General features: G+C 44.7%; 2 protein-coding genes across 4 annotated transcripts; one reads left to right on the plus strand and one right to left on the minus strand.

The window, feature by feature from the left end:
- The first annotated feature begins 7,156 nt into the window (after positions 1-7,156).
- sp5l (Sp5 transcription factor-like) lies at positions 7,157-8,742 on the plus strand. The gene is made up of 2 exons (XM_071903279.2): positions 7,157-7,210; positions 7,705-8,742. The coding sequence occupies exons 1-2, from the start codon at positions 7,157-7,159 to the stop codon at positions 8,740-8,742; spliced, it is 1,092 nt and encodes a 363-aa protein (XP_071759380.1).
- Positions 8,743-10,822: 2,080 nt separating this feature from the next.
- On the minus strand, positions 10,823-55,504 carry arhgef25a (Rho guanine nucleotide exchange factor (GEF) 25a). 3 transcript variants are annotated; one of them, XM_078288434.1, is made up of 17 exons: positions 55,242-55,504; positions 53,006-53,138; positions 25,228-25,535; positions 24,508-24,618; positions 20,214-20,338; positions 19,890-19,956; positions 19,374-19,477; positions 19,019-19,088; positions 17,082-17,171; positions 16,634-16,726; positions 16,105-16,155; positions 15,907-15,984; positions 15,586-15,777; positions 15,123-15,303; positions 14,572-14,801; positions 14,078-14,212; positions 10,823-13,019 (listed from the first exon to the last, which is right to left on the minus strand). In XM_078288434.1, the coding sequence occupies exons 1-17, from the start codon at positions 55,335-55,337 to the stop codon at positions 12,891-12,893; spliced, it is 2,193 nt and encodes a 730-aa protein (XP_078144560.1). In that variant the 5' UTR covers positions 55,338-55,504; the 3' UTR covers positions 10,823-12,890. The 3 variants fall into 3 exon arrangements, with proteins under 3 accessions (XP_078144560.1, XP_078144559.1, XP_078144561.1); XM_078288433.1 differs by having other exon boundaries at positions 10,823-13,022; XM_078288435.1 differs by lacking the exons at positions 53,006-53,138; positions 55,242-55,504 and adding an exon at positions 42,840-43,367 and having other exon boundaries at positions 10,823-13,022.
- Between the last annotated feature and the right edge of the window lie 9,158 nt (positions 55,505-64,662).

The raw sequence follows: 64,662 nt of genomic DNA on the forward strand, positions 1-64,662 counted from the left end.
GCCCCTGGTTCAATATACCTAAGTTCAAACTCTCAAAAACTGATCTATCAGTTAGAAACCTCTCATCAGGTGCATTAAGAATTCTTTTTGCAGGTTGAGGGGGAAAAATAACAATCCCAAAGATTTTATTTTCAAAGGCAAGCATTTGATCAGTAGTCATCAATTAAACTTACTGAGGTGCAAATTACGCCACAAGGATTAGATGAAAGAGCCTGTGTGTCATTTTCTCCCCTCCTCCTCAAAGCTCGGCTCGGTTCAGAGTACACACAAACAGCAGGCTGATCCCTGGCATGGCGGTGACAGGGTGACACTTCCCCTCACATTACAGAGGCTGAGCTGACGGAGGGGCTTAACAGATAGTGGCATCACGGGCGTACATTTACAAATAAATCTACTGCTCTGGCTGTGTGGCACTCCTCTGCATGTGTAGCCCCTTGTATCGCTGCTTCTGCTTTGCATTACTGATTTCAGCTGGAGCCTTGCCACAAGATCTAGTTACCATATCGGCGTGAGTCCTTCTTTCCAGATGGCGTGCCAAGATTTCTCGGGTAATATTTGTCAAACTGGATCCGTGGCATTTTGGGTTTGGTTTCTCCTTTTTTTATGTAACTGTATAGGCCCTCGGCAGACTACAGAATCACGCCACCTAGATTCCTCCATAATAATATTTTGCACAATCGTTTCCTCTTATGAGGTTAAACAGGGCTAAAAATTGCCTTGATGTGGGAGATGAGTCAGTCAGCCATAGCCTCTTGTTACCCTGTAGTCTTTTGTCAACTCATATAGTTTTATTTCTATTTCATGCAAGAGTCAATCCCATCTGAGTACACTGGGTAAGATCAGACGCCAATATCAATATGACAGGTGCTCACATCTCCCTCAGCCACTGAACAAAGCTATAAGATCAACTGGCAGGGGTCCATGCCTGCTACAATACCCACATTAACTTGATGGCTGTAAATGATACTGTCAAGTGTTCCAGCTAATTATTTACCTTTGTTCATTTATGTGTGAATGCGTTTGGAGGCGCATTATGATTGATAATCCCATTGTTTCTTCTTTTGTTTCTGCCATTGCTTTTTTATTATTCATATTATGTGGCATTACACAGACAAGCTATTGTAGGGAATTAGTCGTTTTAGGGAATTTCCACAGCAAACCCTATGAATAAACAATTCTTTTTTTTCCCCAGTAAATTAGTTATCATCAATTTTGAATGTTGTGTTGGGGAAATGAATTAACATAGACATATCATGCTCAGAAAGGGTGTGACAGTGGATACTTTCAGTACCGACACATCGTCAAATTCACAGGAGCTGTCAGACAAAAGCATGTGCTGTAGGCTTCACCTGTCACACTGCCCCTTGACTCTAGAAGTGTAAAGACATAACATAAATAAACCTAGAAGGTCTGTTTTTAGGGTTATATGACTGTAAATTAATCCACCAAGTATAGACTTTAAAAATACGCAATAAACCTCATGTCAGGTTTTACCAGCAGCAGTGATTATCATCAGTATTATTGCCTCTTGATTGATTATGCATCGTTTCGTGACACTTTGTCACGTCTCTCTTTCTCAGATCAAACACCATATTTTATAGGCCGAAACCTTCAAAGCTTGTCATATCCTGTCAAGATGATGAAATGATTAAGAAGCACCATGAAAGTGACATTTGGCAGATGGACTGTATTTTTCAGTACAGAGTTCCTGCACTACTTTCCTTTGATAAAACATGAAACATATCCTCTGCTCAGGTTTTCAGTTTGTGACAAGCTTTTTGACTTCAGTAATGCTACATAAGAAAGATTATTGGGCCTCTCAAGTCAATTACACAAAAGAAAAAACTGGATCCCTTTGTAACATGAAGTTGCAGGGCCAAGAAAATTAGGTTAGGTTCAAGTAGGGTTTGCTGACTGAAATCTCTTGCATGATCTGTATCAGTGGTAGCTGGCGATTTAGAGCCTACTGGCTCTATTTAGACTACCAAAACAAGGTTTTAATAGATAACAGCAGTAGCCTATAGGGCATCTCAGTTCATTTTATATAACATTGCCACAAAGGTGAAGAAAGCAATGTACGATTTCTTCAATCCAGCTCTTTTATATCTACTTCCTAAACCCCTTCCTTCTTCCCTGGATCTCTCTCTCTCTCCTTTCGTCTTTCGTCTCTGGGAGTATGGGTGCATGTCAAGCGATTGTTGAATTGAAATATTGATGTGGAGTATCAAAGCGTGGCGTAGCACTCCTGTGTTTCCAGAACTAACCACGAAGCGCTTTGATCAGATACTCCTGTGATCTGACTTCTGAAGTTGTTAAGAGTGCTGGAAAACAAAATGCAAACAAACTTCAAGTGCTCTTGGTATTGATAAAAGTTTTCTTTGACAAGTGGAGATGCGTGCTGTCTGCCTGTCTGCACAAGAGTGGAGATTTTGGGGTTTTCATACATGCTAATGGACAAGAGATGAGGGAATAATTATATTTTTTCCCTCTCTCACACACAGTAATGTAAACTGTAGTATAGGGGTGGGAATCACCACAGAGCTCCCGCTGTGATATTAACACAATACTGCCACAATACAGTAATATTGCATTTCTTAATGTTCTGCGCTTGATTAATTTTCTGCGATTTGGTACTGTGATTATGATTTGATTCTGCAGTATATTGTGATTTATCACTTCATTTCCTTTCATTTGGCCACAGTAAAAAGCTGAAATAATATGCCTCTGGGCAATAAAAAGCTAAAATAATATCCCTTTGAGCCATGAAAGCAATTATAATTAGGAGTAACAATTTCAGACTTTAAAGTACTCTTTCAGTAAACATGAAAAAACACAATTTCAATAATATGATTAAGGGGTGTTAAGGTGGTGGAAAAAAAAGAATTCAAGCGGGTGATGTATTCCACCAGAACTTAGCTGTTATCCCATTATTGCTATTGATTAGAGAAAAAAAAAAAATCATATTGGTTTTCTATTAACTTCTTAGAAATGAGAATGATCATTTGCTTGATATGCAGAAGGATGTACGGGGCAGAGGTAACTTTGAGGTTAAAGGAGAACCATGGGTTTTTCAAGATTCACCATGTTCACTGCTGGAGAAGAACTGATAGTCTCTCCATTGCAGAGATAAAATGATACCGCTGAAGAAATGCCACACCATCACTAAAACATGGCTTTGTGACTACTATAACCAGCCCACACCCCTCGATGTGCCACTGAGCAAGGCACTGCAGTAATGAACCTTTATCAGAGTGTGTATGTCTATCTCTGCTTACCTTGTCTATCTCTCTCTGAACCTCTCATTCTCTCTCACACACAAACGCACACACACACACAAACACACACTCACGCATTTCTAACTCAATAGGAGACAGGAAAGAGACTCCTGAATGAGGTATCAAATAGTTGCACTGTAAACTCCAGCTGCTGGTGTTGGTCCTCATTCCAATGAAACTGAGTGTCATGGTAATTACATCCCATCTTGTCCTGTCTTGGATTGGTGAATGGTTAAAAGTAAAGCACTATAGCAAGCAGCAGGCTTTTACATGCTGTCTGTCTCATCCATTAGGCCACATTTGTCACATGAGGGCCATTTAGTCGGCACGGTGCTGTAAAATTGGCTTTTTGACATGGCCACCAGTACAAAGGCTGCTCTCCTCCATGGCTGGCCTTTTAGAGTGCAGATGGTCAAGACAGCTGGGACAATTTAGTGATCTGAGGCTTTTAAACTGCCCCCCAGGCATGATAAAAACAGCTTGAGCAGCTACTAGCATATTCTGCATTGTTTTGCAAGCTTAAGAGTAAGACTTATCGGAAACAAAAACAAGACCATTTGTTTTCTGCAGCGAGCAAACGGGGCTGAAAACTCTTTCTGCATTCGGGATCAGGATAGATTTCAGTACATTAAGCCAACACAAAAAGCCCCGCAGTGGTGTGAAGCCATCTTTGTTTCTTTCTCAGATGTCGTGTCTGTCATTTTTCTACTTAGAAATAGGTGCATGAGAAACTCTGTATTGCCTTATCAGGTCTTAGCCCATGTCAGTTTTGAAGTTGAAGTTGCTGCTAGCCACCCATTCAGAGGGATGAAGAGGGAGTGGGCCTGATTACCAGCAATCTCACCAGCTGTTTAATGAACACAGGGACCTCTTTCTCTGGAAATGAGTTTTCCCTTGAAAACTGTGGAAGCCGTATCCAGGTCTATTTAAATGAGGTAACATGGGGAAGGTAAGCACCACCACATGAGCATTGTTTTCACAGTTCAAAGTGAGGAGAGAGTACTTTGCACTTCAAAGCCACTCATCTGGGAGGCAGTACAGTGGGGGTGGGGTGGAGGGGGGGGGGGAAGGGGGGGAGGAGGAGAGGGGACAGGAAATAAGAATCAGGGTAATTAACAACTTCTGCTCCGTAATAAACCAGAGACACAGCATACCTCTGCCTGGAAGATACACTCCTATTTTGATGTCCTCCTCGCTGTTTTCCTTTACTAACATTTTCTTTCATCCTAAATGTTTACTTTAATCGGTTATTAGACTATTTTCCCCAATACTGTAGAAATTACATCCTATTTATTAACATTTGCATGGCGTATTTGTGTCTCAAAAAAGAAAATTAATTGTGTTTTATTTATATAACAGCAGTATCGATCTGCAGATGTTGATCTAATATTGAAATAGTGCAGACAATTTTGCATTTCAAGCAAGAGACATGAAGGAATTGGATTATTATAATTTATTAAAATGCATCTTTCTTAGGCTTGTTCCATTTGCTAAATCTAGTATTTATCTGGTTTAACATCCAGTAATTATTTTGAAAGAGACGCTGAGGATTTATCATTTTATCATTATCACAAGCATGCTTTTATTTTATAGAGAACACATTGATTTTTAGATTTGCTCAGTTTTAATCCTCACTTAAAATAAGCAAAACCAGTGTGATTAGTCTTCATTAACAGGCTGCAGATTAAGTCTTGACTATATTACATCATTGGGAGGTAAATCTTTTGGATAAATCTTTGTTTCAAGCTGAGGTCTCTGTCAAGGACATAAAGTCGGCTGCACTCTAATGTATCACTGTCTCCTCTGCATTCACACAACTTCAAATAGGCCTGAGGCAGAACCAAATGGTACAGTTAGGAGATAATCTTCACTATCTTGCCTTTATTTTTGGTAGCTGTTAATTCTTACAATTACAAGTGGAATAATGGTGTATCTGCATTTCTGTTCAAATCAATTTATAAGGCAGAACTTTTAAAGTTGAATTTAGTTCTTTTAGTTCTTTTAGGCGACTTCTCCTTGGGGTACGTTTATTTAAGAATCACAGGAAAACCTGTGAAAAAGGGAACAGTAGATAAGTGAGGGACTGGGAATTTACATGAGAAATAGGTTCCCAGCCTGGATTTAAACTCTTAACATTGTAATGGTGAACAGACTTACAGAATGAGATTAAGCCTCAATCTGCATTTAATGGACCAGATCTGAAGCGGCCTCTACTTGAACCTTGAAATGTGAGAATGTCACACAGGGCAGCCTATTTGACATGTCACCTACCGGTGAGAACTGAGGTGCTTTGATTGAGTTTTATCAATTAGCTTTGTGAGGGAAAACACTGTGGCATTCTTCAGTGTGTGAGCCTCACTCCTGCCAGGCCAAGAACTGTCTGTTACCGGGTTAAAGAGGAAACATTTTGAATTTGTCATCCAGAGACTATTTTCTAAATATAAAACATGTAGCTGGATATCTTCCAAACTAACCTCAGTGTATTTATTCATCTCTGTACAAAAACACTTGTTTAATGTTCATCACATACCAGGTGATATTCTTCAAGACTGCACTGATATACATGGTGTCAAAGATCATTTAAGCAAAACTATATCCAGAAATTTTGGGCTGTGGAGTTGAAATTTTTCATGATGTTGGCCCATCTTCAAATGCTTGATTTAACTGAACCAGAAGCGTACTGTTATCAGGAATTTAGCAGAGAGTACACCCACCTAAACTCAATTTACTCACCTTTTTAGGCTATCATGAATCTTTTCGACATAAATTCTTAGTATACATCATGCTAAGTTGTATCAAACTGATATAAGATATATGAAGACAGGGTCATTTAAGGAAAAAAACACATAAGTTTATGCTTTTCTGTAAATATTATTTTGTTTCTATTGGTGGTTTGTCTTGATAATCACCAACTGGAGGTCATGGTTTATCCATCTTTTTTATTTAACACTACATCACTGATTGTTACCATAAATAAAGTCTATTTATTCATTACCTTTGCTTGAATTCCCACAATGGAGTTGAAGCAGTATGCAAATACCCTCAGAGTGAGAAATACTTTGACTAAGCAGGCTATATTAATCTTAGATTTTTAACAGACTAAGCAATTTGTTCTAGCGCACAATTTAGTCATAAATGTAGATCTACTTTTGCTGAAATTGTGCTGAAACACTAAATGGTAGCTCTTTGAAATGTTCTTTAAATCATATACAGTAATGGCTGTAGAGTAGGTTTCCTTTGAAAATTAAGGATATAACATGTAATTACACACGTCCAGGAAAGTTCAAATAGAATATCATGCCCTGAAAGTGAGATATTACAGAAGATCCTTTATCATGCCTCAAGTTTTTTCAGAACAATTGGAGGAGGAGTCAGTTCGTGGGGTCAGCATTTGGTTGAAATTGAGTGAAATTATGAGTAGCCCACCCCTTCACCTAATAGTCAATGTAGCCCCCCTCCTTCCACCCTTACATCCCCCTCTATTGACTGGCTCTGCTGCATCATACTGGAGACCCCGTTGAGAGGATCTTTTCTCTCTATAAAGAGAAGATGCAGCCCGGGCGCCTTTGAGATGATCGCAAGGATTTACTGCGCGCGCCTCTTCCTCGAACTTCAAAAGGCATCTTCGGCTGCTTGAGTACTACTTCTTGTCAAAGAAGACCAGATGATTTGGACTGCTAGCGCTCCTAAATTTTGACCAAGTGGACTGCGGGACAACTGAATGACGCGGGATTACCTATAGCCTTGTAGGACAGAACAAAGTCCAAGACCCGAATGCGAGCATCTTCTCCTCGTGCGCTCAGTGCCGCCGTTTAGACTGGTGCGTCGTTGCCTCTCGGCGCGGTTTGTACTGCAGGTGTGTGGAGAAGGAGCAAGGACAGATGGCTGCGCTGACGATACAAAGGACTGACAACTTTTTGCACACCTTTTTACAGGTTTGTTGTATAATCCTTTTGACAATACACTAGGCTGCATGTATTGCGCTTTTATGTTGCTACTGGATGCGCGTAAAAGCGCATCCACCACAGCTTGTGCGTAATGAATGAACGCGTGTAATGTTTCTATAGTCGTTTTAAGTTGACTTAGATGTTTAATGTGTCTGATGCGTAATTGGGAAATGAATTACTATTTATTGTATTAGTATTAAAATACATTTCAGTGACCGAGATCATAGAAAAAGAGACAATTAAGAGTAAACACTGGATATTTCAGATAAAGGTAAATAAATGTGAAAATAGGAACTAGAAAATAGGAAATAGGAACACAATTTCTTTAACAAAAAGGGACATTACATATAATTCTAAATATTTTATGTTTGCATTATTTAACACAAAATACTAATTTAAAAAAATATCTATTTAAAACTTTCCAGTTAGCTGCATGGTGGCTGATATAAAATTCTGGTGTGTGTATGTGTGTCCCCTCACAGGACCGGACCCCCAGCTCCTCTCCAGAGGGAGCACCTAACGCCCTCTCCTTCCTGGCCACCACCTGTAGCCAGGCCTGGCAGGTGGGAGGCGCAATGGGCTCAGAAGGCTCCCAGTTCCCCTACGAGGGCACAGTCAGCTCAACATCAGGGATGTTTCAGCTCTGGAGCAACGAAATGGCACCCAACTCAGCGCTCAGCACACACCAGATGACCTTCACAGTGCCCAAGGTGCAGTTCCCTGGACACATGCAGTCTGGCCTGGGCCACCACCACCATCACCACCACCACCACCATGAGCTGCCTCTCACCCCTCCGGCTGAACCGCCCTCGTCCTACTCCTTCGAACTCTCCCCGGTCAAAGTGCTGTCCTCCCAGCCACAGGGCAACAGCCCCTACTATCCTCAGCACAACAGTGTGGGACAGAACTTCCCCAGCTTCCTCCAGAACTCCTCAGCCAGGCATCACCTGCCTGGAGGCCATGTGGAGGAAGGGCAGCAGTGGTGGAGCCTACCCCAAACCAATGCCGCCCCCCCAAACCATCCCTTCTCCCTGGGCAGGCAGCTGGTCCTGGGCCACCAGCCCCAGATAGCTGCACTTCTCCAGGGAACCTCCAAGGGCCTGCTGAGCTCCACGCGCCGCTGTCGACGCTGCAAATGCCCCAACTGCCAGGCTAACGGCGGGGGGTTGGAGTTTGGCAAGAAGAGACTGCACATCTGCCACATCCCAGAATGTGGCAAAGTGTACAAGAAGACCTCTCACCTCAAGGCCCACCTGCGCTGGCACGCCGGGGAGAGGCCCTTCATCTGCAACTGGCTCTTCTGCGGGAAAAGTTTCACACGTTCAGACGAGCTACAGCGGCACCTCCGCACGCACACCGGAGAGAAGCGCTTTGGCTGCCAGCAGTGTGGCAAGAGGTTCATGAGGAGTGACCACCTCTCCAAACACGTGAAGACCCACCAGACCAGGAAGAGCCGGTCTGGCCAGCCTTCACAGCACGGACCCACAGACCCTCTGCTCGCCACCATCAAGAGAGAGTAATCTCTGTGGTCGACCATTTAGACAAAACAAACAGCAATGAGCAGACTGTGTGACTTACACTCACTGCCATAGGTTTGCACCAGGGTAAGCATCCAGCTCCTCTTCCATCTTCTGTCGTCAAAGCCCTACTTTTGACTTCAGCATTAATTAGGTACTGTGAGTACAATAGAATTTTGTTCAAATATTCAGAGACCATTTTGAGTAAATTGTAAGACAACTTGAAGCCTTTTTCAGTGATTGTGTGAGTTTTGGTACATTCACTGTTGCCACACAAACAGATGGGAGATCTGTTTGATCAAAACTGATTCATGCTGATGACAAATCAAGACTTGTTTCAAATTCTACAAACTGCTATGAATATCCACGACCATAATTCGATTTTTTATAATCAAAATTCATGATGTAAATATTTGTAAGGCGGTGGCAGACATGGGCAAAATTCCAGTTTTACCATAATATGTTGTCCATATTATCATGTTGAAATAAATTTATGCCTTAGTACAGCTAAAGGTTGCTGTATAAAAATTCAACTTTTTGCTCTTTTGAAAATAGATTCAGTATGGAATAATGCTTTGGTTGCTGTTGATAATTTGATTTTTATTCAAAAAAGTATCTTAATTTGTCTGCTTCAAGGTAGGGATCTTTTTTTAAATGTAAACGCGAGCCTCTTTGATCTACAGATTTATCTCATCTGCTCTTAATCAGTATATTTATCATTGTGAAACACCATTGCTCCAGATAAGCAAACGTTTTAAACTTGTAAGTTCTTTGTAAATTATGTATAAATATCATGAACAACTTTATTGAAGTTATGGCCGCATGTAAATTTTAATAAACATTATCCTTGCTGAAACAAATTCACTGCTTCTAATAATGTTATTTCCTTACATCTTCAAGACTCAGAGTGAAGTAACAGTTTGAATTAACGGAATTAACCTTCTTACCACCTCATTCAATAAATGTGTGAATTTCTGAGAATGCCCTCAAGCCCCAAAACACCTAACATTTTATTTACATGATAATTTGACTGCATTCAGAATACAAATGCTGCTCATTGTGTCGTTGGTGTGAAGGAAGAAACTCCCAGAGAAGACCTGAGATGGTGGGGTGTTCAAAGATTTTCACACCTCAAAGTAAATACTGATCCCATTGATGGGGGTCGGTTGTCTCGCCTTCTGCAATCAAGTTCACAGTCATGCGGCTTTTAATGAGTGTTTTCTTTCTCTCAGTGGAGAAGATTGAGTCAACAGATGCAACAGAGAGCGCTGGAGAGGAATTCCCTGTGAATGGGACCCCTGTTGCCGAGACCCCCTCGGTGGTGACAGGAACTCCCTTTGATTTTGCACCCTTGTGAAAGTTAATACCCTTTCCCCCTCTGTCCCCAGCCTCCATATATCACAGCCATGTTACGATCAGCCCCGCTTTACTGCCCAGAATGGGGCTTTATTCAGAGGCCAGCCAACCAGATGTCAGCTCATCCAGGGGTTTCTTCTCTTTGTCTTCCAGCCTGTTTGAACTTTCTCTTAGGGGGATGATGCACTGAAAATTAAGCAAGCAAAATGCTCTGCCTTTGTCTATATCAATGGTTCCCAAAGTGGGGTGTGGGGAGCTCCAGGGGGTCCCCAGCAAAATGAGGAAGAGTTTAATTTCACTGTTATTTCATTCACAAGGTTCGCGAGAGAGAGATGTGAGAATGTATACGGATTACTATATTGATCATAGGTTTCACTCGGGCCACAGTGGTTCACCCCACCTACAGTATAGACAGTTATATAATTATTATTCTTAAACATAATTAACAACAAAAATCTCCTCAGATCGGATTATTTATAGATTAGATATTTTTTTTATCAAATGGGGGTCTGTGGCCTAATGTTGATCCATTTAGGGATCCTTCACATGAAAAAGCATGGGAACCCCTGGTCCATATGGCCAGAGTTACGCTCTTTGTTGATTTATTGATTGATCAAAAGCAGAAAGGGACAGGCTCTATCGAGATAGATTGTAGAGAAAATTCAGTACAACACTGCAGTGCAATTTCAGAGCCTAGTGAAAGTAAAACACTGACCAAACACTGCACTTTCTTTCAAAAAGACACTTTTTATTTGATATGATACAACAGATTCTACTCAGTCAAACATGGCATCAACCAACCCCTCTCTTGGTCTTATGTCCATATCTTTCTTTTGATTCTCTGTAGTGGTATTCCTTTGTGTTACATGCAAAAAATGCCTGATCAATAATCCCCATGAAAACACGCCAGCTCACAATAACTATTGATGGGATCTGTGAGATGGTTCCACTCACCTAATTTCTCACCTTTCAATTCACTCTGTTTAATTTGGTTTTGTCGGAGATAGACTGTTAAGCAGCTTTTGCTTCAAGGAGGGCATTGAAATATGAGGCCTATTGATCTTTGGTGCAGCTGTGTGATACAACTAAACTGGACGTGAAAGCCTTGTGGGGACCTCTACTGGCCACAAAGAGGAACTGACCTGACACTGACAGGATAACCTATCTAGTCTCCTCTTTATGTATAGTATATGCCACTTGTTACTCAGGCATTACAGTCCATACAATCAGACAGATATTTATGATTGTTCCATCATTACTTGCAAGACTAGTGGCAATCTGCACTATAGAGTAAGAGCATGAAATATTTGCGCTACGGTCGTTTTTTGGCACTGTGAGGAAGGGAGAGCATGCAGATTCGGCTTCTTTCTGTTTATCAGGTAATATCCTTAATTTTAACCAACTGGAGCAGTAAAATTAATTGACTTCTTTCTTTCATTCTTCATCTTACGAGTGGAAATGTAAGCTTGGCATTATGGTAAGCAGCACTGTACAGTATGTAGTGTATATGGGCAAAAGCGAACAGAGAATATTGAAATGGTGCACAGCCTTGACATGACAACATTGGACTTGACTAATAAAACAATTGAATTTCATATTAGTTTAAACCAATGCATTTCTCTTTGAGGAGTCGTGTCCTCAAACCACAAGCAACCCATTCTGGCCTGGAAAGAAAGATCCGTGTAAAGTAGCACTATGCCAGTCAGTCACCAAGGAGATATTGCAGGCAGCACTTTTGGGTCAGCACAGCAGTCCCGTTAAATGGCCATGTCTTCTTGTCTCCAATATAGTTATAGACTCTTGCACCTGTCTAACCATCAGCAACTCCACTAGAGTTGAGCAAGAAGTCTTCTGAAGTGACGTCATGCCCACAGAGGACCTCCAGGGGGCTCCCTTACTCCTTTTTTGTCCAGATCAAACGAGGGCCAATCTCAGTCAAACAGAATAAGAGAGCATAGGGGCTCTCAACACCGTGGCAAGAAAGAAAGTTCTCCACTTTCACTTGAAATTCGAGTGAGTCCAGTCCAGAGAGGCATGTTCAGATCAAGTGTCCTGCCTTTCCCATTCCTGTCTACATAAACAGCGAACTCAGTTGTCAGCAGGGGAATGACATTATGTGTTAATATAGCTGTGTTTGTCTTCACAAAGGGGCGTCAGAAAAATCCAGCAGGGTGAGGAAACTGAAAAAGCTGAAAGTGCTCTTCTTCAGATCGAAGAGCTTTAATAAGGGAGTTTATCAGAGTGTTTACAAGAAGCGCCGCTGCCAATCCTGTGCACACCCTCACACACTCAGACGCATACATACATTGTTGCACAAACTTACACATTCAAGCACACACATAACTCCAGTGACCGCCCCAATCAGGAATGGATATTTTATCTTCTTTGAACAAAAATTCCCCTTGCCCCTTGAAAGAGAGGAGAGTAAGATATGCAAACTCTCAAAATGGTAAAAAGCAGAAATTGCCATAACACCCAGTGTAGAGCGTTTGTACTCTCAGCCCAGTAACATTTCACTGGGTGCTGTTCATAAACACTGGCGGTGGCCAAGGCAAGTCACCTCACATTGAAAAGCTCTCTAAAAACAGGAGCCAAGTCACTTTATAGTTGCAGCCCATTATTCCTTCATATATTCCTTGACGTTCCTTCACTGTCCTCCGGAAATCATCACCGAACCAGGTTAGGGTCCAGCCCGACAATAATAACACAAACTGACGGTAGACGAGTCTTCTTGTCTCTACAGCTGTGGTGTTAGCCGCTGTCCTCCTGGCCCTGGAGTCAGATGGTATCAGAGTTCATAGGTCATCCTCAGCCAGCTGGGTCAGGTTACTGGAGCGTCGTCCAGATGAGGGACAGGGGCCCGACACTGGAGCCTGGCTCCCAGCGTCAGCAGCCGGACCCCTGCGGCAGCCCTCTCCTGCTCTCTGCTGGGGAGATGGGGAACATTAATCACACAGCCGGGGGCTCACTCACATAACTACTGAATGGAAAAGGAAGCCTCATCCTGAATTTGAGTCTAACAAAGAACAATATATACCCTATTTTTTCGTTCCTGTGCATGACCAAGCTGCTAAACATTTAGGTAATTGTAGGTAAATATCAGCAGAGTGCAATTTTCTGTTTACTGCCTCAGTCCCAAAATGCATTGGCCTAAGTTCCATCTATTCACCCCACCACTAGTATGAGAAAACAATTATCTGCCTTTGATAGGCATCTTTGACTTCCTTGCCTGGCTCAGTCTGTTTCCTGTTTGTTATGTACCAAGCCCATGCAGCCTGGGTAAATAAAATAAAAAAAAACTGCTGGCCTGTCAGCATGGCCCCACTAACGACAAGTGCCCAGTGATGACAGAGAGAGACGTAGTTAATGGTAATCTAAAGCCCAACAACAGGATGCGCCCATTGTTGACTAGCCAGATGGTGAAAACCTCAAAGTAAGGACAGACGGTCCTGGAATTTTGGACAGCTGGGTGGAAAATTTAGAATTTGGGTGAAACACTGATATGTTGGAATTTCCCTACTTTACATTCCACCCATTGAATCAAGTGTATCTAGCTGCCTGTGACAGCAAACAAACGGTGATCCCTTTCCTTCAGAAATATCCTGAGTTTTTACCAAATCCTTTTTTATCCAATAGGGGGAGAAGTAACTCTCCTTTTGACCCGACAAATCCCTTCTCTGTATGTGTGTCTAGATAAATGGTTACCATTTACCAAAGTCTTTCATCTTTTAATTAACATTAATGAGCACATTGGAATTATTGTTAGACTTCCTACAATGGCCCATTATTTCCCGAGTGGTTAGTTTCCCCTGGCCTTGTTTTGCTATTAATTTTCCCAACGCTGGTGATAAATTATGACTGCTAGACAACCCTAGAGCACAGTGTTCAGATATGTGCGCCATAATTACATTTAACTGTTACAGCAAGCCCCCCATATAGAGACCTTTGTCTTTGTGTGTGGGTGTGTGTGTGTGAATGCTACCTGTGCACTTTGTGCAGTGGGTGTGCACAGCCCATTTGACACAGCTTGACAGTTTGGCTGATCAGTAAAGGCCAGTTGGACGTGTGACGGGGAAACAGTCTGGGGGTCAGTGGGGCACGGCTGGACCATAGTGGGCTGCAAATACAAACAACAGGCAGGTCACTCACCAATACTGTAGGGCATACACATAATACCATTTGCTGTTACCTTTTTTATTCCATTTTGTGTGTGTTTGTGGGTGTGCATTGGAGGTAAATGACTGTATTGGTACTGCTACTTCTAGCTATAAGTATGAGTACAACAAGACAGCAGCCTACAGTATCTATGCATTAGTTGTGTACAGTCTGTCAGGCTCAGCTGCAGCCCATTCCAGTCCTGCACCCAAAATGTGTCTTAGGTGTCTTGTGACCAAACGGCACTGCTGTGTTTGGATGGGTGGCAGCTGCAGGACAGAGGTAGGTAGGGTAGAGAAAGGTACGGTGAAAGGAACCTACGTCCCGCAGTGAGTACGCCTCGCTGGCTCCTTGGCCCTGGCCCTGACTGGGCAGGTAGAGCGTGGGCAGGGAGGTGTTGTGGGAGTGCAGGGAGGGCAGCTTATGGCGGTCAATGGAGGCGGAGGAGTGGGGCCGCAGAGCAGTGGCAGCAGACAGAGGGGGCCTCATGCATCGGCCCAGGCTGTTGGACTTGCTCTCTCGCCGCTGGTACTCAATAGGTGACTGTAAGGCTGAAACACACAGAGGAACAGACAGGATTCATATAAAGCTCTGTTACTGATTTTGAATGATTTACAAAGTGTTATATCATGTGGAGTCACTGATGCTTATTGAATTTGGTACTAGAAGGCTACTATGTGTAACGCCTAATAAAGAGGTCTAAGAGAGACTAAGAGGTCAAACATAGGTGTCTTTAATTAATCACACTGTGCATCTACTTACTGTGAGCTGACAACAAAGTCAATAAATGGAAAATACGCGAAGCTGAAACATGAGTTATGGATCTGGAGGTCTGGCTTTGGCCGTCAGTGGGCTCCGCAGTCAGGTCTTACCATTGAGGAAGTTGCGCTGGGTCTCCAGGATCTGACCCACATCATTGGCCCAGGCCCTGCAGATCTCGGGGGAGGAGGCCTGCAGCTGGAAGCGCACCACACTCCCGTCAGCGTTGCGTGATGTCAGCACAAAGCGCCCGACATCAACCTCCACGCAGGGCTCCACCCCCAGGCAGCTCACCTGGAACAAATCACATCTGACTAGCATCTGTGAGGAGGCCATCCTGCCGTGCTGCTCGTTAAATACTTCACTAACGCACGTAAGCTTCCAAAAACCCCAATCCCTGCTCTGGGACTGGCTTACGTAACCTGTGCTGATTTAGGCTAGATTTAGTGTGGTGTGATTCTCTTGTGTAACTCAAACCTGGGAGAAACTGTTGTACTTTCTCATTTTGAATACTTTATTTTGCTCCAATATCCTGTGCGGTTGATAAGATTTTGCAGAGGCTCAGCAGACACCCACCTTGATGCTGTTCTTAAAGGTGTAGCCGGGGAGTGAGAAGCCTTTCTTTCTGTCGATTGGCTCGCTGAAGATGACCAGCTGCTCAAACAGGAAGACCCGTCTTTCCTTGGCCCGGGACAGGAAGCTGCTGTCCTGTTCTGTGACGGTGAAGGTGTCTTGCTGGAGCAGCTTGCCCTGGGCTGTGATCTTCCCCTGGGACAGCGGCGAGGAGAAACACAACAAACAGAGGATGTGGTTACGGTATGGCTTTCAAGGCCTGAATGGTTGGCATGAGAAATGTTTTTGAGACTTAGAGGGATATTCCAAATTCCAGAGTCTTACCTCGAAGCCTTGTAGTCGGCCCACATTCATCATGTCATTGCAGCGTTTTGGCACAAAGCACATCACTTCTACGGCTTTCTGTGTCACAGACAAAAGCGAGCTTGTTATTAAAACCCTGATGCCAAACATAGCTTCGCATGAACTCATGCATTTTAAATAGTGCTTTAAACAGTATGTTTATGCATCAGAACACCCCACCTCCAACTCCTCTGTGTCCATCCCAGCTTTGGTGTAATACTTCAGGAAGTCCTGTTCAAATAAACACAGCATGGTCACTAGAGCATTCCAGGTTTACTAGTCGGTGTAAGGTGAGGACATCTGGAGGAGTATTTATGGGTGTTCTTTGAGCCCACGATTCATGTGAATGCCGGGGGTATACCGGGCAAAGTTTGGTACAAGGGACGGCATTTTATAAGAACCTTCAAAGACCTACTTGTCTTTTATGTATATTTCCACTTCATATTAATTCTAAAAGTGTTGCTCGTCATGCCTTACTCTTTACCTCTTCCTCTCTGACTGGAACTTAGCTTGTAGAAACACTGTGCTCAGTGTCAGTCAGTGTTTCTGAACGGAGGGGGGAATGTGTGTGTGCTTGTCTGTTTACAACGCAGTGACTGACCCTGCTGCGTGTCAGACGGCTGCTCAGTGGACACCGGTGTGTGTATGTGGGTGTATACGTGTTTGTGTGGGTGGGTGATCAACAGCACAGCGGTGCCCTGCGTTTCACCTTGAGCAGCAGCTGGTACTTCATGATCCTCTGGACAGGTTTGATGAGCAGGTCGTTGAGCTGCAGCCTGTGGCCCAGCTGCTGCCGCAGCTCCTGTCAGCACAGACGGACACAACAGACACAACACCAGTCAGCATGACAGCCACAGCACACACAGCCTTTATTATGACAGACTGTGGCAGCTAATGGTCAATATGACAATATCTTACAGGGATTATACAGTAGGTCCATTTATCTTGTGTTTACTGTCAATGAAAAGGAAGTGATTATACTTTAAAATATAAATGGCAGCTCAAAACACACACCTCTGGCTATGTATAATGTATGCTATAGGCACTTTGAGACATTCATGCATAATAAGCAGCTTACTAACTACAGGTCTGTGTAGCGAGCAACATCCCCCCAGTGTATTGTGGATATGCAAGTGTGTGTGATGAGAGATATTCACCTCAAAGTAAGTCTCGATGTACTCCGAGACAATGTGCTCCGACTTGGGCTTGTTCTGACAGTATACAACATACATATGCAGACGCCTCTCCTGCATCAAACAAGCCAAACAAGCAGTTTGTTACTAAACCATTAGACAAAACCTTTGATACAAATATGCCACAAGGTAAAAAAAAAAAGGCAACAAAACTTCAACACAGGTCTCAGTGTGAGAGAAATACATCTTGAATCGCTTTACAAATAAGGAAAATGCACCTGGAATCAAGCAAAAACAGCAAAAATCAATGTGCAATGTCTCCGTTTGCTGTTTGGGATGAAAGATAGCAGAGCAATAATGATTTGTCTTGGAGCGAGGGCCTTTGAAGCTGACTCTGTCTGGTCAGGGCCCACTCTACTGTGACTAATTGGCAGCAGAGTGCAGCTGTGGCAGACCTGGGAGCCCTAATGGAGTTACATGTGGATGAGCATCAGGTTATGTATAATTTACCCAGGTTACTCTACGTGTAACCAGAGCCTTTTAGAGCCCGCCGATATAGGACTCTACCTAGCAACCGGCTGCATGGCTCTGTAGCCTGGAGACCACTGAGCTGCTGCACCTGACGATGGACGTCATGCAGCGCTGCAGAGGACGTATGCAGAGGAGTGTATGTGAAATATGAGGGAATGTCTCTGAGCAATGTGTTCCTTATACACCGGCGTAGGTGCATGTTTACATGTGTTCATATGCTTGTGTGTGTGTGTGTGTGTGTGTGTGTGTGTGTGTATGTATGTTGCATATTGGTGATACAATTCTTGTTAAAAGGGGATTGGGCACCGTCTCACCTCTTTCTGCTTTTCATTAGGGCCATGTTCCCAGTCTGCTTGTTTTCACAGTTTGACACCATGCTTAGATTTAGTTACAAGTTGCTTTATTCCCCCACAGGCTTTTTAAGTTGATTACCCAGCGGGCTCAGCCTTATTGAATTGTTTAAAGAGGCGCAGAGAAAGCGAATATAGGGAAAGAGAGAGACACCCAGACGTTTTAACTCAATCATCTTCAGACCAGAAGCAAAGCCAAGTTGGTCAAATTACCCAACATGTCTACTCGGTCTGCATGTGCCACCACTTAACCAATAAACATAAATCTAATTCTGCTCCTTGTGTAAGCCCCGTGTCTCTATACCCGCTCACCTCCATTCTATTCTGAGAACAATATACTTCACAGTATATCTTTCTCCCACACATCACATCGCTTCATTCTTGAGCCAAGATACAGAGGAAGAAGTAGGTCGCCGTTTTGGGTGGATATAAGCCTCCATATCAAAGGGTTCCAGCTAAGCGTTTGTTATTCCTCGTCTTATTCATGTTGTCTTTTCTGACTGTTTTTTCCCTGGTGTTTCCTGACCAGTCCAGTCCAGACTGGACATTGGCCAATGTGTGAGTGTGTGTGTGTGTGTGTTTGTGTGTGAGTGTGTGTGTGTGTGTGTGTGTGTGTGTGTGTGTGTGTGTGTGTGTGTGTGTGTATGTGTGTATGTGTGTGAGTGTGACTGTTTGGTGTGTCCTCTGTTGTAAAAACACAGCCAGGACTGAGACGTATCAATAACAGGGAAGTGGAAGGAGAGACGTTGGCAGCTGAGAAAGAGAAAAAGAAAGAGAGAGGGAGAGAGAGAGAGAGAGAGAGAGAGAGAGAGAGAGAGAGAAAGAAAGAGAGAGGGAGAGAGAGAGAGAGAGAGAGAAAGAAAGAGAGAGAGAGAGAGAGAGAGAAAGGGACACGGTGGAGGATAAACAGGAGCTCTTTGCGTGTTTTCTCAGCTCTATTTACCCTCTTGCCAAACAGCACCAGGAAGCAGACCCAGACGCTTCCACTGACAAAAGTGCGTGTGTGTGTGTGTGTGTGTGTGTGTGTGTGTGTGTGTGTGCCTGTGTGTGCCCGTGTGTGTGCACAGTTGTCAGACTCACATGCTTAATGAAGAGCTGAGCCAGTCTCTCTGGCTCTGCCAAACACTTCTCCAGCTCACCCAGGAAGTAGCTACACAGAGAAAACACACACACACACACACACACACACACGCACAAGCACACACACACACGCACAAGCACACACAAATGAGCACAAGCATGCACATAGCCAACAAGGAAGGTCAGAGTTGTCTCCTGACCCATTGTTCCTTTGACTTCCACATAGCCACAAACACAATCCTCTGCTAATCTTTTTTTTTTGGTCCCGTGCTTTGAATGCAACTCTCTCTGTTGCACACATATAGACCTACACATGCAAGTGGATATGAAATGTAGTTAGCAGTCAGGGACTTACTCTTTATGCCAGTCAAAGATTTGGTGAATGTTCCCAAAAACAATCTTGTCTTTTCCCTTCATGTCCTCCGGCATACCTTTAGAGTTCATAGTGCCCATGTAGCCCTGTGATGGAAAAACAGAGCCAACTCAACAGAAATTCATTCACAACTAAAAATATTTCACCTGGCTTCGAGTAACACTTGTAAATATAGCTATGTCGTTAAAACACACTGTAGCAATCACACCGGCTATTATTGAGCTTTTATTAACTTTCAGAGGGCGACAGTTCTCCTCAGGCCAAAATATCTTCAGCTATTTCAGGCACCGAGAGATGGATTGCCTTGCAACATAATACTCTTCAAACTAATAATTCATAAAATGTGCTTAAGAATGGAGACGGTGGTTTTGGAGCCAGACCAAAGCTGAAACTGGAGGTATTGTGATGCTAAGGATTTAGAGTATAAGTGTATAACTTGGATCCCTCTGTCTGTGAGTGCTGATGGTATTTTCTCAGTCACCAGAGTGTAAGATTTACCTCTACTATGAGCCCCAGGTCTGCCACATAATGCTTCTCCGTCTCAATAAGCTCCTTCAGTACGTACCTGTGCAGATGAAAAATGAGAAAGGATCAGTGTTAGAGAACCCATTATTAGATGACAGAGCGTCTTTCTTTGAAAGGTCTTTACAAAGAGTCAAGATATAAATATAAAATATGTAAATACTGTCTGCCATGTCACACAACACTTCTTGAAGCAAGCATTTACAGAATATGTGGATGCTCGTGTTGCCTTGAGGATAAAACTTTGAGTCAGTGGGGATGAATGACATGTTTGGACCTTCGTATTGATGAAACACATACATGCTTTTCTCTAAGGCACTCCTCCTCTCCTCCTCCGTGTCGGCCGCGGCTGACGATTGGCTGGAGGTATCGTCCATCAAGACAGAGCCGCTGTCATCTGGCAGGACGCTGGTGGACTGAGTGTCCTGGGACAGACAGACAGAGAAATTGGTTATCAGACAAGTAGGTGGTCCAGTGTCAATACTGTTGGGAGGGGTGAGGGGGATGAAGTGAGGGAGAGAGATGGTAATGATGCAGGTTGCCAAGGTGACCAGGGAGAGCAGATAGGCACTAGGAACAGAGACAGAATGATAAGAAGATCAGATTCAGATTGTCACCATTAATGGTCCGGGCTTTGCACACAAGCCACAAATAGATAGAAAGAGATTAGTAAGAGACAGAGAGTTAGAGGGAGGGAAAGTGATAGAGAGCAACAGGCTCTGTAACTATAGGAAACCATGAAGAGAGCTGACGCTCTTGATGAGTTGATGGCTTGAGAGCGGTCGCACCCATATGGGAATACGTCACACATTTCCATCAATGCTTATTTGTCACCATGGGTATCGTTTGGTCGGATAATTCTCCTACTTCTGGAGCACTATTGCACCAACATCTAACGTCAGACTTTCCTAGTACTAGTTTATATGCTGAAAATAGAAATCCATACAGGATAAACCAAGGTTACTCTGATCTAATCGATTGTGTTCATGCAGCGTATACATGACCTCCTTTTCACGCTTTTTCCTGGAATTGATATGATTTCCTGCGGGGGTCCTGGTGCAGATATAGAGTCATTGTCCAAGCCACAACAAAGCCCGAGAGTAAAAGCATCACCCGCTCAATGGATACCCTCTTCCAGCTCGTACATAACTCTCATGTTTGTGTAACCTACTTCCCTCTGACAATGAGCACAATCCCCCCTTTATATGGTCACCGCATGACTCACTACTATCTCGCTGTACATTTCTCTTTACTTAAGAAATTCTCCCCTCTATTTTTAGCCCTCTTGTTCACGCTCAGTCGTTTCTGTTTAGCCTATTCTTTCGCTCCTGGCTGTGTAAACCTATGGGAGCAGCTGTCTGTCCTCACCTAAATCCCTCTGTGTCCCAATGTCCTAGCCAAGCAGAACCTCCCCACCTTAGATACATACACAAACCTGCACACACACACACACACACGCAGGCACACACATGCAGACTAGAGACACGCATCTAATCCCTCAGACTCCCCTGGCAGACTGCAGCCTGATGGAGAAATAAATAGATGGATGGATAGATAGACAAATAGGTAGATAGACTTTCTCCTCCTTCTCGCTCCTTTTTACCACCCGCATATCCTCTGGCCTAGTTCAACTTGTTCACCTGCTGTCTCCATGATAGACTTGTTGGCTTCTTCAGATTGTGAGCTTTCTTTTTTGTCATGGTGAAAATGTGGGTGTGCATGTGTGTGTGTGTGTGTGTGTGTGTGAGAGAGAGAGAGAGATAGAGAGAGAGAGAGAGACAGAAAGGCTCCATATAGGCCCTCGCTCCCCTGGCTCGCCTTGCCCCGCTAGGAGAGCTCCAGCCTGGCTGACAGGTCTCCCTGGCTGCCTGATCACTTCCAGATGTGCTCTGGCAAAGCCCACAGGAAAAAAAAAATCCTCCTCCTCCCCCCCCCCCCCCCCCCCCCCCCTCACTCCCTCTGTTGCATGTTTTGTTTTTCTACCCAGAAGCAAAAGTCAAAACCGGCAAGGAGTTTTAATAAAAGCTGAGATCACGCTTGTTTTTCTTGCAGAGAAATCTTGCTTTCGTTCGGCGGCCATGCTGCGAAAATATCCATCTTAATGAGTCAATTGAGTCTTAATCTATTTTTCTATTTTTTTGTTTCAAGTGAAAACTAGGAAGATTTTTTATGAATCAACTGTCATTATCTTGATACTACACTCTTAACAAAAATGGTTCTATATAGTACCAGAAAACAGTTCTTTAGGGTTGTACCATAGCAAGAAGGCTATTTGGTGCTATTTGGTTGCGATTTTACATTTGCTGTATTAAACACCCAGTGTCAGGTAGGTCTTTCCCGGGAAAATCCTTGCAGAGAAAGTGATGCATTTTAGATTTCCGGCAGCAGTAACAGCGGCTTGTTTGGAATAAATAGAAGAAGAAATGAAGAAAAACTAGGCTGGAACAGACAAAGGCAAGACTAGTACCTCCAGAAACTCAAACTTCAACTCAGCAATGATCTCTTATCTCTAAAGAAACTGCATTGGAAACAAGTGGAACTACAGTATTTCACCCAACTGGCAGAATCTTTCACTTGTTTTAAGAAAAGTACGATTTTAAGAGTGAGTATGAGACCAAATGAATTGTAAATATGGACATTGTTTTTGCCGTTCTGAGGGGAAGAGGTGGAGCGATGGGGAAAAGGGAAACAGAGCTCATAATAACATCTCTGCTCCTTTCCCCTCAGTCTTTTGCCCCACTTTTCCCATTTCAGTGAGAAACTGTTCTTCAATCCATAGCTCTTCTATGGGTCAAGATGGGAAACTGTACTAACTATTCTTCCTGAAAGCAATTTTGATAAATACTGTGATATGCAGCTCTGGGTTATTTTGAAGCCCCAGCTTGTTTAACTGCTGACATATCATTACAAGAATTTTCCATTGACCGATAAACAATAAACATGTGATCAAAAAACTCTGCTCCACTGTGGTGGTGAGATCAGATTACAGACACCAGCGTGAGGAAAGGGAGTTGGAAATAACAAGAATGTATATCATAGTGGACATGTGGCCTATGGAGGTGGGGTAGAGGGCAGAACAGAAAGACAGAAACCACAGCTTGGAGATGACTGACCTACATAATTTAATCTCTCTCTCTCTCTCTCTCTCTCTCCCTCCCCAAAGATTGGCAGTAAAAATACCAAAGTATTGACCTCATCTCTCTGATGTAATCGTGCCATTAATGGCTTTTGATGTGTTGTTGAGGCTGAAATTAGGGCTTAAGTGCTCTGGTGTCGAGTCACCAGTGGGGCACACTCCGCAATGCTCCAACTCCTGATAACATATGTTTTTTTTTACATTGATAGGGCTCAGCCACTGCCGGTTCATGCTGCATTACTGCTGTTCTACCAAATCCTTTGCAACAGTTCCATCTCGCAGCATTCAGCGAACCTTCGAACACTCGACTTGAGACTTTCCATTGCTACAAGCAACCGACTCCAAATGTTTGATGGGAAAATGAAAGCGTATGTGCACATAGTGTTCTTTGTCATTTCTCAGAAGCGGAGTCATCTTTCATCACATCTGCCAGTCGGTGCCATTTCCTATTTATCTCCAGGCATGTCCTTTTGTAACACGGTGAATGTGAACCATCCATCACACAGGTCGCTGTCAAACCCTGCCCTCTGCATTGATCTGCTGTAAGAGAGAGCTGTATTCATTTAGATTCCACTGCATGTATGTGTGTCTGCACGTGTGTGTATGTGTGTATATGTGTGTGTATCTGTATGCGTCTGTGCGTGTGCAGTCACAAGCTTGTGTGTGTGTGTGTGTCTGTGTGTTTGTTTCGTTTGATAGCCGAGCGCAGCCAGCAGCAGTAGAGTTAGTCATTTTCAGATCTGGCTGAAGGGCCATGGAGACAAAGAGTACTGAAGTCACCTCCCCGCCAGGCTGGATCCTCACCGTGAATATCACTACTACTCCTCTTAGGGAGTAGTAGTAAACTACAGTAAACTGATTCAGCGGTGGATTTACTCCCCATAGCTTGAGTCCCATCATGGCCGTTTATTGATTCTATAAAAGGGAAGGCATTTCTGGCATCATGTCATGAGATGGTGATTTAATAATATGTCTTTAAGAAAGCGACAGAAACCAGCGTCCTGCTGGTTGCTATCTTTATGTGGCATATGTAGTGCAGTCTGTATGATCTATCTGATGACAGATACAAGATATTAGTACAGGTTGATAGTAATACACTGTTAGTACTACAGTACTAACTTGGGGTCCAGGGACCACCAGGGGTCCTTGAGAGAGTTCCAGGGGATCCACAGCAAATTGATGAATTGTTAAACTTCACTGTTATTTCATTTACAAGAAGTCAACACAATTACAGAATGTAGAACAATTACAATTTTGATCATAGTTTCACTGTTATCTCTCTACCTACAGCACAGATAGTGCTGGAATTCTGGACAAAATCATATCTAACAATAAAAATATTCTCATATTTGGGTTTGAGAGACAAATTCTCATCAAATGGGGGTCTGTGGCCCTAATGTGGACTAAATTAGGGGTCCTTGACATAAAACAGGTTGAGAATCACTGGTGTAGACTGACCTGGGTGTGTGGCAGCGAGGTGCAACCCATCAGGGAATCAGTTAGGTAGCTGGGGGATTGTAGTGTAGCAGGTGACAGGTCCTCGGGGCTAGCCAGGCCATCTTTCCACTCCTGGAGCACACACACACACACACAAACACACAGAGTGTCAGATTAGCACAATATCAATATGATGCAAAATCTGCATAGCATGCATATACACACACAGACACAGACACACGCACACACACACAGGCAGCTACACAACCCACCACAACAGGAAAAGAGGGCACATGAGTCACAGAACATGGCAGCAGTGTCAGGATGAGTTCCTCCAGGCTGAGCCAGCAGTGTTGCTGTTATATAACAGCGTCATCACCTGCCATGATACGTCGTCCACCACGGATCAACACTACATCAAACCTGTGTCTCCGCTGATATTCGTAAGCTACCTAGTGTAAACAACCCGTGGTCAGGATGGTGCCTTTAGTTTGTATTCATAAAAGACTAATCCTTTGTCTATTTACCTCAGAACCTGTTCACACAAAGCCCTTGTGATACAATAGTGTGGGAATCATTCAAGTTAATGAGTTTACTTATGAGGTGGTTCATTTCATGTGTAAGTTTAAAAAGGAACTTAAACCGCAACGCCAGCAGGCAAAAAGTCTTGTTTGCTTAGTTCATGTGACCTGAAAAAAAAACATCAATACATCCTACTTACAGCTAAGCTAAACTTCTCACCAGTTCTCTGTGGGTGACAGGCAGGATCGTGAGGGGCTCATCAGGCCCAGGGGGGCTGCCCAGATCCTGGCTGTGGCTGTGGGATGGAAGAGGCGGGGGCTTTCCCTCCAGTTTGCGGACCTGCCGCTCCCCCTTAGCGGTGGCCCCGGCGCTGAGTTTGCGGACAGGGTTGGTCAGCCACTTCTTCAGGGTGCTCACGGAGCGTCTGGAGCCTGGGGAGCTGGGGGCCGAGCTGCCTGACGCCTGGGGGGGAAGAGACGCCACGGAGGTGGAGATGCTGCCCTCGCTGCCTGCTGCCGAGTACGAGTCTGGAGAGAGAGAGAGAGAGAAAGAGAGAGAGCAAAAGATTATTGAATTGAGCGTCTGAGGGGAAAACAATGTGGAGGTACAGCAGACAACTGATAAACAACTGCATAATGGGAGTCTATGAATAGAGGAAGACGAAGGGCAAAGGGCAGAGTACACCTAGACTGTCTACCAGTCTACATCAGGCCTGCACAGTCAGCGAATTAATTAATCTATAGACAGGAACAACAGTGCAAACAGACCATTTCCATTTGGTCTAAAGCTAGGAAACACCGGACTGACTGCTAAGTGGTGGTCTGTGAGGAGAGCGGTGCAGGTCAGCGAGAGGTGATGACTGGAGGCAGAAGACACGTCAACACACCAGGGGATGAGAAGTGGAGAGAAATCAAAATAAAGACTGGCTGCTATATAAATAGGCTTTCTCCTCAAACACAGCTGTGCAGCTGTTAGCTGAACCATAAAAGACGCATTGTTCTGTTTAGAATTAGTTCAAGCAGACCATAATTGTTATATTTGAGCCGTGCATCAAATCACATGATCAGCACACACACTGACGCGAGGCAGACGGCGGAGGTCAGGATGGTCGAGTTTTGATGTCATGTGACCTCGAGCCTCTGAAAAAAACCCTTGACCAATTGCAGATCGGCCCCTGCACAGTGATGTCACGAGGACATGGGAAGTGAGCTGGGGGTTGGTTGGGACCGGAAGTCCACTTTAATCCTTTGTGGAGGGGAAGATCCTTGCTTGGGTCTGTTTGTTTTTTTTGTCTTGTCTTCCCTTCCCACCCCTCCTCACCCGCCCAACTCTTCCTTCTGCCTTCCTCAGTCCCGAGATAGCTCTTCCTAAGATGTGTGTCTGGGGTCTTTTATCTATTGTGTGTGGACACAGTTCAGACCTGCTTCCCATCCATCTTCCTGCCCTGGGCCCGACCTCTAACCCCTAATCACCACTCTTCTACAGATGGAGAAACACTCTCTCCTGCTAGGACTCCCTGCCATGGCTTATTATTGTTCAAATATGGCCGCTATTTCACACTTCTGGGACAATTCTGGGACTCCACGCTGGATGTGAGAAAGTTGGTGGTAGAACTGCTTTGCTCAACTTTGGTTTCCATAAAAAATACACTTTCTATGCAGTTTGTGAATTTGCTATGTATTTGTTTGTACATTTCAGTGTATTCTCTATATGAGACACAGAGAGAGATCTTATCAGAGCACAACAGTAGGACGCAGACTGCTCAGTAAAGCCACGCTGGGTGTGGCCCATTTTGTGAGTGTTCCAACATCAAAGCCAGCATAAATCCACAATCCCCTTCAGCGTTCATGTTTAAAGTGATTGAGCTTTTCCACACTTTATTCATCCAATTAATTTCCCTCAGAAATACAATGGTGGCCTGTGTTCCAATCGATGAGAAAGAGGTATGTAAAAAAGTCCCCCACTGTCCATCGTAAAGCCTCAGGCACAGCGTTTGAGAGATGGCTAACCTCAGAGCAAAACAACTCACCGCCATGAACTCACATTGCCCCCAACACACACATCTTTCACATTCATGATGGAATACACTTTTTGGGGATCCTAACTGCTAACTAAAGGCTGTCTGCGTTTGTGTGTCTCCTTCACAGCGGGAGAATTTTCCCCTCTAACCTCTCTCCAGCATGTCTCGCCATATTTTACAGGCATCATGCATGTGTGTGTGTGTGTGTGATCCCAGGGTGGCCAATTTCCTCATCCTCTCCGCCATCCCCCCCATCCACATGAAAGACTGGAGAGTGTAAGGAGATCTGAGCCTGGCAGGATGGGGGGATGAACAGAGGGAAGAGAGGAGGAGTGGAAAGCAGAGGGGTACAAAGAAGGGAGAAGCCTGAATCCTGGGGGGAATGGAAGGAAACTTTGAACAAACAGTGGACGGGTCCGTAGACAGAGAGACGACACAAAAAAAAACAGTAATTTGAGTTCAAGCTTAGCTGCTCTTTGTGAAATATCTTAGAAGGAGAAAACAATAGGATGTCAAAAACATCTCAAAGCCGTCATATTTATGGTCTGGTAAAAAACCTGAGGCGATGCATGCACCATCTCTGTATTCATCTCTGGAGGATCACAACTAGAGAGAGAAGAGAGGGGATGAAAATGATGCTGAGCACATGTGATATGTAAGCTCAACCCCAGCTTCTCTGACCTTAACAAGGGCCAGGCCCATGAGGTTTGTGTTTCCCAGCGTTCCACGCTCAGGTTCAGCCAGGTCAGGGTTCAGGGGCCAAAGTGCACAGACACAGCCAGTAACACCACCGCTAACCATCTCCAGACATCAGCGGAGATAGCTTATCAAGGCATGGGGGGAAGAGAGGCTGACACCGCCTCCATGCCTGGGGGAAACTGACAGGGAAGGGAGGCAGCAGTGACACCGAATGATCCGAAACTGTGTGTCAGAATGACACAGTGGCGCTGTCAGATGTACAGATTTATGATTTGCCAATTGTACATAATTCACTGGTTCTATAATGAGGATCATCATATCTGCATCTGTCACCATGGCAACTAGGCTCTGCAGTTTCCCCGCTGCTCATCGTGCATATGGGTCAGTTTCCCTATTGACCCTGGAACGCTTCAGAGATTGCGTCTCTGTATTGTTGTGAAGCCTTGCACAAGCCACTACAAGGACGTGTACAATAGCTTTTTTACAGAAACGGTGAGGAAATTGTACAACGCAGAGAGAGATGATATGAGTTTCCCCTTAGGGCAATGTGCTCCCTCTCTCCCCACGCACGGCAACATAAGAGGAGTTGATACCATTATGCACCTACACAGTGGAAAAAACCTTCCCACTCTCCCTCTGTCTTGTTACACGCTGATAGTGCCCAGCGACATTCATCTCCATAATGGTGTTTCTAAGAAAAGATTACGCAGGCTGATTTTGTTAATGCAAGTTGACTATTGTTTATGCGCTTGCGATAATTAACAGCTGAAAGGAGCAGGGCAACAGCGTCGCATTAAGCTGGCCTGATCTGTGGTGATCAGTTAATGCTGGGCTTTCACCAAACGCCCACTCACTGTCTGAAAGACTGAAAGGCTAAGCGGCTGCCGGGCCGGGAGGCTAGCCCAAAATGTTTCTGCTGTGCAATGTAACTTTAGAAGCGAGTGGATGTGGCTTTCTGCTGCAAAGTATTTCCAGACTTTGTCTTGATGTTAGCCACTCTCGACAGGGGAGTTTGATATTAGCCACCCCCTCAGAGGGCAGCTTGAGAGGGGCTGAGAATTTAGGCAGCTTTTCTTGTGACTGACTGAAAAGAAACAAAACCAGGAGCTCATTTATCCATACTGCAATTAGGTTGCATACAAAATTATCTAGAATCTCATTCCTTTATTGTATTTGCATTGATGAACAACTTTTTATTGCACTGTATCAAGTTATTCACTCCATGTCTGGTCTTATCATTTGATGTTTGTCTGTTTGGTAACTATTGTAGCAATTTCCTGTGTGTTTTCATTGTTTGTTTTCTTCATGTGGTTTTACTGTAAGCTCTGTCTGCACACCAAATTTCCCTTATGGGAGAAAAGAGTTTTGAATTCAATTGAAATTGAATTGAATTATCCAGTGACCACTTCTGACCCAGCTTGCCTGGTCACGCGGGAAGGGAAAACATCCGATATGCTATTCTTGTGAAGGTTGCAAAGGTTTGATTTGGATATGATTGAATCAGAGGTACATTTCCTGGCCATTCATGTTTGAAACAGAAAACTCCTTGGAAAGAAAATAAGGGCAAGTCACGCAGGCAAAGTAGCCTCTGCTGTGGGCACAGCTTGTGGGTGGATGATGTGGATGGATGTGCTCTAAGTGTTAGCCCTCCTGAAGAAGTTTGGTCCAATTTCCCTTTATTGATCAGTTGATAAGTGAGTGCTGCTGAGCCAACAAATCAGGCTAAAAGCGTTGGCTGTAATGGAGCAAACTTGTTCACAGCCGCTGGAGCTCTCTCTCAATCCCCGGGCCTCTCGGGACCATAGGCAATTTAGGCATCACTGGGCTTGGCACTAACACACACATACAGACAGACACGCAGGAGCACACACACTGGCACGCACACACACACACAATCTCATTTCGTATTTCCAGGGCGCCTGTCTAGGTGGTCGGTTGCAGACAGACACTGTACTGTTCACCTGTGATCAGGGCGTCCTGTCTTGTCTGTCTGTCAGCGCAAACAACACTGCAGATCAGAGGCAGGCGGCCTGCTGGTCACCATGGTGCCCACCGCCGTGTCAAACGTCCAGCTGAGTCTAAGAGGCTCTTGAAGCTGCCAATCAAAGCCAGCACCTCAGAGATCACAGCCCCGGGGGTCTGAGAGTGGGAATCAACGCACCAGTCACCAGACGCCCGCCTGCGTCACGGCCAACAGCTCTCAGCGCACAGCATGCTTATCCTCTCTTCTCTCTCTCTCTTTCATTGTCTCTCTCTCACCACCACCACCCTCCTCTGCTCTTGAGCACAGGGCCCTACTTGTATATTACATTTCACCCACTCAGAGGAAATGGACACTCTTCCCATCAACTAGCAGGGCTTGGGCCGCACTCAGACACTCAGATACACAGACTGAAAGACCTGGGAGACAAGGAGGCACTCAGTACCTGCAGCATAACATGACCGGAAACCCTCTAACTGTCCTGTGCTGAACCTTTATAGTATTTTTACTGTATAAAATCCTACTGAATAACTGTCAGCTGTAATCCTCACACAACTTGACCCCCCCAAACCTTCAGGAACTCCTGTCTGTTCCTCTCCGACTCCAGATTGTTCAGTTTTGTTTTAGTCAGTGTCATGATGTTTATACTCCTGGCCCCAGGCTGGTTTATTTATGTATAATTTTTTTTTCTGCTGCTTTTGGTTAATAAATGCTGGCACTTGGCTGTTCTCTCCCTCGTCCCTTCCTCCCTCATCCCTTCCTCTTCACCCTCACTCCTCCGCCTCTACGTTGTGCCCTCACTGACAGCGTCCCTCCTTCTTTTCCTCTGCCACCCTCTTTTGCACTCTAGCCTCTCCCCTCTCCTCCAAATCTCTCTGCAGTGCAGTGTTTACACAGTGGCTGGGTCCTGCCCCGGGATCAGACCGCTGATCTACCTCTGGTGCAATGCCCTGCTCTGTCCCAAAGCTGCTGAGCACAGCACAAGTCCAACAGGCACAACCCAATGCGTCTGCCTGCCTGGCCGAGAAGACAGTGAGAGGGGAGGAAAGGAAAATTACTTGGAATATTTGTCCGCTTCTTGTCTTCTCTTCTCTTCTCTTCTCTTCTCTTTTGATGTGATCACGATTTGAGCGTCTCTGTTTTTAGCTGGACTTAAACTAAAGGTGCTTTAGAATAATTTTCTTCTCTTCTCTTCTCTTCTCTTCTCTCCTCTTCTCTTCTCTTCTCTTCTCTTCTCTCCTCTTCACAACGGTGGTTAGACTGAGCAACTGAGCCTACAGCACAACTTCAGAAATCCCTCTGTAATTAGCAAGAGAGATTAGCAAGCTAGGACTTCCTCCAAACCAAGGAATGTGTTCTGGTGGCGTACATTTGACTGAACAGAAGAAAGAGGGAGAAGCTGGGAGGTGGACTGTTGGGGGAGAACGGGGATTATTCACGACTCAGGTGAGCAGTAAATTAAGGTTGAGCGGGAGAAGGGGAGGTGAATGGCAGCCAGGGTTAAGTTGGCACTGTGGATCAGAGTCGAGGAGGAGACAGTGAAGAAGAGGAGCGACCCAGGGCTTCTGCTGCCTTATAAATATACTGAAGTGCACACAAGCAGAAGCTCATGTTAATTCCTAATCACATGCGTAGACACATGAGCTAGATATAATAAATGCCACAACAATGCTCACAAGCATGTATGCAATGGCACAAGTATTGTCATCCTTGTGCGTGTGTGTGTGCGTGCGTGTGTGTGTGTGTGTGTGTACGTTTTTTGCGAGAACTGCTGAATTGTCTTGGGAGACACACTGCAGTCAGACAGACAGGTGAACAGTGATTTCCTGTCCTCCTATTGACCTACTTTATGCAGACACACCGAAATGCAAGCAGGCACACGCACACGCACACACACACACATAAACATACACACACACACCAGTGATTCCACTGGAGCACAAAATGAAATATGTGGTAGACAGACTCAAGCGACTCACAAACAAGCCATCATGGGCTCCTTCCCATCGTGATCCATAGCTTATCAGCGCTCCCAGACAGACTGCTGTGGCATATTTCTCATCAGTGGAAAGCATCAAAGTCATAGAAAAGGGCTTGAATAGATGATTCTGGCATTAATCCTATTGTCTATGGAACAGTGTGGAACAGTGAGTCAGACACTTCTCCTGATGAGGGCTTATGAAACAGCCCTAAGTGATGGATAGATCTAATCCACTAGCGCAACTGGCTGTCAAAATCAGGTCAGCCTGAGCATAGCGTCGATATTGCATTTCAAGTGGCTAAGGTTGTGCATTTTCATCATCAACTGCTGCCTGCTGCTGACATAATGTGTCTATCTTCTCAGCCAAGGCTTCAAGTAATCCTCCAGCGTCTTTCCATGTGATTTGATCTGACTTTGTTGAGAAAAAAAAAAGGATGCATCAGCATGAGTGGGCAGTGGAGATCTTACCGGCGACTCTGGTTTTTGTTCCACTGCTGGCAATGTGAGGCTGGAAGCACATTTGTGGTTAGCAGGACTGAAAACCTCAAGCCAGCCATTCCACTAGAAGCAGCCAGGGCGAGACTAGCCGGGCCGCTGGCACCATCAGCCTCTATTTCCCCTTGCCATAAGCCCCAGGGAAACCAGCCATACAGACACACACACACACACATACACACACACACAGACACACAGACAGACACACACACTCACAGACTCAAACTGCAGGGATCAGGGTTCCAGTGCAGTCTATTTCACACTCACTCCAAGATATTAACGACTGAGCACCATGGGATCAGGAGGAGGAGGTGGAAATTCTCTTCTTTCCCTTATTTCATCCCTCTCTCTCTCTCTCTCTCTCTCTCTCTCTCTCCCTCTCTCTGTCTGTCTGTGTGTGTGTGTGTGTGTGTGTGTGTGTGTGTGTGTGTGTGTGTGTGTATGTGTGTGTCTGACTGATGTCTACCATATTCACATATTCCCCATTGGCGTCACAGATCGTAACCTTAATTTTGCCCATGCTGTGCTTGGGATAAACATTATTGATCACTATTGAGTGGTGAGGGACAAAATCAGTCACTGTTGGCATGGTAATAAATAAAAGCTGCTGATATTGAGTGTTTACACCTTGCTGTCCTGTCTCACAAAATATAGTATGATATTAGGATTTTTGTGTGTGTATGGTAACACAACATATAATGGGTGTTGAAAAATCTGGCTTGATTCTATTTTACTCAATTCTCTTTTCTCTATTCAATTGCACAGAAGTACTTTTTCCTAGTTAGAACAGAGTTTTGAGAGTCAGGACCCAAAGGGGAGTCGTGAAAAGGTTACTGCAACATGACACATTTTTCAAACTAAATTGGTATCTAAAGCTACTGTCTATGTTATGTTGCCAGAGCAACCTGCAGACATGGTAATTGGTTGATTAGCCAATCTAATTATACAGAAAATCACTTTTGGCTCTTAAAAGATTTTGAAAATTTGGACCCACAGGGAAAAGTTTTAAAGTAATTGGTATAGATAATGTGATATTACAGCAAAGCACTTGCATGACCTTTTGTCTTCTGTAGTGTCCAGATGGCTCCTGTGTGTGTGTGTGTGTGTGTGTGTGTGTGTGTGTGTGTGTGTGTGTGTGTGTGTATGTGTGTGTGTGTGTACCCAGATAATCATAGTGATGATCTGCAGTACCCCTTCAGCCTCTTTAGCAGCAGGCAGCAGGCTGGCAGCACACACACACAAACACACAAACACACACGCACACACACACACACACACAGAAAGAGAGTGAGAGAGCGCCTCACACTGCTGTTTAGGGGTAAACAAGGCTGCCATTAAGCCTGAGGTGGCTGAGAACACAGAGCAAATTAAAAGCGATTGTGATTCCATATGGCAGCTGTGGCAGTGCCAGTCAGGAGGCCTGCTGGGAGAGCTGGAGACAGAGCTGCGGTCCCTGCTGGGCTGCAGGGACGAGGAGCCGCTCCTCCTGGCTCCTCCTGGCTCCTCCTGGCTCCTCCTGGCTCCTCCTGGCTCCTCCTGGCTCCTCCTGGCTCCTCCTGGCTCCTCCTGGCCTCAGTCTGCCTGACAGGTCTGGACCTCTCAGCTCTCAGCTCTGGGCCCTTGCTGTTTGTCACACTGTCTATGTACAAGGTCATTTCTCTGAACTGTGATGAGCGAAGACTACTGTATACACCTAAAGCATATGAGTCAAATACGCATTGAAAGCTGGCTTTGCTTTTAACTGGCTGGCATGCAAATTCCTAAAATACAGCATCACATATGACCATGTCTTTTAGATCCAAGCATTCAATAGATATTCTGAGATTTATTTGAACTTTCCATAAGAGGTTCAAGTGCCACATCTAAGACTATTCTTCTAGTATAAAATGTAAAGAATAATCAAGTGCACTGGACATGTTGATCTGGCAGGATGTATTGACCTGCAGATGAAAGCCTGTTGTGTGAAGGTGTGCTGGTACAGTGTGTCTTAGTCAGACCTGATGGGCTTTCCAGCCACACATTCTCATTCCTTTCCATGGCTCTCTGCTTCTCCCCACTCTCATCGCCATAGCAACTAAACCCAAGAGGAGAGAGAGTGAGGGACAGCCGCACAAAAGATTAGCCGTCAGCAAGACATGAAATCAACCTAGACTTGTGGGCACACATACACACATGGGAGCACACACGTGCACACAAGCCTGTGCATGTGCGTACACACGCACACACACACACACACACACATGCAAAACACATACACTCATACAAAAAGCCTTATAATTTGTATGGATTTCCATCAATATTTATACAGTAACACACAACTAAATGCATAAAGCCTTATGGTTATTTGTACAACAATGCTGTGCGCACACAGGATGCCTTTGAAAAGCTAATTCCAAATTCAAGGAAACCATCTGCACCTGTCAGCTTTTGTCTATTTCAGATCAAATCCTGTATTTGGAACAAGAGCCCTCCATATGGTCATTATTATTGAGAGGATGCCTCTCATGAATACGCAAATCCATTCAAGTACTGTAGGAAGACCTGGTCACAGACGCCAGAAAGAGAAATGAGAGGGAGGATTGATTCAGAGTAATATTCAGGTCAGAGGTCAACAAAACAGCAATACACTGACTAATTCATATCTCTAGAGTTGCAGTGTAACAGCATTAGTTTTCCCATAGGGCAGCCTTTAATGCAGGTCATGTTACTAATGAACTGGCAGGGCCTTTAAATCCATTGTTTGAACTGTAAATGTGATTTAGAGCAAGGTAACCTTTCCCAGACACAACAGACTTGTTCTCAGGGTCAGTTAGTGTAGAGGAAGCATGTTCAGTTCCTCTGCTTTTTAGCCAAAGCTCAGGCCGCTCCCCCCTCCCACCCTCCCCCCAACACAACAGCACAACCCTCTCAGTATTGTCTCCTTGCACTGTTTGCTTTGCTTTGTGCACTGTTATGGAAAGTTTCTCAGCCAGGCCTCTATCAAGTATTCTATGGGGACAACCGGACAGGGGACCGGCCAAAATTAGAGTGTTCTGCACACTGACAGGCTCAGTATATTTCCATGCAATTCATGAACATGGGACTTGATCCCCTTAGACATCGGCCACAATTCTTTTCAACTAAATTTGTAGCTGGTCATCTGGTGGGTTAACAATATCGGCCTACATGTAGACATAGGCTGTGAAAATGTATCTTACAACACAACCATGGATGGCAGCGTCGTTATAGTCAGGTGAAAGATGAAGATGGCGCCACCATGTATTGTGGATGGATTTTACATAAATTGGTGCGAAAAGTAGTGCCAAATGTAAAATATGTAAAAGGATACTAGAGGAAAAGACTGTTCTAGCATGGATTACTTGAACTGGTTACTTGGAGTCGGACTCAAGTATTGAGGACTTCTGAGGATCTTGGTGACTCGGACTTGAACTCGGATTCGAAAATTGAGGACTTGGGACTCGACTTGGACTTGAGGTTTGGTGACTCAACTGAACCACCACCACAAGCAATCAGTGAAGTAATCGGTCAACGTCAACGTGTTGAGTTCAGCATGGTCTGCTCTTGTTGGATGAAAAGAAGTTTTGAGTAGAAATTGAACAAGTTTTCCCCCTATATTCATTTATGCTTCATTACAGCACAGTTTGAATTTGTAGAATTTGATAGAAGATAAGGATATGTGTTAATTAACACACCCTTTGAGAATTACCTAGTTGTAGTATTGTAAGAAATAGTCTCACAGTGACCCCTCTAAAGAATGCAGACATAAAAAGAGCCATATGGGCTGAAAGTTGAGGTGGAATCGCGTGGGGAAGTGGCTCCTCTCCCCCTCTCTTCTAAACAAGGTATGGAATGCACTCCTGTGTTTCATAATTTGTTCCCTCATTCTTCTCCTCCGCACGTTTACAAACAGATCTCTGAGCAAGAGAGAGAGAGAGAGAGATAGCAGGAGAAGGAGCCAGTGCACGGGAGCCCAGGAAATATGTCAGGGGCAGGGCCGTTTAGTGGAGCAAAAGGAAGGGAGAGCAAACTGTGAAAAAGGAGATGGTGAAAATGGTGAAAAGGGGAAAAGACATAATTAATAACAGGTTGACTGGCTGTATGCCGACCGGTCTGAGAGAGAGATGGGGGAGAGGAAGGGAAGAGGGAGGAGGAGGGGGAGGGGGGGGAGATGGAGAATGAGAATGCCCCAGGAATGATCTTAATGCTCCACTTGGTGTTCACATTCCACGCCGGCAAATCATGCAACGTTCGGCCCAAAATTCAGGCCGGGCTATTCTTCATCCAGCTGGGGGACTGGGAGCAGTGGGTATCTGTCAGTCTCCCCCTCTCTCTCACTCCATTTCTCTCTCTCTCATGTGTGTGTGTGTGTGTGTGTGTGTGTGTGAGAGAGAGAGGTTTGAGAGAAACAATATGAGGGAGATTGGCTGCACAGCAGAGAGGAGACAGGGGCTGAGAGGGAGGGCAAGAGGAGATGATGAGGTTGGGGGGGTGGGGGGTGGGGGGTGGGGGGTGTAGGGTTTAAAAATATCTCCCACCACTGAACGCAGGGCTGGGCCAAAGCAGTTCAGCATACCTTCAATTTCAGCTATTTCTGTTGCTTTTTCCATAATGTCCAAAGGAATGAGGCCTTATAAGCTGATGACAAAGGAAGATTTTTCCAGCTGAGGCATAAAAAGACAGACTGCTGTTGTCACGACAATTTTCCCACACCAAAGCCAACGGGGCTGCTTTCTGTCAGCAGCGCACTCGACCTCTGATCGAAAATGATTCAGGGGGTTTTGGGGCAGCAGGTTGGCGCAGGGAGAGCCGGGGTTCATCAAACAACCACCCTGCTGAAGTGTCCTGGAGCAAGACACTGCTTCCCTACCCTGACACTGACCTCTGACCTGCCTGTGGAGGAGGGCAAGTGAACAAACACAACTTCCCTACGAGGATCAATTAAGTATCACGTTATCGTTTATCGTGTATCTGCAGCAAATGAGCCATGAGGTTTTGAAGCTCTGCATTGCCAAATGGTTGCAAAGCATATACAGTATTTGTGCAGTGCAGTTATATGCAGAATGGTGCTGAGTGTGGCGTAAAGTGTATAAAATGAAGCTGTGCTCCAGAGAGGGGGAGAGACTGTGCTGATGATGCAGAGAGAGAGGGGGGGAGAGAGAGAGAGAGAGAGAGAGAGAGAGAGAGAGAGTGCTGTTCTCAGAACAAGTGGAGGAGCTATGAGGCAGTTATTGTTCCATTTATTGTTCTATGAATTGCAAGTGTCCTCTCTTTATTCTTACACTTTTCTGTGTTTGTCTCTGTTTCTCATTCATGTAAATCTGTGTGCGTGTGTGTGTGTGTGTGTGTGTGTGTGTGTGTGGGTGTGTGTGTGTGTGTGTGTGTGTGTGGGTGTGTGTGTGTGTGTGCGTGTGTGTCAGTGCTAGAGGGGATCCTTGTTCTAACTCATTGCACGCATGAATCAACCCCCACCCCCCCAACACTCACAGACAAACACACACACACACACACACACGCACACAGGGCACAGATGCAGATTCACACATACTGTATATAGCAATGCATATTTCAAGGCAGCACTGCAGAGAAAGAGTGAGGAGAAGGAGAGAGAGAAAGCGAGAGAGAGGCAGAGGCAGGAGCAGAGAGACAGAGATAAGTGTGGAGGGGGAATGGAGTCTTTGACAGAATGAACATGCAGTCCACAGATGGAGAGGATGTTGTTGTTGTTGTTGTTGTTGTTGTTATTATTGTGCTGCTGCTGCTGCTGTAGCCCAGTCATCTTTTACCAAGCCTCCCAGGCACAGGTACAGCTGCCTGCCTGCCTTGCTGGGGGAACGGAGCAGGCAAGGGACCGGGGAGGGAAACGATACAAACAACAGACTGGGGTGTGTGTGTGTGTGCGTGTGTGAGTGTGTGTGTGTGTGAGTGTGTGTGTGTGTGTGTGTGTGTGTGTGTGTGTGTGAGTGTGTGTGTGTGTGTGTGTGTGTGCGTGTGTGTGTGTGCGTGAGAGAGAGAGAGCAAGAGAGGCAGAAGAAATAGGGTTAGGGATAGTCAATCAGCTAGAAAGAGTCACTCTTCTTGTGGAGCTCCCAACGTTTTCTTTCTCCTTCCTCCTCTTTCTCTCTCTCTACCACAGGAAAGGCTGACAGCACTGCCTTGTTTAACTGTGATCTTTCCTCCACTTCATCCCTATCTTTCTTTCGTTCACTCTTTCCCTCTGGCAACCTGCATTTATGCATGTCAGATTTACCTCCGGGTGCTTCCCAATTACCATTAGGTGTGTGGGAGGTAAAAATGCAATATAGAAATGGCTGTGATGGCTTAGAATTGAGTGGTTTATTTCATTACTGTGTATGTATAAGGAAAATCAAGGTCATCATCAGTATCATTTTCCTATATATGGATGCGAGGGGATTTGCAGGCATAATACATGTGAATTCCTTCCTATATTTGAAAGTCCTGTATCTCAGGAAGGAATCATTGTCTAGGCCTCAGAAAAGAGGAGAGGCTGCATTTCCTTAGTGACTTATGACTCTGCTATAATGAGCAATGCGTGCTCCACTCCACCTGTCGCCTCACACACTTCCCAAAACACAATCCTCCTGTCAGATCTCATTTGTGAATCCACAGGTTGTATCTCCTCCCACTGACTGCGTGCAACATCAGACAATCATCAGTATTTTTCCCAACACTTTTTAGCGTGGTTCTTCAATAGTCTTTGCTGGGAAATAGCCCTCATTAATAGCCCTCCAGCAGTCCATCTGCAAAGCACCACCAAAATGATACGTACTTTCTGTTTCATTATACCCATCTCTCTCCCTGTCCATCTTTCTTGCCCTCACATCCACTTCTCTTTCATGCTGAGTACTGCTCCAATCAATAATCCCCTCCCCAAACCCCGCCCCCCTGCTGGGCTAAAGGCTCATGTTTATACGTATATGTTGTTCCTGCACAATATTTCCTCTATCTCTTCCATGCCTCCAGGCACTTGTCAGTCCTGCAACAAACATGCAACACACACACACACACACACATTTGCATATGATCACGCCTATAGCGAGGGGCCCCACAGATTTCGTTCCCGCATCATTACACATTGATTAAGACGTGCCAACAATGTGCTATATAGCCTGTATTGGGCCACAGATAGCCATTGATTTGACTGGTTGTCTTGCGCATTGCAGTCCCCGTTCTTGATGGAGGTGAGTGGGGAGGAAACAGGAGCGACGGCCATCCTGCCTCAGGCTCTCAGCACTAGAAACACACTGTGAGTAGATCAGACAACACACACAACCGACAGGGAACACAGTGACAGCTCAGAGGGAAGCGTCAATCATTCATACTGAGTGACACCTGTTGGAATTTCCTTAGCAAATCTAGTCATATATCCAATATCCATTGAAGTGTGTGTGTATGTGTGTGTGTGTGTGTGTGTGTATGCATGCATGTGTGTGTGGGGGAGGGAGGGGTGTGTGTGACACAAGATGGCATACTGTACTGTGTGTCATCATTCAGAGTAAGCGCCTATTATGCCTACTTAGAGAATGAATCATTCGGTACACTATAATTTCCTCTTCTGTCTATAGAGTGTGTTTTTTTCTTTTTCTAAATCAGTGAATGGTGTCGGTACGTCATCCACAGTGGGTCTCCAGGCGCACAGTTCAGTACAATACAGTAGGTTAAGGACAAAGATGACATTGAAGAGGGAATTCTGTGTTTTCTATGGAAATGAGAGTCATGTGAGCAGACCGGCAGCCGTCACACCAAGCCATTTTTTTGTATTTAGTCTGGCTGTGCATGACTGCCCACCAAACCCCCCTCTAGTATCGAGCCTATCTCAATTCAGAGTAGGAACTAGTGGAACGCAGTTACCGTTTCACTTAGTGTTGTACACAAACCATAATAAACTTGACTCTTCTACTGTGAAGCATAGGAACTACTTCATACTGTGACATGCTTGACCTGATCAGAACAAGGTCTTGGGACAGCTAGAGGTGCTGAGGACCACGGATGGCAAGCTCAGACCCACATCATCCAGTGTTTTTCCTATAAACACCACAACAGAAACAGCGGGAGCCTGAGTGTGAACTCAGCTTGTGCTCCCATTGGACGAGTTGCCATAATCCCCACACAGAGATGAATGAGTTAGAAATGTGTTTAGAATGTGTGATAGAAAATGTCGGAGGAGGAGAGACGCTTAGAGACGGGAAGAGAGGAGGGAGAGAGACAGAGGAAGTGTTAAAAAAAAAAAAAGCCCTACATGGACTAAAGAAAACTCTATCTGGCTGGCTTGACCTATAAACAAGAGTTTTGGGGTAGTCATAGTGAAATGAAAAGTGACTTTTTCACCTTGTTAGCTAACTTTTCATGCCATAATATACACCTAGTTAACAATAAATTCCCAAAAATTTGCACATTTTTTATGTTCTTGTATTTTATATCATAAAACATCTTTAATGGTGACCTCATGCTGTACCTGTAGGCGTACATGACAAAATCCAACCAATAAAACTGCCTTTCTCTCCCTGTCTGATATCCCATTGGCTTACACTTTTGAATGAATATGTACCACCTCAATATCCTGTTTCAATAATCAAATTAAGGAAGCAAGATGCTCTCAAAGCGCTGTTTCATTGGGACTTTAAAGACTCTAAGCCTTAAGGTTCACCACAGCCGAACTTTATCCTCTGACATCATGTTAATTATAGAAGAAGCTGCTTTATTGTATCTGACGAGGGGAAATGACTTGATGCGAGCTCCTCAGTGTCCTAGTGGGACCAAACCAGCAGTAGCAACATAGAAATGTACTTTACATGCTCTGTGAAGAAGTTTCATACAGCACACAGCTTCACATCAATAGTTAAAGTTCCCTCGGAGAGACGACTGGAGTTTTATAGCGTGGCTTCTCCAGAGGGTATAGCGCTCGCACTGCTCCAGCTCAGATTGTAAAGGAAGATCAAGGACTTTCCTGCTTCTTACTATAAAATATAAAACATCTGATGATATTAAATTGCGAGTAAGAACCTCATGTTGAATCCAAACAAGCCCTCTAATAGGCTAAAAGTTGTGTACTGAATTGAGAAACTACTTGTCTGTTGAAGTTATGTTCTTGCTCTTGTGTTTATTCCCATTTCTTTTTATAGCCCAAGATGTTTCATTTTTCCAGTCCCCCGCATGTCTGTGTATTACCGACTAGATGTGGGTGTATTTGCTATGATAACATGGTAGGAGTGAGGCGGTGGGGTGCTGCAGGCGATGGAAAAGGAGAATATCCATTACATAAGAGATTAAACTGAAGGCATCTGAGGTATGTATCCAAGAATGTCGGCCAATAATATGAAAGCCTACTTCGCGAGCCCCCTATGAACCGAGCCCCAGCGGGTAGGCTGCTGTTTATCCCTTTGATATAGCCTTGTAAAGGGGAATGTACACATGTAAACTCCGGTGCTGCCACTAGACACCCTTGTTGTTTTAACTTTGCCTCCAAGCCACTCACTGTAATAGAGGTCATGTGTGTGCACAAGAGGAGGAGAGGGACAGAAAGAGAGAGAATGAAAGAGAGACAGAGAGAGAGACATGATCTTGTCTTGTCTGCTCTCAGCTAGATGTTACAGTGAGTCCTCGGCTTTGTATATATTCTAAACAAATGTGCGCACCGGCTTTGTTGTTATTACATATCGTGCCACCCGCTGCTTTTACTCACCCACACTATTCTAATGGACTGCTGCTTTTCCTGCTGCACTTCATTATAGCAAACAAGAGAGGTGGAGGGAGAGAGAGAGAGGGGGATTACTGCTGTTTTGTTCTGCTCTCGCTGTTTGGGGTAGAGGAATTTTTCAGAGTGGCTCAGTCCCCCAGTGCGTTTCATCCATCCACGTGCTGCACATACCTATCTGACACACACTCACCGTGATGAGTACAACCACTCTCCAAGTCCCATACACACACACACACACACACACACACACACACTCTCTCGTTCTCTTTTCCTCCATTTTTTTAATGGAAGAATGCATGACGCTTGTCCCCTTTCCTGTTCCTCACTGTGTAGCCATCTGTAGGAAGACTATTTGCGTGCGTGGATGTGTGTGTGTGTGTGTGTGACACACATCTGTTGCTTCAGCTGGAGGCGGGGAGAGCGAGCGAGCGGCTCGAGGCTTACACTTAAACCATTAGCACACGCTCACAGGAATGGAGGGAGAGATAAGGGAGAGGTGGGTGGACATCTAAGCAAATGTGGAGGAGAGGAAAACCAGTGAATGTGGAGCAGGCAGGCGGAGGTATCAAATGGAAAGAGAGGGGGAGGAGAGGAGAGAGGGAGGAGAGGAGAGGAGAGGAGAGGAGAGGAGAGGAGAGGAGAGGAGAGGAGACTGGAGATAACTGTTGTTTGTTATTGCTTCAGTTCAGCATGATCAACAAATACACATGTAAAGTAAATAGTAAATGCACACACGTGGAAATACACACATGTACACACGCACGCACACAAACATAAACTAACTCACGTAAGCTGTTTACCAGTATGAACCTAAAGCCAGCGGTACTTAGGCTCACGATGATAGACTCGACGAGACTCATTGTTTGTGTATGTGTGCGTGTGTGTGACTCTGTGTGTGTGTGTGTGTGTGTGCGCGCGCGTGTGTGTGTGTGACACTGACCTCTGACTCGGGCATAGCAGCAGCCACACTTGGCCAGGACTTTACGGAACAAGTGTTGGCAGCCGCAGCCCCGGTGGTGGTGGTGGTGGTGGTGGTGATGGTGGCCCCCTTTCATGCTGAACCCCTCTGGATGGTCCGACCACTAGCAGAGGTGGGCATGGCACTCTCTCTCTCTCTCTCTCTCTCTCTCTCTCTCTCTCTCTCTTTCTCTCTCTCTTCTTCTATCTCTCTCTCACACACACAAACATGCACACAAGCAGAGGTTTGCTGGGGCTGGTGGTGGTGGTGGTGGAGGGGGGGGCGGGGGCGATCCTCAAAAGTGTTAATCCCAAAAAGGTGTCAGATGAGCCTCCTCAGCTGATTACAGATAGTAAAAGCCCACGGTCCAGACTAAGTAGAGAAACAGTCCCGCAAAAAAAAACAAAAGCAGCTGGGAAGAAATCCACACTCAGGTTTTCATCTGGTAAGAAAAAGCCAAGGAAAGACTCCAGCACGCTTGTCATGTAGGTGAATCCGCTCCCTTCCTTCTCTGTCTCTGTCTGTCTCTCTCTCTTTCTCTCTCTCTCTCTCTCTTCTCTGTTTTCTTTTTAGTTGCTGAGCTCTCGCCTCTGTGAACTGCCTGGTCAAATGACAGACTGGGAGACTGCTTTGGCGAGAGAGAGAGTGAGGGCAAGAGAGAGAGAGAAAGAGAAAGAGAGAGAGAGAGAGAGACAGAGAAAGGGGAGGGGGTGAGAGGGGTGGAGTCTGCAGCTCTAGTTGCTGGCTATTCCAGGATAAGGTTCCCACTCCCCTTATTTTCTCTCTCTTCCTGTCCTCTGTTTCTCTCCTCTCTCTCTCCCCCCCCCCCCCCCCCTTCTCAGCTGTTTTTCCTCTCCTCCCCGTCCGCTGTCCCTCGCTTCTCGCTTGTCTTGTCTCTTATCCTCTTTTCTACGTGGTTGAACCTCATTTTGGCATGGATAATGCTTAACAGGGACTCTTGGAAATCCAACTCCCGGGCCAGATGAAATGCCACGCTCTCTAGTGTCCGCTCAGAGCTGACCCTGGAAATAAGAACACCCAGGTCTCTAATGATACATAATTCTATTTACAGAGGAGAGGCCATGTTAGGCTGAAGGTGTCATGTCTTTTTCCAGTAGGAGTCTGTAAAGGTGTTATTATGCAAGGCTTGTTGAGAGTGTGTGGGTCATAGTGGGCTTTCCTGGCTGGGGCAGCTCCATAATGACTTTTGTGTTCATTTATGATCGTGGGGCCAGCACGGAGACAGAGCGTTTTTCTTTTTTTCTTTTTTCCATGAAGCTGGGGGTCTCGAATTTCACAATGTTGGCATTCTTTGTGTGCGTGTTGTGTGTGTGCATGTGTGAATGTGTGTGTGTGTAACGCTAGTCATTCAGCCTGACATTTCAACATAAATAGTGGGACAGCCTAACCAAAGCGACCTCTAGAGTGAAGAACAGCTCAGTAAATCTATCTTAAATTGAATGGGAACTTTCACTAACCAATACTTTCGGCTGGGAGTCTGGGACATAACCTTTATCCTGGATGTTTCAACTGTTTTACTCATGAAATAGTGCGTGATAGGGCTTGTGGTGCAGCAGATTAAGTATGTGTGTGCGTGTGTGTGTGTGTGTGTGTATGTGTGTGTGTGTGTGTGTGTGTGTGTGTGTGTGTGTGTGTGCATGCACGTCTGTGATTGAGTGACTGTGCAGATAATCAGAAAGTGCATACATGGGCATTTGTGTCTGGCACTAGACGTGAGTGTGCATATCTTACTGAGGGGGTGTGTCTCTTGAGGTGAAGACACAGCCAGGCAGGCAGGGCCATAACAACTCTCTGCTGCCCACAGACAACATACACACTGCAATACACACACACACACACACACACACACACACATTCAGGAAATGATCTACCTGTCCAATCTATCTTTAAGTCTGTGAAATGAGTAAATGTGTTTTTCTTTTTTATTTTGATGAATTTGTGTGTTGCTGTCATGCTCAGCTGCTTTTTTGGTCTCTTGTTCTCCGAACCTGGAAACTGTAAAACGTGTATGACTGCCAACACAGCAGTACACACTAACTGTACCATATTTAGACTTGCGCTTTACATCAGAGCACATTCACATTCAAGTCATCCAACCATAAATTATGACTCATCATCCTTACGTACAGATGAAATCATACAGTCTGTTAAAATGCCCATAAACATGGCAGGCTACTGCACAACTCAAGACATCAACCGTCAGAAGTAGGAAAGCACAAATCGGTGGTGTTAACGCTCACTATGAGACATCGCATGTTCTGAGACTCAACCCGTGTTTTTCTGACCAAAAAATTGCATTTCCGAGGCCTGCAGCTGCCAGCTTATGACTCAGAATGCTGTGAGCTCATCCCAATTTTGCGGCGCGCGTCACGCCACGGTCTTTTCACACAGGCTACGATCCGACTCTGCGGAAATCACCACCTGATTACTGCAACAAAGACAAGCAACGTCACGGCACCCACTCAGGTTCCTCTCCGGGGGCATCGAGGGAAACAGGAGACGGCTGAGTGTCGGCTGGCACCGAACACAGACACACACACCCGTACAGGGAGGCACGCAACACACACACACACACCACACACTCACACACACACACATCCCTGAGGTGTGCTGTCAAGTGCTCTGTGGTTTGGCATGGCTGCCTCTCTAGCATCCATCTCTCCACAGTGACAGGGTGGTGGCAGACTTCTGTCAGGATGTTCCTGCTGTCTACAGGAGACTCTCAGAGCAAACAGAGGAGCCCGGCTGCCTCACCCATTAGCCACACAAAGTACAGTGCACACACACACAGTTACACGCAGTATGCATTAGGCTTTACTCTTTCGCTTTCTCTCTGACTCCCTTTCTCTCTCCGCTTTTCTGTTTCTTTCGCTCACTCTCTCTGTCATACACACAGATGCACACAGACACGCACAAACACACTCACAGACACACACACACAGACACACAGAGAGCATACTGAGCCAATAATAGCCACATTATCAACTCTCAGGTAGAAGGTCAGGCCCAAACAACACACACACACACACACACACACACACTGGTTTGCCACACACAACCCATCCACAAACACTTACAAATACCAGCTCTGTACAGATATAAAGAGATCACAATCTCTCCTCTCCCTCGCTGCCTGCCTCCATCTCTCCCTTTCTTTGCTTATAATGGATGCTTTAAGCGACTGTGATTGAAGGGGCAAATCACCCGGGGAATATTGAGCAGCGCTGCTGAGTGTCTCCACTCGTCTGATGCCGATATGGCTGCCGAACACTGTCTGAGCATAGGAACACGATTCAAAGAGGGCTGAGAAACAATGGATTTGATGGCAGAACTGAGAGTTGAAAGGAAACAAGATAAAAAGCAGACACTGAGACAAGAATCCAAGGACAAAACATTACAAATTGAGAGAATGACTGCACTATCGCTCTATACACAGAGCGACTGCACAGCGGAGTGATAACAGAGAACACATTGCTCTTGAGGTGTTTTCAGTGTTCATGTAGTGAATGCAGAATAAGCTTTTCATGTACTCTCAAGTTAGCAGCTGCCGGATGTGCTTGTGCTTCCATAAGGCATCCAGTAGAGGGCGTTTGTACCTGTTGCATGAGGTTACTTCAAGCTGCGGTGACTGCTGGTTCACTCAGTCAGCACCGCTGCTCAGAGTATTGCAAACATAGAAAGAGATTGTTTTCTTTTAGCCTCATATTTCAACAATATTCTGTCAGCAGTAACACCATTACAGCTGGAATATGAAATGTTTCATTCAGGAACACACTGACATTATGATTATACACAGAATGATGATATGATAAAGGAAAATGGCCAAAACTCAAAATGCACTTGATGATGTTTATATTGTGTGGTGATTTTTGTGACTGTTCTGTACTGAGGGAACCTTGTTTCTATGTTTCTGTGGATCAGCCCTGGAGCCCAACACCTATCATTCTCTCAATATGGAGTGAAACCTTTGAACAAATGAACATTGACTTTGGCGCAGCGGACGTGCGCAAAGCCATGAATGTTAGTAAAAGTATGGAAAAAATGCTCCTCCCCAGCACTGCGTGATTCCAACAAGGAGGAGGAGGAGGAGAGGAGGGATGTGAGGTGAGGCGTGCGTTAACACCCAGCATCTCTCTCCTTTTTTCTCTCTCCTTTCCTCCCTCCCTCCCTCCATCCCACCTTCCTCCTCTTTCTCAGTCTCACAAAACAGAACACAATAAACATGATTCATCCACACACGTATGCCCATGCATAAACACAGATGTGCAGAAAGAGTCGTTCATCCTGGACTACTGTGGTGACAGAGGATTGGAAAATCTATACATGCACACTCACACTGGACCGGATTGAACGGCCCGTCTAAAGACTCTGTGTGCCGAGGCACGTTGCAGATGGATAGAGATATTTAGGAGGCAAGTTGGAATCAGGATCATGAATGTGATTTATGAATGTTTTACAATCGATTTAGTGGGGACGTTAAATTGTCTGTAACTGACCATGTTGATCTCTCTTTCTCTCTCTCTCTCTCTCTCTCTCTCTCTCTTTCTCTCTCTCTCACACTCTCTAACACAATGTGCAATGTCTCCTGCAAATGCACACAAACAATTTACTAAACACAATGGTTTTTGTAGTGATGTGCTCTGAAAAGTGATATCATAATTACAACGCACACTCCGCTGGAGCAAACTCATTCATAATGTATGCCATTTAACATGCACTTTATTCCAAGTACGGGAGGAACAGCTCTCTTAAATACACAGAATTCGTATGACATAAGCATGCATGGTAATGGAGTCTCAGTTCGGCAGATATGTGGTTGCTTATTCGCAGTTTGTTCCGCAGCCCCCCACTAACATTAGCCTCTCCTCACCCCATCAGCCAGCTGAAACCCAGCCAAAATATGCTCACTTAGATTTCATTTTCCTTTCTCCCTCACTTCCTCTCTCTCTCTCTCTCTCTCTCTCTCTCTCTCTCTCTCTCTCTCTCTCTCACACACACACACACAGATTTTATTCTCTATCTCTCTCTCTTTGTCACATACACACACAGTGACACACACACTCACACAGAGACACACACAGTCTCTCTCTCTCTCTCTCTCTCTCTCTCTCTCTCTCTCTCTCTCCCTTCTTCCCCTCTTCCTCTCTATGCTGAGCGCCAATTAAGGCGAACTGGCATTCTGGACAAGTCGGTGTGAGTCTGGTTTTGGCTGAGGTCCCATCACGGAGCTGAGGTTGCAGCGTAACTGTCCGGTTCTCTTCTCTTCAGGCCCGTTCTGCTGGTCTGCAGGGAGCTGCTGTGTCCGTCCAATTAGACCCAGCACCGCACCACACGGCTGGCATACACCAGGCAGATAGACTGGTATGTTGCTCTATCTGTGTGTGTGTGTGTGTGTGTGTGTGTGTGTGTGTATGTGCGCGCTAGTACCACTCCGTACCTCCCACTGTGTTCACCGCGCAGTGCAGCTCCGAGGCAGCAGGAACTCTACAGTACATCGAAGGGAGGTACACCACCCGCAGTTTTCTCAAAACACCAGATACTCACACACCACCCACAGTTAGCCTACTGGCATACACACCGAGACCAACACACACCAGCACACACACACACACACACACACACACACACACACACACAAATACTTTCTGGCTGTATTCAACCTTTCCCCATCCATCACTTCTCCGTTTTCCATCCCAGCTGGTGTTATGTACTGTAGTGCTGATACTTGGACTGGAGACTGTCAGCAGTCAGACTTTCCCTCCTCTACCTGACCCTGGATCAAAGACCCACAGGCTCCAGCCTCTCTCCTCTATCTGTCTGGATCTTGGCTGTGAACCCTACACTGCCGCCGCAATGCCAGCACAGAGGTTCTGCAGCTGATGACTGTACTCAAGGCTTAAGCCAGAGCTAAAACGCCACCCAAAGGAGAAAATGTTAATTAAGCAAATGCTGGGCAAACCTAGACCACACATGGAGAGACACTGCTGCTTCCTTCATGATTAATGAATGCAGAGGAGAGTGGTTTTACTCGAAAAGAGAGATTTATCAAGGAGTGTTTCTGCTATATTGAAACATTAGTTAGAGCTCATTCTGAATCAGGCTGAGCAGATCCTTATAAATAAAAAGGATTTTAATTCTGTATTCCTGAGTGTGTGTGTGTGTGTGTGTGTGTGTGTGTGTGTGTGTGTGTGTGTGTGCGTGTGTGTGTGTGTGTGTGTGCGTGTATGTGTGTGTGTGTCAGTCTCTGGTCTAAATGCCAGCTGTGCTGTGGAGCAGTGACCTGTAAGGCGTCTCTGTGTCCTGCCTGCCCTGCTCTATCCAGATAGCCCAACCTGACCCACTTCTGCAGCTGTTTGAAGGGACACAACCTGTTCTCCTGCCGTTCAATTCTACACACACACACATGAAATACTGTGTTTGAACCCACTCATTCACATAACAGCACAGGAATCAAATGTTTCCAGGTTCTATGGTTGTGGACATGTAAGGGTACAGGTGGCAGCTCCTCCGCCACACAGCCAGGCTGCCAGTGACAGTCTAGATGGAGCAGGATCTTGCCAGCTGCTTAGCTCTTGGCAGACCTGCGTTCCTCGAGCCTCTGACCGCCAGCGTTGGCCAAGGCTGCCAAAAACCGAAACCATGAGTCTACATGGGAACCCAAGTCCACATATACCTGAGGCTAATGACTGATACTGTAACAGTTTTTCAGAAAAGGCCTCATCCATAGGTCAAAGAGAATCCAGAATCAGGACTTCTCTTAGGCCTTTGTTTACAAAAACAACATCAGGAATATTGGGTACTTCATTACACACTTCATATGGAATATCTCAGAACCTATTTATGGCATTTAAGTCGACAAGACATCATCTAGCACTGTAAAGGTCTTTGTACACATAACAACCATTCGCTGTATGTGCGACTGACTGTGATTCAGATTCAGGATATAAGTGCTAAGCAGACACATTTGTACAAATAAACAAAAAGTATACAAACACTGTAAACCCACTGCAGTACAATGGCAGTTACAACAGGCGGGATGCTTTGTGTTAGTACACACACGCACGCGAACACACACACACACACACACACACACACACACCCACACAGTCCACCTGGGTGAGGTAATGCTGCCATCTCCGGTCCTGACAATACAATATGCTGCAGCTTCAGGTTGATCTCTGCCCATTTAAGGTCACACACACAGTTCAGTCCCAGGGTCCTCTGGGATCAGCACTTCTCCTCGGATGGCACACTCTCCCAGACTCTCACAAAACCAGATATGGACAAGGACATGATTTTCTGCATAGTTTACCTCACAACTACTGATGAATATGGTAAATGATCTTATTTAGTTTGTACTCCAATGAGGCAATTGAGTGCCTAAGTGGATATGTAACTCTCCCAAACAGGACAGTGTTTCCAGAAGTATTGCTTTCCATCGCAGTCGACATCAGTGGCAACAGACTTATTTTCATTTCTCGTTCTACCAGATTTTTCAGGTTGTGTTTCAAATCTGGCATATTATTTAATTTTTTCAGTATTTCATAAGTATAGAAACGTGAAGCGCATTCAAACCAAAAGACATCAAATCTTTAATATTGTCAAAAAGACAATTCTTGTGCTGCCACTGTGAAGAAAATGCATTGTGCATTGTTTTGTAAAAAGGTAATGAGAATATAAAGTATTTTCCATCATTACTTTGCTCTATGTGTAACAAACTATCACTATTTGCTATAAATATCACAGTTCATTGGCATAACTTTTCCTCTACTAATAGTAAGCACATGTTTTTAGGTTGCATGTATGCTGTATTCAAGGTTAAAAAGAGACATGCAGAATGTGTGTGTATGTGCATATGTGCAGTTGTGTGCCTAATGCAGCACTACTACAGTTATCGGTTCAATGCAGTTTCCTGTTGATGTGGCTTTAAGCATTTCACCCTGAAAAAAGACAACATCATAAAGCGGAGAGTATGTGGACACACGTGGTCGTCCATCACTGATCAGTGCGTTACGAAACGGGGCTGCAGACTACACACATGTTGTCTGGAAGCCATGAACTGGATGGCTGGGAGCCTCGGGGGCGAAGAGACGGGTTGGAATCCGGCGAGATTTGAGAGAAATATGAGCAGCAGCTCTGTGTACTTGGAGGGGAGGCCAGGTTTTGAATACCACTGCTGAAGACACAACAACAAAAAATTGGAATAAAAAAGGAGATCAGGGAAAATTAATGAGAAAAAGATCAGAAGAAAAGAGGAAGTTAAGATGTGGTAAGATTATCGTCTCCATGCTTTGGAGAGAACAGAATATCCAGAGAGGGGAAGAAGAGGAAAGTGGGAAGCAAGATTTAAGAGACAGAGAGAGCGAGCGAAGGAAGGATCTGATTTTGTGGAGGCTGGCACTGTCCTATGATTCCTGGGAAGCCACTTGCAGGCATCTTGTTTCTAATACATAACAGATGGATCCTTATGGTCCAAAGAACCAAGTCTTGAAAGAAAGCAGGGGCCTCCTGCTCTCCTCTGTCTCTTCCATAGACACAGCAAGAGATGGACACAACACCATGACCTCTGCCAGTCAAACCATGGCAGAATGTAACCACATGCCCTCTGAGGCTCATGTCTGAAGGTGTTATCTACACCAATTAGCTTTGCAGCTTTAGAAGATTGTCAGCGCCTAAATTTACAGAGTTTTAAAATATAGAGAAAGCAGTGGCGAAATGTGAGATTGCGGCCAGATCAGTAGCCCTAAGTTTTACTGTAATGTGTGGACTAGGTTTTATGTTCTTTGTACTGCCATTTGTGGGCTATGACGATGTCTGACTTACTGGTTTGGTTTGAATTGTTTATACCCCGCGCCTCATTGATTTTCCATCCAATTTCCCCTGCAGAGAAAATCAGGATATGTAAAAACAACAGAACAAAACAGTTGGGCTGGGACTGGAGTAAACAGCCTCCCTTTAGGTTGTTGTCCCTCCGCATGGCCATGAATAATGCATTTCTTTACTTTTTTGCCCTTCCGAGCCATGGGCTGCGAGCTAAGATAATATTTGGGTGCATTAACTTCAACAGCACAATCCATCTAAGTACAACCATTATAGATAAGCATCACTGACAGTTTCCTCTGCCGCCCCCCACCCATCCCCCGCCCCCCTCTGCCCCCCACACATCAGTACGCCATGTACTGTTCTGCACAACAGTTAGCGGTCCAGCCACATGGTACACACCACCAGCCCTCCCATATATACACACACTCCCCCTAACCCAAACCCAGATCCAGCTACAAAGCTCCTTTTGTTCCATTGCACTCAAGGAAAATGGCAATGCACGCAAACCTTTCACAGCTAAATCAGAATAACTGCAACCAATAGTGTTGGGGTAGAAGGGGAAGGGAGGCAGCTGAACGTGTTTTTTTGCCCCATCTGGAAACTGTTGCGTGCGTATATATACACACACACACACACACACACACAAATACACACACACACACACACGCACACTCTCTCTCTCTGATTCCTTGAGTATGGTACATTACACACGGGCCCACCTCCCAGCAAAGTGATTAGCTGCTATCAGTGCTAATAGAGCGCTCAGAGGGTGGAGTTTATTAAGAGCAAAAACCATCAAGTCTCAGGTGACTCCAATCTGATACCTGCCCTGAAGTCATTACTGCCTAATGACCACCATCAGATATGGCAGATGGGATTCAGCATGTTTTCAAGCTAGATTCCCATATGGCTAACATGCACTAACAGGCTAAACTGAAACCAAGGGCCTGGGCAGTAGCACATCCACGTCTTCAGATTTCAGGTAGGCTGTAGTTATGGCTCTTGCACAAGAAACCATCTCTTTTACTCGGCTAAAAATAGATATATGGAAACAACAAACAATGATTCTAGCCAGTAGTATTTCATCATGCTAAAGTGATTGAGTGGTTGAGCAGGCTGTGTTTGATGTCACTGCGCAGAAATCTGAGACGTTTCACACAAAGAGTCAAAGCCGAGGCTGGAAGTTTGTGTTTCGGTCAGAAGCAAATGGGTTCGGTAAGCTCTGACTGGTTTGGCAAGGTCAGTGTTTGGACTAGCATTCTGGGTTTGTGGTCACGGCTAAATGCAGCTGTTTCAGGTCTTACCTGTTCTTTCTCTCCGCTCTGGGGTTTCTACGCTGCCCTGCTCCCAGTCCAGCCCCTCTGGCTCCCACTGGCCCTGGACAGGCCCCTTGCCCTCCTCGCTTGCAGGGGGGTCCGCCTCGCCGCCCTCTGTGAGCTGAACACACAGATGCCTTTGTCAGTGGTGGAGCCCTACTCTCCAGGAGGAAGTGATGGTAAGATTGCTTATGGTCACATAACCACACAACATTATATCAACGGTTAATTCCTTCCCCACTTCCTCGCATCCTTTCCTTGTCTCCATTACACACTGAAAAAGAATGCAGGAGAATTTGTTGAGGTTCAGCTTTTGCCATAGAGCTTGGCAAGGAAGGGCTTCTCAGACAGCAGATCCAATCTTATTCAACCCAGCAGCAGCAGAATAGAGGTTAATAGAGGCAAGCAGAATTATCACTCCTCTGCGGGGACAGAGAGAGATTATAATCACTGTTCTAGTTTTTACTGCTATCTGCCAGGGAGGAAATGATTTATCAAAATAGTGAATTTCCAAAGAGAAAAGGGATTTTCACAAAGAAACCCACTGGCCTTTTTACACACTCTAAATCCTCAATGTTTGAATCCCAAGATGTGATATTAAGTACCTATTAACTGTAATTTGAGCTTTCAGCAAAATTGTGGTCAGGGTTTATAACTCTGCAATTAATTGGCATGATACTACTACTAAATATGCTTTTGTGGTGGATGATTTAAAATAGCATTTAAATGTGTCTAGCCCTCAGTATATGTTAAAAATTAGCTGAAATTGAGGCGGCAGCCATAGTGACCTCTGAACCAATCAGAGAACACATTACCTCAGGAAACCAGATTACTTTTAATGTGGGCCTTTTCCCCTTTTTATGGCATCAGATTTGTAGTTAATTACATCCTGTAAACAGCTGTGATTTCAGACTGCTTCTCAATGCAGAGGGTCCACATTTGTGTGTTCAGAAGGAGAGAGAGAGATGAAGGGAGGGAGCAAAGGAGAGAGAGAGATGAAGGGAAGGAGCGAGAGAAAGAGTGAGAGACAGAGAGAGACAGAGAGAGAGATCTAGGGTGGGATAGAGAAAGAGAGAGAGATGAAGGGAGAGAAGGAGAGAGAGAGATGAAGGGAGGGAAAGAGAGAGAGATAAAGGGAAGGAGCAAGAGACAGAGAGAGAGAGAGAGAGAGAGAGAGATTGAGGGTGGGATAGAGAAAGAGAGAGATGAGGGGAGGGAAGGAGAAAGTGAGAGAGAGAGACAGACAGAGAGACAGAGAGATGAAGGGATATATATATATATATATATATAGAGAGAGAGAGAGAGATGAAGGGAGGGCGCGAAGGAGAGAGAGAGATGAAGGGAAGGAGCGAGAGAAAGAGTGAGAGACAGAGAGAGACAGAGAGAGAGATCTAGGGTGGGATAGAGAAAGAGAGAGAGATGAAGGGAGAGAAGGAGAGAGAGAGATGAAGGGAGGGAAAGAGAGAGAGATAAAGGGAAGGAGCAAGAGATAGAGAGAGAGAGAGAGAGAGAGAGAGAGAGAGAGAGAGAGATTGAGGGTGGGATAGAGAAAGAGAGAGATGAGGGGAGGGAAGGAGAAAGTGAGAGAGAGAGACAGACAGAGAGACAGAGAGATGAAGGGATATATATATATATATATATATATATAGAGAGAGAGAGAGAGAGAGAGAGAGAGAGAGATGAAGGGAGGGAAGGAAAGAGAGAGTGTGCTGTGAAGTTGCAGGGTTGCAGTGAGGCGTTGGGCCTGCATGAGTTTGTTTATGGTGAGATGTCTTAATCACTGCTACTCTGCTTCCTGCGCCTCGGACACATCCAAGATTCCTCCCAAGCACTGAAGAGAGACTAGCAACCTCTCTCTCTCTCTCTCTCTCTCTCTCTCTCTCTCTCTCTCTGACCATTTTAGGTTTATGACCAAGTTACACTGATGATGCAAGATCAATTTAGTCATACACCCTCTGCATGTGATCCCAGGAACGTGTTTGTATATACTGACTTGTATTAGCTCATCTGATATATCTTGATGCAGGCCAGAGATCAGCTACACGTCATGCTCATGAATCCCTCAGAAGCCTTCCACCATGCTTTCCAAATACCTCCATATGTCCATGTGATTTCCATTTAAATTTCCGCATCATGTTTTCATATAAACAGCCCTTACATATACAAACCCCCCCCTCCCCCCCAGCCCAAACAGCACAGCTAACAAAACAGAAGTGCAACTCACCCACTGTTGATTGGGCATGGCCAAGGAAGTAAGCATGTCAGCCATGGCTCCCAACATCTGGTCAGTGCGCCCCTGATTCTTCTGTAGAGCCTTCATTCTCCCACAAAAAAAAAAAGCCTTTTACCCTCCTTCAGTCTCTCTCACTTTCACTTCAGCTCCTTCTGAAATTCCACTCCTCTGCTGTTATGGCCTTTGGTCTCCAACTCTCACACAATCTCTCTCTCCCTCTCTCTCTGTCTGTCTCTCTTTGTCCCTTTATTTTCTCCTCCTCCTTCACCTCTTGTCTCGCTGGGCGCTGTGTCAGTTTGGAGCCGAGCCACCGCAGCCCGCCTTCTTCTGCACTGACCCACAGAAACCCTCATGCATATGAATAATTGATCCTGGAGGAGGGGAGCATGTTTTTGTCTGGACGTGGGGGGGGGGGGGAACGTGCTCTTCTGTCCTCGTCCCTCCCTGTCCTCCCTGAATACACACACACACACACACACACACACACAGGTGGACTGGCCCTGAGCGTCCCCAACTCTAGCTTAGTCCACTGAATACGTCCACCTGGTCCTCTCAAAATAAGCTTCCCCCCGGAAACAAAGATAGAAGATTTTCTTGGGCCTCCTTCTGAGCGTTTAGCAGAGTCAGCTTTTCTCCCTTATTCCATTCTCCTGGTGGAAGAAGAGTCTTGTCCTCTGCATGGTTTTGGTCTTCTCCTGTTCTTTTCTCTGGATGTTGAAACTGTGTTGCGTGACTTGAGGATTGAGCGTATCACCCTCCCTGAAATCCGCCTTTCTTGTTCTTCATTGGCTATAGAGGATCACCACCCCCTCCCCAAAACCTCTCCTCCTTCTATCCATCCATCTCTTCTTTCATCTCCTTCTCTCTGTCTTCACCACCTGGATTCACCCCAATCTCAGACTATCTCAATCTTCCCTCTGTCTCTTCACGTCTTTTCTAGAACTGTCCTGGCACCCTACTCTCTCTTTATCTTTGCCCCAGTCCCAGGCAGTTACACATGGTTTGTGTGAACTCTTAAGCAGCGGGGCAGCCCCAAATAAGGTATGAACACACAGCCCATGGAGCACAGCTATTTAAAAGAGACTGTCACACATTGCACACACATCTCATTGAAATGCTTAAAACTGCTGAAGTGCAGATTAATCAAACCAAGATTTTATGTGACTCTCATTTCTGTGAGTACTAGTGAGAGATTATTTGCTGTTAAAAGATGGTAAGCTTGCCACATCCTCTGCAGACAGATTGACCCTCAGGCGAGGTAGTGGAAAGTGTGTGTGATGGAAAGAGGATTCTGTGTGTGTGTGTGTGTGTGTGTGTGTGTGTGTGTGTGTGTATGTGTGTGTGTGTGCAGGCTCAGCACCATAATGAATTCATCTGGTAGACATTTTGTTTTCATGGGTGGACAGCATACATGATCACAATTCATTCAGGTCTTGTATATAAAACAAGTAAAACACTAAACCGAGTAAAACAATAAACACCAATTCATGAGGACAACCATGCCTGAATAACACCAATCAATACTCATGTCAGTTGAGCATGCAGCCCTCCCCAGATCAAATCTGGAATCATCACCTATATTGAGAATGATTCACAGTCTCAGTTATAAACACAGGTCACATTATGAGGATCAATCAATCAGCTGTTAGATAGACAATGAATCTCTGAATACACCCTTACATTGGAGCCAAATGCTGTAATGATCATGTTATTAATTATTTTACTTTCCATGACCATCAGTTATTTTTGCAAAAAAGCAGTTAGCTAGGTCCTGCCCTAGAACCTATGGCTCTGATGTTATTGTGCATTAAATAAATATTTTTAGCATTGCACAATGATCATTGGTAATCAGTAAAATGCTCCCCTGAGAGAGGCACATTAATCACTACCCCTGCATAGTATTTACTACATAGTATTTGATTATTTATTTGGTATTATTTTGTAAAACCTGCAGGACATTATTCCAACAAAGAATAAAAAGCTGTAAATTAGCTACAGTCATGTGTAATAGAATAAATACGAAGGCACACATTTAATAAATTATTTGAGTATTTGTTTAGAGATGCACAGCAGTCTAACTGCGGGGATAATAATTTCCAACAAACCAACAGAGCAGAACAATAATGGGAAGAGAAACAGCATTACAATACGTGTTAATAATTGATTTAAAAGATGACACTGATTCTGCCGGCCTGAACTCCTCAGACAGGACAGTCCAAAGATTAGGTGCCACAGCAAAGCTCTGGTCTTCTTTATTAATTAGGTCTAGATTCAGAATGACCAGGAAGCTCCTGCCCGGGGATCTAAGGCTGCACTCAGGTTCATAAGGGGTCAGCGATACAACCGAGGGCCTAACTCACCTATCCATGCTTTAAAAGTCATCAGCAAAATCCTAAAGTAAATCCTGAAACAAACAGCTAACCAATGAAGTGATTCCCAGCTGTACCTGTCTGTTATGAATGTATATAGACATGTATGTATGCAGTGTATGTATGTATGAAGTAGGTATTTAGTTTTTGTTAATGGACGTGGAAGATGATGTGTATTTATGTGTATTTTATGTGTTTTTTTATACAGCAGGCACTGTTGTGTCCAAGACAAATTTCCTTCGGGACAATAAAAGTCCATCTAATCATCATCAGTTGACCAACTTACATGGCTGTTCTCTGGAAATTCAAAGCTGGATGTTACTTCATTTCTTATTAGTGAATACAGACAAGTCTGAAATTGTTATTATTGGACCTTTTCCTGTTAGCGCTCACATCCAAAACAATCTTGGCCCGCTCTCTACTGATGTGTCTTCAAACTGTAGGCAGCCTGCCCAGCAAAATCAGGCTCGCCAACTCACTGTTTTGTTTTTATTCTTGCTTTAATTATTCTGTGCATTTTCTCTTTATTATTTTATTCTTTTATTATTTTTTTATTGTTCACATTGTTATTTATCTTCTAAAGCATTTTGTAACTCTCTTTTGATGGCTGTCTACAGTGTGAGGGCAGACAGTGTTTGTGCTGATTATTCTGAAACCAGAGTGAAATTTCTCAAAGATGTAATTATGAATCATGAAAGCTGTAAAATGAGTGGTGACAACTTTATCTAAAACTTGATAAAAATGGAAGTTTGGAAATAAGCCCGTAGCTGCTGTAATTCAAAAGATCTAGGCTTGTTTTTTTAAGCAATGGCTCATTTTTTGACACCAATCTAAGCCTGGAGAAACATGTTAAGAAAGCTTTGCAGTGCAGTCGTGTTTTCAACAACTCGGGAGACTTCCAAAATTAGAGCTTTTGTTTTTCTTTTAATCAGCTGGAAACTATGATCTAAGCTTTTATTTCATCTCAACTGTTGTAACTCCCTGTACACCTGTCTCACCCAGCAGAGTCTCCAGATTGCAGTCGGTCCAAAACACTGCAGCCAGACTCAACTAAGAAGAGACAGCATTTCACCCCCATTTCAGCTTCACCTCATTGGCTACAATGCAATTTAGGATTGTTTTTTTTTAAATGTTACTTATCATCTTTAAGGCATATTTTGGACTAGTGCCTATATGTCTCTGGGATTTAAACACCAGGGTTTTGGTCATACACAGTCTAGGCTGAAGACAAGCTTTCTCCATGAGAGCCCCTAAGATCTGGAATGACCTGCCCAACAAGATCAGACTAGCCAACTCAGAGTTTTGTTTTTATTATTGCTTTAATCATTCTGTGCATTAGCCTTTTATTATTGCATTCTTTTTCTTCTTTATTGTCCACATTTTTATTTATCTTGTAAAGCATTTTGTAACTCTCTTTTGAGGGTGTGTGATCTATATGACTCAGTCTCAATGCTGTGCATTATTCTAAAACCAGATTGAAATTTCTCAGAGATGTACTAATGATTCTCATGAAAGCTATAAATTGAGTAGAGACAACTTTCTCAAAATGGAAGTTTGGAGATAATTGCTGTAATTCAAAGGATCTAGGCTTGGTTTTCTGAGGAGTGGCTGCACGCTTAAAACTGAAAAGGAAAATGTCCGATGCCAGAGAGTCCATACTAGGACAAACTGTATCAAACACTTCTTTCAGAAACATCATCAAGGAGGCATGTAGTGGATTTCATATGAGATAGTGTCAGGACCAAGGCAGAAATAGGTTCAAAACATTTGAATTCAGCAGAAATTGCCCTTCTAACAAATAAAACTGAGAACCACCCTCTGAAACTTTGACATAAGGTCTTTCAAAATGTCATGGAGGACTTGTAATTTATTTTACTACCATTTACATTCCGCTCTGCTACTTTCTCTCTTTGTGGCCCAGGTGTTTCCACTGAGCCAGGGCAAACCTCTAAGTTTCACTTTATCTTTAAAAATAGCAATAGAGTCAAGAATAGCAAGGCAAGTGCTGTTAAAATAGTCGAATGTTCTCAGTATGACTTTAGCAGGTCTCAGTAGTATTAAAGTCAGTGGCAGCAGTTGACAAGCAGAGGTGGAGTAAAGATGTAAGGACATGTGGGAACACTAAGCTTAAGAACAGCTACTTTGTGTTCATACAGAAGTCTATTGTTTTGACCTTACTGAGACCAGAGGGCTTACACCAGATATTAGCACCAGGTCAAGAGTAAAGTCCCTTTCATTGTGGACACATCTGAATCACTCCCTCGAGATGAATCACCCCCTTTAGAGAGCCGATATGTCTATCCAGAAATATATTTGTTGCTCATTCCTTATTCACCTGGGCTTGAGCCAAGGCACAAACACCCCAAGCCTCCACTTGCGATTACTCTCCCTTCATCCAAAATCTCCTCCTTGCCTTGCATGGTCAAGTTTATGTCTTCTTCCTCCAAGTGGGCTCATTCCACTCCGCTGATGGCCGGAGACTTTTTAGACTCTTCAGAACAAGAGGCTGAGTTATGGCTGCGCGGAGGAGGACGGGGATCCTGTCTTTCAGCCACATAGCTGGAAATAATGTAGCAGATGCTCTCTGAGTCTGAGCCAAGCACTAGTAAGACTAGTTCTGGAAAGACTGCCAGCGATCTAATATTAGCTCAGCACATGGCCGTCTTTAGAATCAGTTTGCTTGCTAAACTTAGTTCCCCGCTTCCCAAGCCTCTTCCCTGGCCTCTGCTGGGCATTGTGGTGGTTAGGGAGAAGCTGGACTGGCGCACAACCATCAACTGCAAAAAAATAACAACCAGACTTTTGCAGTGAAGAACTCTGAAGGACTGAAAGGAATTTGCCAAACGACAAGAAAATAACTGCGGTCATGGAAGGGAACTTTGAGTAGGCTATTATCAGGAGCTGGGAATCTGAATCAAATGTTCTGTCACACATATATCAAATTAGTCATTCATATGTGAAATCTGTTTGATTTTCAAGTGCAATGACTTTTGTTATTTTGGGAAGATAAACACAAACCAACTGTTGGAGCTGGGTGAGTGTGCTCTGCTGCCCTCATCTGGTAGAGCAGCTGGATCATTCTTTCTATATCTAAGAAAGCATGGAGGGAAAACTGGTTATTTATCATATATGAGAATGTGTGTCTTTGTCTTTAGTCACTTTTATCCTCTAAACAACATGTTTTGGTCAATCTACAGGTTGTGAGTCTTCTCTCTCTCTGCTGATCCGACCCCCCCTCCTCTCATGCCTCTGTGCCAAGCTAACTTCCCTTTCCTCTGTCTGACTTCCTCTCAACCTCTATTCTGTTTTGGCCTCTCATAAGCCATAACTCACTGTGTCTCCCAGCATGCTGTCACGCCCCTCTAGCACAAGCCGGTAAGGAGTCAAGAAGACCTAACTCAGGCTTTTGTTACTAAACATAGAGCCTTTTGAATAATGGGAGAGGCTAATGCCATGCTTTGGATCTGACGGTGCAGAGCTGGAGAGGCCGTCCCTGATAAGCAATTGGCTGAGGCATTTGATGGGATTGAGTGGGATTATGTCCGTGGAGGTGTGCCAGCCTCAGCTGGTATCAACAGCATCACTCTGTTGGTTAACCCTTCACAGCAGGTCAGCCACTATCAGTCTCAGGATAAAGTGTTTTTGAGTGTCCAGTTTGTCACAGTGGCTTAACTTGGGCAAGACCAGGCAATACAGTGATCTACAGCTGTAATTTATTATTTTGACTGTCATGTAATGCTACGCAGGGAATCGTGGGGGGTCAGGAAGTGGGTGGGGGGGTGGTAAAAGGGTATAATTGACTATGAATTATATATTCTTGACATTATTTTTTTATACTGCCCATAAAAACAATAAACAGATTTGAATGTATAAATAGATATATATATTATTCATTTACAGTGGTGATATACAGTATTTGGTAATTACCTGTTAATATGTATCACTCACTCCAGGTGGAGAAATGAAGTTTCAATGCAGGATGTGCTTTCTTATAAGCTTGTAGCTATATTTGGAGGGTAGGGTTAGGTAGAGGGCAGTTGTAGCCAGCTGTTTCTTATCAGGAGTGATGTTATAGATATTTTAGACAGGGATTGTCTGAATATCTGGTTGATTACACCACAGAGGTGCAAGGTGCACGTGTCCCAGCACTGCACTTCCCAGTTTAGTCAGAAGGGGGCAGGCTGTATCCCTATAACAGACGGGGCTGTTAATAACACTAGTTTACATGCACAGGGTAACATGGCTATTGGCCATACTCCGGTTAAATTCTTATTCGGGGTAAGCTGTTTACATGACCCTTTGATGTGACTGAGTGTCCCTGTTGCTATGAAGAAGCCAGTTAACAGAATGTTCCTGTCCACCTGTGGTGTCCCACCCACAAAGCAAAACTATATGAAAAGCCATAGTTCATTCGCATAGAGGCTGAAAACCAATTGTGAAGGAGTAAGATGTTCACATGCCACAGTAACCTGTTCTATATTGGAGTAAGCTAGGCAACATAACCTGGTTTCTCATAGTTGGAGTATGAGCTTACCTGGGTTATTCTAACCCAGTTATGACATTTACTTGCATCAACCCCAAACTTGGTTACTTGGGTAATTGGGCGAAGAATGAAATTCTCAATCGATGTAAATGTAGCCCCTGAAAAGAGGAGAATACAATAGGAGAACATGCATACTCTCCTATGAACTCCCCCTAGGTCTGTTCAATACAAATGTTAGAGCAATAGAAAAATATTTTGGGTCCAGATTGTGAAGTCTGCCTGTTTTCTAAGATACCCTATAATGTAGGCCTACAGCGTCTGGGTGCACAGTGTGTGTGTGTGCGTGTGTGTGTGTGTGTGTGTGTGTGTGTGTGTGTGTGCGCGCGCATAGTATTTTTGCATTTGTGTGCACACAGCACAGTGTGTTCATGCGTTTCCATGCATGTCTGTGTGTGTCATTCCTGTCATGGGAATAATTACAAAGGCCCCCTGGTTTAGAGTAACAGCAGGGTCAGTTTGTTGTCCCAGCAAATGGATTTCCATGGGACAACAGGGCAAGCCTCTGTCTCCTGTCACACAGACACACTGGGATTATTCAGGCAGGGAGTCCTCACCAGCACAGCAGATTGTGGAGCCATAGCTTCTGTGATTCAATCACAGCACTCATTTTGGACAGTTAGAGAGGTTTGCTGTGACACAACAGACGGAGAGAGAGAGCTGGGGATGGACAGATCCTGAGAAAGCTGTGGAGACAAGTGAGAGAGAGAGGAGGGAGAGAGCAGTAAGACGAACTCAGCAGACTGCAAGGAAGGCAAGGTTGGCTGCTGCCTGTTTGTGCCTCTTAATCCTCAAATCTCCTGTAATCGGGATGAGAGGGAGAGAGCATGTTGCCTGACTTAGGACAGCAGAGTCTATGTTGGGACCTGGGAGGATTGTGGGCAGATCTGGCAACCTAAGTGGCCAGGAGGAGAGAATGGAGGGAGGGGGTCGGCAAGAGCTGGAATCAGTTTGGGGAACTTAGCCAGTTTCTACCAAGAGCCAACAGGAAGAGTGCGGATCCAATACATGAGGATGCTTTTAACCGCCAAGAGAAAATTCCAACAGAAAAAAAGAGAAGAGGACTAAACCTGGACTGGACTGACACTCATTTCAGGGTGAGATTTTGATCCTAATTTCATGCTATTTGTTTGTTTTCTTCTGCTTTGGCACAAATGGCTGCACATTATCTTCTGTCTGATCGACATCTTCACTCCAGAGTTCAGAGAGACAGCAGACACAACTCATATTTAGGATTCAGAGGAAGAAACCTGAGCAGATTGTGTGGTGTTGCTCAGCGGGAAGTGGAGGACACAATAGCAGAGTTAAAGTAGGAGTTTTGTGTGTTTGTGCAGCAGGAGGAGGAGGAGGAGAAAGGAGTTTTGTGTGATACTGATCTTCATTCTTCTGCAAGGAACAACAACAATGGAATAAAAACAGAGGCTGGTGGGATTAAAGGAGTAGAGCATTTCCATCTGGCTTTTAACAAGAGCTTACCCAAAAGAGGCTTTTTAACCCTAATAACTTTGTAATTGTTTGCTGATGCTAAGCTAATTTGTGCAAACAATCGTCTGTGTGAATTTGTGTCCAAGGATAGTAACACAGTTTGGAGAAGGTCTAGTGATGTAGTAGAATGCAGAGTCAAGGCAGTTTGAGAACTGAAATGCTCATTCCCACACTGGACAGATTTGACAATGTTTTCCCGCAGTTGCTTCATCGTTGACACACACACACACACACACACACACACAATACACTCACACAAACAAGCAAGCACACACACACTTTTCTCTCTCTCTTTCGTCTGCAAAGACAGAAGCATCATGTGGTAACATTACTAAATCTAGCCAGTCCTTGGAGCAAAATGTTTTTTGTCTTAGGCTAGACAAAAAACAGTGTTATCATGGGTTTCAGAGTCTATTTCAATGCCATTTGTATAGTAAGTGATCTATATATGTACACAAAAATGTAAATTCTAAACTGCTGGATACCTCAGTGGACTTGCAGTGCGGAGCAGAGTGTGATTTGGTTAAGCCACCATGACAGATGCTGTTGCTCGCCTGGCCTCCCATTGCTTCCGGCACCATATGGCCTTTCTCAACCCAGAACACTCCTCCTACTACGCCTTCATTCACAGAACTTTCATAGGCTGAACTTTGGCAGAATTATTTCATCTTCATGCAGTTTTTCTTTATTCTTTCTTTATCATTCTATTCATACATATAGATTTTTTATACATTTGTGAGCTTAATTTATTCGATATAGTGAAATCAATTGTCCGCTGGTAGAGCCACAATCCGTATTCTCTCTCTCCCTCTGTTCTATAATGGGCTGAGCCAGTTATCAAACATCTACAAAAACATGTTATACAGGCAGCTTACCCATCCTGTAAATCATAGCCTTGCACGGATCAGCCGCTCTGACGGACGGCCCTGAGGTGAAACTCCTCATTTGGACATCTTGTCTTACTGTCCGTACGACAGGCGTCCTCAGGTCGCCAGATCTATTTAAGGCGCTGACCTCA

This window comes from Centroberyx gerrardi, chromosome 14 (genome assembly GCF_048128805.1).
Source record: "Centroberyx gerrardi isolate f3 chromosome 14, fCenGer3.hap1.cur.20231027, whole genome shotgun sequence".
Taxonomy (NCBI): Eukaryota; Metazoa; Chordata; class Actinopteri; order Beryciformes; family Berycidae; genus Centroberyx; species Centroberyx gerrardi.

Excerpts from the sequence above, each read along its gene's own strand:
- arhgef25a (XM_078288433.1), bottom strand. The coding sequence starts at position 55,337 with ATGAAGGCTCTACAGAAGAATCAGGGGCGCACTGACCAGATGTTGGGA. Across the intron at positions 15,985-16,104 it reads TGGACACAGAGGAGTTGGAG|AAAGCCGTAGAAGTGATGTG; the intron begins GTGGGGTGTTCT and ends TCTGTGACACAG. Across the intron at positions 14,213-14,571 it reads AGGCGTACTCACTGCGGGAC|CCCACTATGGTCCAGCCGTG; the intron begins GTAGGTTCCTTT and ends TTGTATTTGCAG.
- sp5l (XM_071903279.2), top strand. The coding sequence starts at position 7,157 with ATGGCTGCGCTGACGATACAAAGGACTGACAACTTTTTGCACACCTTT. Across the intron at positions 7,211-7,704 it reads TTTTGCACACCTTTTTACAG|GACCGGACCCCCAGCTCCTC; the intron begins GTTTGTTGTATA and ends GTCCCCTCACAG.